The sequence below is a fragment of the Salvelinus namaycush genome, chromosome 41, assembly GCF_016432855.1.
Source record: "Salvelinus namaycush isolate Seneca chromosome 41, SaNama_1.0, whole genome shotgun sequence".
NCBI classification, from domain to species: Eukaryota; Metazoa; Chordata; class Actinopteri; order Salmoniformes; family Salmonidae; genus Salvelinus; species Salvelinus namaycush.
Window position 1 is genome coordinate 3,232,563 of NC_052347.1, and position 60,948 is coordinate 3,293,510.

Sequence of the window (60,948 nt, forward strand, 5' to 3'; positions counted from 1 at the left end):
TGCCCCTGTGCACAAAGCAAGGTCCATACAGAAATGCTATGTCGAGATCGGTGTGGAAGAACTTGACTGGCCAGCACAGAGCCCTGACCTCAACTCCATCGAACACCTTTGGGATGAATTGGAACGCCGACTGCAAGCCAGTTCTAATCACCCAACATTAGTGCACGACCTCACTAATAACCTTATGGCTGATTGGAAGCAAGTCCCCGCAGCAATGTTCCAACATCTAGTGGAAGCCTTCCCAGAAGAGTGGAGGCTTTTATAGCAGCAAATGGGGGACCAACTCCATATTAATGCCCATGATCTTGGAATGAGATGTTTGACGAGCAGGTGTCCACATACTTTTGGTCATGTCGTGTATATCCTGCATCCACTGTGACTGTAGGCCTAGCTAATGATCAGAGACTCAACAGCTCAGACTAGAAATATTCCATGCATGTCCAATCCAACTCAACAGTTTAATTGAAGTTGCGCAAACATGAAATGATTGGGAGATGTGCTTTGAGAAGTGCATTTGATTAGCACAGCGGTATGTCCTGGATGGAGGAAGTTGACACTTCATTTAGACACACCGATAGTCCAAATACCCATATACTGTAAATAGATTGTCTGACTGAGGTAGGCTATAGTTTCATATTAGGGGATTACGATGGAATTAGATAGTGTGAGACAAGGTTGTGAAGCGTAAAGGGAGGTCCGTGTGTGTGGCACAGGCTCAACTGTGGGAGAGGGTTGATCAAGGCGAGGTGGCATTTTTAACCGTTTTTAACAGTTGGCCAAACATAGAATTGGCATCTATAGAGTAAATACCACACTCTATCATGTGGGTAGGAACCCAGTGTCTGCTCTATCAATTGTGTTTCTTGTTTTGAACATGAAATCTAACAGATTCCGGTGACTTCCAGACAGAGTCAGTATATTAAGTTAACCTACGTGTCGTTTACATGCTATTTCTATATGTGTGTCATTTGCTTTGCTCTTCATGGGGGTTTGATCTTCTAGTAGTGGGTAAGTAGCAGGCTTGTGCAAGCTGGAACATCTCATAGGACCAGGTGCCAATCTCCTGTTTCTGTAGCACGAGGCAGCTTGATGTACAATTACAACCCCTGGACAGTCTATCGCAGGGCCTTCCGCCAAATCTCCTTGATGCTGAGTGCGAAGCAGAGACGCATTATTGAGGTTCTCCGCGTTGAGTGTCTGTGCTTGTGAGACAATCTCTCTAGTACTAGCCTTACCATTGCCATCTATACAATCACCTTAGCACTGGACTTCGTACAGGGTTCAGATGGTGTACAATACATGCAATGGTACTATCAACATCGTCGATGACAGGTTTGTGAATTATACAGAACAAAAAATAGAAATGCAACATCAAACAATTTCTAAGATTTTACTGAGTTACAGATCATAGGAGGAAATCAGTCAATTGAAATAAATGCATTAGGCCCTTATCGCTGGATTTCACATGACTGGGAATACAGATATGCATCTGTTGGTCACAGATACCTTTAAAAAAAAAATGGGCCTCAAGATCTCGCTGCGGTATTTTTGTGCATTCAAATTGCTATCAATAAAATGCAATTGTGTCCGTGGCTTATGCCTGCCCATACCATAACCCCACCGCCACCACGGGGCACTCTGTTCACAACTTTAACATCAGCAAACCACTCACCCACACAACGCCATACACCTGGTCTGCGGTTGTGAGGCCGGTTGGTTGTACTGCCAAATTCTCTAAAACGATATTGGAGGCGACTTATGGTAGAGATGAACATTAAATTATGTGGCAACAGCTCTGGTGGACATTTCTGCAGTCAGCATGCCAATTGCTGCTCCCTCAAAACTTGAGACATTTGTGGCGTTGTGTTGTGTGACAAAACTGCACATTTTATAGTGGCCTTTTATTGTCCCCAGCACAAGGTGCACCTGTGTAATGATCATGCTGTTTAATCAGCTTCTTGATATGTCAAACCTATCAGGTGGATGGATTATCTTGGCAAAGGATAAATGCTCACTAACAGAGATGTAAACAAATTTGTGCACACATTTTGAGAGAAATAACATTTGTGCCTATGGAACATTTTTGGGATCTTTTATTCCAGCTCATGAAACATGGGACCAACACTAACTGTTGCTTTTTTATTTTTGTTTGGTGTATTAAACAAGGTTGCCATCTGCTGGCTATGTTATATTTTGCATGTCGGGCATATGCCACTGAGTGGCTGAAACTTTGTAGTGCTGGCAGCTGGGAGAGACAGAGAGGGAGACATAGAGAGAGAAAACATAGAACCAAAAACATAGAGACCCAGAAAACCTGAGTCTACGCCTTCTATGGAAAAAGAAGGAACAGCACGTCAGAAATCAGCTCAATGTAATTGAAGAATCCATAGACTCTAACCACTTCTGGGAAAATTGGAAAACACTATATATATATACAGTTGAAGTCGGAAGTTTACATACACCTTAGCCAAATACATTTAAACTCAGTTTTTTCCAATTCCTGACATTTAATCCCAGTAAAAATTCCCTGTTTTAGGTCAGTTAGGATCACCACTTTATTTACAGAATGTGAAATGTCAGAATAATAGTAGAGAGAATGATTTATTTCAGCTTTTATTTCTTTCATCACATTCCCAGTGGTTCAGAAGTTTACATACACTCAATTAGTATTTTGTAGCATTGCCTTTAAATTGTTTAACTTGGGTCAAACGTTTCGGGTAGCCTTCCACCAGCTTCCCATAATAAGGTGGGTGAATTTTGGCCCATTCCTCCTAACAGAGCTGGTGTAACTGAGTCAGGTTTGTAGGCCTCCTTGCTCGCACACACTTTTTCAGTTCTGCCCACAAATGTTCTATAGGATTGAGGTCAGGGCTTTGTGATGGCCACTCCAATACCTTGACTTTGTTGTCCTTAAGCCATTTTGCCTAAGCATACTTTGGAAGTATGCTTAGGGTCATTGTCCATTTGGAAGACCAAGCTTTAACTTTCTGACTGGTGTCTTGAGATGTTGCTTAAATATATCCACATAATTTTCCTACATCATGATGCCATCTATTTTGTAAAGTGCACCAGTCCCTCCTGCAGCAAAGCACCCCCACGCTTGGGATGGTGTTCTTCAGCTTGCAAGACTCCCCCTTTTTCCTCCAAACATAACGACAGATCACGGCGACACTGTGCAGTCAACAAAAACCATCATCTGCTATGATTACATTCTGTTAGAAGTTCCAATTGGTTCATGCCCTGTGAGCAGGTACATTAAGGACACTGTAGCATGCAATACATTTTCCTCAAAATCCCATATCTATTTTTCCCACCGTTGACACACAAAGAACATCTAGAACCCCTTTAATTTCAAGACCTGTGCATATCTGGATCAGAGATAATGTATTCTCATATAAATAAGCAATCTCCATCACTCAATGGTGATAGCATAAATAAATAAAAAATGGCCATAATTGAGATAAAATGAATCATCAATCTATTTATACAACAATCTAATCAAGCTTCGAACGTCAGCACTTTGTGTCAGAATATATATATTTTTTTTTCTGATGCAGGCAGTTATGCAACCAGGGACGCAAAGAGATCCATGAGGCAAAGAATGTGACAACTGAACACAACCTAACCTATATGATATGGGGATGTGATGCTTATTGTTTCCTATCATCTTGTTATATTCTTGGCCATAAACTCTCACATGTCAGTGATCTTCTGATGTGCTACTCTTTGGTCTGTTCTGAACCCTGCTCCAACCTATTTCACCGTCTTCTATTGGTAAAAACGGTTCGGTTCATCACAGAATGGGAGTGTAAAGAGGGGTTGAAGGGGGGGGGGGGGGGGGGGGGAGCGTCACAAGCATCCACAATCCAACCATTGTCGATGTAAACCGCAAATGAACGGTTTTGACCCCCTTTCTCGCTATGAATTTTTCACAGTATCTCACGAGGATGCGTAAGTATATCGTGGTATTTGTTTGACAGTGTTTATTGTTGTGCCTTTGTAGAGTATTTTTTAATTAAACAGGTGTTAAGTAACGCTCACGGCAACGTTTTTTTTTTTTTTTACATATAAAAAGAGCTCGATATGAGGAAGAAGGGGAAAAGCGCGAGCTCATTTTTTTCGTTGGGAGAGATGGAGAGAGCTGCGTCGCTGTATACAGCCATGTTGTAGACTAGGTTAGCTACTGATTGCACTACAAAGTGAGAATGGCAACGAGCACTAGTGTCTTGCCGCAAGGAGAGAAACGATATAGAAGCTCTATTGTAAGTAATCACAGGAAACATGTATTCTACACAACCACACGTAGCATACGACGTGGTTGTTGCTTACGGAGATATTCATGCACGTGATTGATTGTTGTGTTTTGGTAACTGTCTTGACATAACTATTTTATTGTCCTAATGTTGGTGCATGTGGCTTTGAGAGATCATCACTATCGTACACTGCACAGTTCCGGACTGGTTTAGCAGCGTAGACAAACTTGCGCTGTTCACTTGCTAGTGGTGCTGAATGATCAATGTTGACAACGCTTCAGACCAAAATGGTTGTCTCACTTGTACATTTTTTTGAGAAATACATAACGTAGCCTACGTGCTAAAAACGAAGTTACCTTGGTAACTATGTCTATGAAACACCACTATATGATAAGTCACTCAATTCATTATACAAAGGTAGGTCAACGGAAGTTTATTCAAATGAAAATGTCCTTGATCGAACATGGGTGCTTGACATTTTTGTTCAATTGTGTAAACACCATGCCTAGGTCTTTCAAAGACCTACGTTGTTCTGTTTATACGTTGAAATGTCCCTACCATGACCATCGTATATGCGCCATAAAGAAATACAGCTGGACGTGCATTTGTGGAAACAAACAGACAGAATCCATTAAATCAGAGGCATCGATCCTTCTGTGCATGGTGCTAAAGCGCGGCTCGCCGGCCACCGTGAGTAATTGACTGGCCATTAACCACCCAGCGAACCAGTCAGAGGCTATTAGCGAGAGGAACAGCTAACCGAACCCGCAGCGAATAGCATCTCCATATGCTTGACATTCGGCTTCGGAGCATAGCCGGTAACAACTGTATCTGGGGGTACTTTGGAGAGTGACGTGTTGACATCAGAGTTTTTACTCAGTTTAAGTTATGTTACTAGTAAAGGTCATGCTACTCGTCTTAAGTCTATTTCAGTAAGAAATCAGGGTTGCCTAAAAGTCATGTCTTGATTTTTGTAGTCCCATTTATTCGATGGATTTCAATTATTTATGTTGATACAGCTGTTTATGGAAACGTTCAAGGTTAAGTGTCGGGTGTCTTGCTTAAGGTCTAACGTCACTTAATGTCCCTCCTGAAATCAAGTAGGCTATTTGGAACCTTCTGTTCTCAGACCACTAAGGCCTACCATTCCGGCAGCAACAATGCCACAATGATGATTTAAGCATGTGCGCATAGCGATATGGAACATTCCCTCATTGATCTTTCAAACCTATAGCTTTCTGGAGGCATTGTCACCCATTGCCTTTCAGTGTGTAAGTCAAATCCGTTACGGGAGAAGACAGTACAGATACAGCACTTGAGGCATGATGAAGCATGCTCGTGGGCCGTTGACAGTGATAATGATTATGATGTCATCTATTACGTAACCTGCTCCACCAGGTCTACTGTAAGAGAGGTGAAAGGGGTCGCGTTCCAAATAGCACCCTATTCCCTTCACAGTGCGCTACTTTTGACTAGGGCCCTGGTCAAAAAATAGTACACTATAGTGAAAAGGGTGCCATTTGGAATTACAATCCTATGTTATGTGGAGGTGAGATGCCTCACCCACCACCAATTACACCCTGTTATCAACAGCTAGTCATGTGCAACAATGCTCCAATGCTACATTATTTGTTGTGCCTTTTGGCTGTATGATCGTGTTGGGTTTATTTTGTTTGGAGCACAGCATTCAATTGGGGTTTGGTGTAATAAGAAGGTTGATGGAAAAGATTAGAACTCAAGTCAAACTGTTTTCCCTTTCCCATTGGTGGCTTTCGGTACGTCACCAGTGTGTGTGTGTGTGTGACGTATAGATGCTTTTCTGCACAGGGCTGCTGTGGATTAGGTCTCTGGCTCGCTGCACCCCACGGGGACAGCTCTGGGATATGCCTCTCTCTCTCTCCACCCCCCCTCTCTCTCAATCTTTCGCTCTCTGTCCACCTATCATCTCTCTCTGTTTTTCTGTCCTGTCAGAACTAGGTTATTCATCTCCCCCTCGCAAAGCGCATAGGCAACATCTATTCAAGATGTTGACCCCTCCCCCGAGTACTGGCCTCAGTTCTCCCCTCACATATAGGATGGTGCCAATCCTCAAGGACACCCTCTCTCCCGCCATCCTCTTCCTCGCTCTCTCCCCCTTTCCTTTTTTTGCTCCATCTCTTTCCCTGGGTTTGTCCTCTCCTCGCTCCCTCCCTCCCTCAAATGACATTCAAATAAGGCAACGCATTCCTTAAGACATATTGTTTTCCTTCCATTTGTTTTGTCTTTGCAAGGACCATGCACATTCTAAGGGCTCGGTTCAATCCGTAGCGCTGAAGACGTGCGCTACGGCGCGATAGAAGTGTAAAGGCAATGTTTCTGCGTTCGCGGAGACTGCATTGATGGTGAATGCCGCAGATGTTAGCTCAATCAGGAAATGGCCTTTAAAGCTAGTCGATGCATCCATTTTTGTTTTTTACTTATAAATTCATTTCATATACCCATTGATTCTTGAAGACTATAACTTGTCTCATGAGCTTAGTTCAACTGTCGTACCCCATCTGAACCCAAAATATAAGCTTGTTTTACGCCAATGTTTATAAACAATGTAAATGTAGACGAACACTCTATATCCTCAAACCTTGCATCGTTAGCTCTGTGTATGAATTTGAGAGTGGTTACCTTTCTTCAGGCCCATCCATCAGCTTATTACCAAATCAGAGGCGGGGTGACTGCTTTGTTATCGTTTAAATGAAGGATTCTAGCTTTAAAAGTCCTGTACCTTTCAAGTGTCAACCTTTGGTGTCATTCTGCATACACTGAAGTGGCCATTATGATAGATGCAGCCATCCCATCTTACAAGTATTTGACCTAAGTACAAGATTATAAACAGTAAGGATTTAACCAATTTACTAGAGCGGAGTTTAACATTCATCTGGGGAATACGTGTTGGCCTGCCTGAAGTCCAACTCACTGGCCTTGTGGTCAGAGTGTCCACCCTGAGATTGAAAGAAGGTAAAAATGGGACCCGATCTCTGCGTCTGCTTGGCACTCAGCATTAAGGAGATTGTGGCTAAGGCCCAGCCATAGTCTAGCGTCCTGTCCGGTGGGTGTACTTGTACATCAAGCGGCATCACGCTACAGAAACTGGAAATAGGCTCCTGCGCCTATGGGCCGTTCTGGCTCGCTTGTGCAAGGCTACTTACTTACATATAACAAACAAATGCAGCACTGAAGCGTGCTATGATGCTAAACCATTGCAGTAGCTAGTTTACAGAAGCATTGTTCTAAGCTAAAACTGAACCAAAGCATAGACGCATATTGAATCTCTACAGCACATTGGGCTAAGCTAGTGTTAGCTCGGGGCATCCATTCTGGCTGATATCCGGAACATTAAAATATGAATTAGCCATGTGACATTGACATATGGGCTTGTTCTGATTGGCCCTGGGGTGAATGGGCTCGCTAGCAGCTCGTGTTTCACTGTTGCTACTTTGTCCTCTGCTTTCTGAACAGAGAGAGGATGTGTGTGTGTGTGTGCAGTGTGAGTCAGTGAGTTGATGCATGTGTGGGTTTGTGTGTAGGTGTTAGTAAATGTGTGTGTGTGTGTGTGTGTCAGTGAGTTGATGCATGTGTGGGTGTGTGTGTAGGTGTTAGTAAAGGACAGATGCTCGACCCTTCTCGGAAGAAGTATAACTGTCTTTAGGCTAGGCTACAGTCTAGGTAGAAATGCAAACCACTTGCAACCAAAGGAGACTTGGAAAAGAGGGAAATTGGCAGAGGTGCATATTTCAATGGATTCACATGCATAGAGGCACAAACCACACGTTCATGAGGGATGGGTCCACAGAAAAGTTTGGATATCCCCGACTTAAAACTTTGCAACTTGCACACTGTCAAGTGTTTTGATATTCTGTATTATAAACAACTCTTTACTCCTGCCTGAGATCAAAAACCTTGAACAAACAACAAAACCCCATTCATAAGACTTTATTGTAATGCTCTGTTGTACAGTAGCTCTGGTGTACAGTAGATCTAACCAACTCATTAATCCAGTTGTCATCAGTCTTGCACCCATCCAGCTGTCTCCTCCCTCGGGCGATGAATACGTGATAGAGACTCAAACAGCGGCGGGTTGGCAGGGAGCGTTTGCCGCTTGGTTGCATGTACGTTGTGCTATAGGGGCCAATCTGCCATTGAAACAATAACAAAGTGGGCACCCCGCCTCTGTTTTGGCAAAAGGCTGAGATGAGGCTGGTGAAATGTAACCACTCAAAACTGACCATCCATTATATCAAATGTATAGTTTTAACCATGTTTTGGGGCTATACAGTGTTTGTTTACATTTACATTGTTTAAAAACATTGGAGTGAAATACATTTCGAATTGCTGTTCTAATGGGGTACGACAGTAGAACTAAGCTCACGAGACATTTATTAGTTCTATTCTTCAAGAATCAAGGGGTCTACGCTGAGTGTACAGAACATTAGGAACACCTTTCTAATTTTGAGTTGCACCCCCTTTTGCCCTCATAACAGCCTCAATTCGTCGGGGCATGGACTCTGCAAGGTGTCGAAAGTGTTCCACAGGGATGCAGGCCCATGTGGACTCCAATGCTTCCCACAGTTGTGTCAAGTTGGCTGGATGTCCTTTTGGTGGTGGACCATTCTTGATAGACACAGGAAACTGTTGAGTGTGAAAAACCCAGCCGCGTTGCAGTTGTTGGCACACTCAAACCGGTGTGCTTGGCACCTACTACCATATCCCGTTCAAAGGCACTTAAATCTTTAGTTCTGCCCATTCACCCTCTGAATGACACACGTACACAATCCATGTGTTAATTGTCTCGAGGCTTAAAAATCCTTCTTTAACCCGTCTCCTCCCCTTTCATCTACACTGATCGAAGTGGATTTAACAAGTGACATCAATAAGGGATCCCACTTGGATTCACCTGGTCACTCTACGTCATGGTAAGAGCCAGTGTTCCTAATGTTTTGTACACCGAGTGTGTATCGTTGATTTCTACGTTCAAAAAAATGCATGTTGCAACTGCAGATTGCCCCTTTAACTGGAAAAGTGGCTCGTCTCCAAACGGGTGAATCTCGTGGGCATTACAGGATGCAACTGCACCATCCACCTGGAGCATTGGGGCAGCTGCAGTTCCCGAGCTCCAGGGACAAGGGTGGTTCGGTGGGGGAAACAACTGGTTTATGTCTGTTAACATGGTTTCAATTTCAATCCAATACAACTTTTATTAGTATTCATCACAGATGAATTGTGCTGGGTAAGACTTTGTAAAATAAGATCCCAGATTGGTTTCTAGTGGTCTCTTTTTTTGGGGGGGGGGGGGGGGGGTATACTGATGTTAGAGGGGGGATGTTGACCATGTGGGTACTCAGAAAGTGACTTTAGGGTACTTTGAAACACGTGGTTCACTATGGGACCTGTGTGAAGTCTTAATTGGAGTGCCTTACTTTCATTGGGCGGTTTCCATATCTATTCATGCCTCTGCTATGGAGATGTGGAATGACGTTGAATCAGAAGAGAGAGATGCAGCTGGCAGAACAAACAACATCAAAAGAGCACCACTCTCTCGGGTCTCCTGTAGTTGTAAATATATGAGACAAGCTGAGCTTAACAGACTATGATTCAGCCCTGCAGCCCTTGCAGGCCAGGGGATTTCAGCATGATTATATGTATATGTATGCATAATGTATATTTTTTGTATATGTATTTGTTTCTGGAGAGGGGAAGGGGAAAATAGTTCAGGGGAATATACATCCATTTTCGATATGGAGTAGTATGGATACTTTGATATTGAATATATTATCGTTACAGCGTTGACCAACTTCATGTGTTTTGGACTGGGAAACCTTCCACATACACGCGCGATGGCTGTCTGCACGTGTGAGAGTTGGTTTGGTCTAGATCTAGGCTACAGCACCCAATGACGCATCTATATATCTCTTTAGTTGAGTATTCCAGGTTTCCCAACTGAGTGGGGAGGGGGAGCACTAGAAGAAACAAGGTGGGTTTTTATGTTTCAGGATGTGGGATGGTATAACATTCATGGCAACAGCCAATCAGATTTAAACGGTGGCAGATGGAGCGAGCAATGTGTAGCCTAGACTGGGGACAGACTCTGCCGGGCAGGTTTGGCACGCGACCCCTATCTATGCCCGTCGACCATGGCTCTCACTCACACCGGAGCTGCGCCAGGGCCCGTCGCTCTGCCATTTGAGCCTCGTTAGCGCCACCTGCTGCGAGAAGGAGAGTGGCTGGCAGAGAGAGGCTAGCGCCGGAACGACCATGGCCTTCTGTTCCCTCGGAAGGCCTGGGGACAGTAGTGTGTGGTCACTGAACTGGAAGAGGACTTATGGGTGGTGCAGCTGCCCTGTTGCCGTCATGCTGCTATGAAGTGATATCCTTCCTGTTATCCTAGCCTTCTATGCTAGAGGGCGCTGTGGTCTGTTTACAAGTCAACTAACATTAGTTACAGTGTTTGACGTTGTTGAAGTGGTTGTTCCTCACTCCAAAATCCCAGTTTTATAAGATACTTTGAGACTTGAAATGTGTCAACGCAATCTGTTGTGTTTGTGTAGATCCACCTATATATATATATATATATATATATCTCAATCCCACATGAATGGGAAAGAAGAGAGCATTTTCTGATTAAAAATCCAAAATCGTTTCCAAATGACACCCATTTGGGAAACAGACAAAGATTGTCCTGCTTTGACTGTGGGTATTGCAGTTCATAACATCAGTATTACAGAATGACTGGCTCTCATGACTTACCCTCCTTCCTGTGTCCCCCCTCAGGTAGCCACTGACCTGCCCGAGGGATGGAGTCTCTCTTCGGGGGCGAGCTGGGCCTCCTGGGCGGTGGCGAGGGGCTGAGGGATGACGGCTGCGGCCTGGGGTCGGGGGTCAACTGGTCGGCCTCACCCATCCAAGACGACATGTACCCCTCCCACTTCGCCCTGGCCGCCGCCTACCACGACATCAAGACGCGATTGGCCAGCCTGGAGCGAGAGAACAGCAGCATCAAGAGGAAGCTGAAGAACTATGAGGTCAAGGTAGGTTGACTGATCTGTTCATGACAGAGGCTACGTCCCAAATGGCACCCTATTCCCTTTATACTGCACTACTTTAAAGGGAAGCCCTATGGCCCTATGGGACCTGGTCAAAAAGGCGTCCCCCTTTAAAGGGATAGTTCTGGATTTTGGCCCTTTATCTACATCCCCAGAGTCAGATTAACTATGGATACCATTTTGATGTGTCAGAGTCCAGTATGAAAGAAGTTGGAGGTAGTTTCACAAAGAAACTAATAACTAGCCTAGCACAAAGACTAGTTGTTCCCATAGACTTCCAGTCATTGCGCTAATGCTAGTTAATTAAGTGTGATAATGCTAGTTAGCAATTGTGCAAACGCTAGATGGCAACTTTCTTCAAACCGCATGCAGATACATAAAAATAGTATGCACGAGTGCATCCGACTCTGGCCAAGTAGATGGAGCGTCATTGCCAAAATCCCAAACTATCCCTTTAAAAGGCATCACTGATTTTACATGACTGAATTGGTAAAAGCTACTCTGTGGAACCTGTGCTTTCGCCTATGTAATTGAGTTAGATCAGTGATTACTTCCAGGAGAGGAGGAAGGAAGGCTTGAGTTTCAAAGTACTGAAACAATCAGGCATACCTGAATGGGGCCATTATTCAGTTGAAACTCACAGTGGAAAAGCTGATGGTAGCGGAAGGTTCTTTTCTAACCTCTAATAATAATCTGGCCTCGACTTACACTGGTGTACTCTTTCTTCTCCTTTTGCTTTTTCCATCTCCTATGTTTTGTGCTGTGACACTCCGTGTCCTATTCTCACTGTCTTCCTTTGATCTCCTTTCTCTCTCACCTACTCCTCTCATTTTCCCCCTCTGTCCTTCTCTTGTACCTCTCCCCTCCTCCTCTCCCTCAGTTCCCTATGATCAGTGAGTTTGAGGAGGAGAGGACCCTACAGTGCTGCTCCTGTGAACCCAAGGAGACCAGCCTACTGCAGTCAGAGACCACCAACCTGCAACAGAGAGTCAACTCCCTCACACAGGAGGTAAGACCTGGAGGAAGAGAGAGGAAGGGGACAGAAGAGAGACGAGTGTGAAGTGGGAGAAGAGAGGGGAGAGGGAGGAGAGAAGAAGAGAGGGGAGAGGGAGGAGACAAGAGGAGGGAGGGTGGTAAGAGAGAATGGGAGGGAGAGGGAGGAACTGCACATCGAACACATTTTTCATTCTCCTACACTTTTCCCTTTGAAAATGTCCACCTTTCCCTCAGCTCCAGAAGAGTAAAGAGCGAGAGGAGAGGCTGGAGGATGTGATTCAGGCCTATGAGAAGATCCACATGGAGAAGAGTAACGTTCAGAGAGACCTGGACAAGATGGTGAGAAACAGTAGGAAACAGTGCCCCCTTCTGGACACCATGACTAGTACATGACTAGAGTGATGGGGAGGGGACAGTATTATGGGCTCAGGCATTGTAATGAAATAGAATCCTTCACATACAAATTAAAGCAAACACTATTTTGATCATCAGTTTTCTATCAGCATTGTGCCTCAGAGGTGTGTGTGTGAGAGAGATTGTACCGCTACCTGCATACACCCTACATCCGTGTGTGTGTGTCTGCACCCTACATCCGTGTGTGTGTGTGTCTGCACCCTACATCCGTGTGTGTGTGTGTGTATGCACCCTACATCCGTGTGTGTGTGTATGCACCCTACATCCTTGTGTGTGTGTGTGTGTGTGCACCCTACATCCGTGTGTGTGTGTGTGTGTGTGCACCCTACATCCATGTGTGTGTGTGTGTGTGTGTGCACCCTACATCCGTGTGTGTGTGTCTGCACCCTACATCCGTGTGTGTGTGTGTGTATGCACCCTACATCCGTGTGTGTGTGTATGCACCCTACATCCGTGTGTGTGTGTATGCACCCTACATCCGTGTGTGTGTGTGTATGCACCCTAAATCCGTGTGTGTGTATGCACCCTAAATCCGTGTGTGTGTATGCACCCTACATCCGTGTGTGTGTGTATGCACCCTACATCCGTGTGTGTGTGTGTATGCACCCTACATCCGTGTGTGTGTGTGTGTGTGTACACCCTACATCCGTGTGTGTGTGTGTATACCCTACATCCGTGTGTGTGTGTGTGTGTGTATACCCTACATCCGTGTGTGTGTGTGTGTGTGTACACCCTACATCCGTGTGTGTGTGTGTGTGTACACCCTACATCCGTGTGTCGTGTGTGTGTATATACACACCCTACATCCGTATGTATATACACACCCTACATCCGTGTGTATGTACAGTGGGGCAAAAAAGTATTTAGTCAGCCACCAATTGAGCAAGTTCTCCCACTTAAAAAGATGAGAGGCCTGTAATTTTCATCATATGTACACTTCAACTATGACAGACAAAATGATAAAAAAAATCCAGAAAATCACATTGTAGGATTTTTTATGAATTTATTTGCAAATTATGGTGGAAAATAAGTATTTGGTCAATAACAAAAGTTTATCTCAATACTTTGTTATATACCCTTTGTTGGCAATGACAGAGGTCAAACGTTTTCTGTAAGTCTTCACAAGGTTTTCACACACTGTTGCTGGTATTTTGGCCCATTCCTCCATGCAGATCTCCTCTAGAGCAGTGATGTTTTGGGGCTGTTGCTGGGCAACACGGACTTTCAACTCCCTCCAAAGATTTTCTATGGGGTTGAGATCTGGAGACTGGCTAGGCCACTCCAGGACCTTGAAATGCTTCTTACGAAGCCGCTCCTTCGTTGCCCGGGCGGTGTGTTTGGGATCATTGTCATGCTGAAAGACCCAGCCACGTTTCATCTTCAATGCCCTTGCTGATGGAAGGAGGTTTTCACTCAAAAACTCACGATACATGGCCCCATTCATTCTTTCCTTTACACGGATCAGTCGTCCTGGTCCCTTTGCAGAAAAACAGCCCCAAAGCATGATGTTTCCACCCCCATTCTTCACAGTAGGTATGGTGTTCTTTGGATGCAACTCAGCATTCTTTGTCCTCCAAACACGACGAGTTGAGTTTTTACCAAAAAGTTCTATTTTGGTTTCATCTGACCATATGACATTCTCCCAATCTTCTTCTGGATCATCCAAATGCTCTCTAGCAAACTTCAGACGGGCCTGGACATGTACTGGCTTAAGCAGGGGGACACGTCTGGCACTGCAGGATTTGAGTCCCTGGCGGCGTAGTGTGTTACTGATGGTAGGCTTTGTTACTTTGGTCCCAGCTCTCTGTAGGTCATTCACTAGGTCCCCCCGTGTGGTTCTGGGATTTTTGCTCACCGTTCTTGTGATCATTTTGACCCCACGGGGTGAGATCTTGCATGGAGCCCCAGATCGAGGGAGATTATCAGTGGTCTTGTATGTCTTCCATTTCCTAATAATTGCTCCCACAGTTGATTTCTTCAAACCAAGCTGCTTACCTATTGCAGATTCAGTCTTCCCAGCCTGGTGCAGGTCTACAATTTTGTTTCTGGTGTCCTTTGACATCTCTTTGGTCTTGGCCATAGTGGAGTTTGGAGTGTGACTGTTTGAGGTTGTGGACAGGTGTCTTTTATACTGATAACAAGTTCAAACAGGTGCCATTAATACAGGTAACGAGTGGAGGACAGAGGAGCCTCTTAAAGAAGGTCTGTGAGAGCCAGAAATCTTGCTTGTTTGTAGGTGACCAAATACTTATTTTCCACCATAATTTGCAAATAAATTCATTAAAAATCCTACAATGTGATTTTCTTGATTTATTTATTTTTTCTTCTCATTTTGTCTGTCATAGTTGAAGTGTACCTATGATGAAAATTACAGGCCTCTCTCATCTTTTTAAGTGGGAGAACTTGCACAATTGGTGGCTGACTAAATACTTTTTTGCCCCACTGTATATACACACACCCTACATCCGTGTGTGTGCACACCCTACATCCGTGTGTGTGTGTGTACACACCCTACATCCGTGTGTGTGTGTACACACACCCTACATCCGTGTGTGTGTGTGTACACACACCCTACATCCGTGTGTGTGTGTGTACACACCCTACATCCGTGTGTGTGTGTGTACACACCCTACATCCGTGTGTGTGTGTGTGTACACACCCTACATCCGTGTGTGTGTGTGTGTACACACCCTACATCCGTGTGTGTGTGTGTGTACACACCCTACATCCGTGTGTGTGTGTGTGTACACACCCTACATCCGTGTGTGTGTGTGTGTACACACCCTACATCCGTGTGTGTGTGTGTGTACACACCCTACATCCGTGTGTGTGTGTGTACACCCCCTACATCCGTGTGTGTGTGTGTGTACACACCCCCTACATCCGTGTGTGTGTGTGTGTACACACCCCCTACATCCGTGTGTGTGTGTGTGTACACACCCCCTACATCCGTGTGTGTGTGTGTGTGTACACACCCCCTACATCCGTGTGTGTGTGTGTACACACACCCTACATCCGTGTGTGTGTGTGTACACACACCCTACATCCGTGTGTGTGTGTGTACACACCCTACATCCGTGTGTGTGTGTGTACACCCCCTACATCCGTGTGTGTGTGTGTACACACCCTACATCCGTGTGTGTGTGTGTACACACCCTACATCCGTGTGTGTGTGTGTACACACCCTACATCCGTGTGTGTGTGTGTACACACCCTACATCCGTGTGTGTGTGTGTACACACCCTACATCCGTGTGTGTGTGTGTACACACCCTACATCCGTGTGTGTGTGTGTACACACCCTACATCCGTGTGTGTGTGTGTACACACCCTACATCCGTGTGTGTGTGTATACACCCTACATCCGTGTGTGTGTGTGTATACACCCTACATCCGTGTGTGTGTGTATACACCCTACATCCGTGTGTGTGTGTGTGTATAAACTGTGCATTCACGTGTGTGTGTGCTCTCCATCAGACAACACTAGCAGAGCAGCACATGGAGCGTATCTGTGGTCTGGAGTCAGCTCTGAGGCAGAGGGAGGGGTCCCTGCAGAAACTCAGTGCTCAGCTGCACAGCAAGAACATTCATTACCTACAGCTACACACCAGTCTGGACGTGCCTCGCGGTAAGTGTGTGTCTATGTTTGAGTGAGTGCGGACGTGTGTGTGTGTGTGTATGTTTCTCACTGTGTCTGTATGTGTGCTACAGAGCGGAACGGGCGGGGTCCGACCCTGCAGAGCTCTCGTAGTCTGGACGCCGTGTCCGACCTGAAGCTGCAGCGGTTGGAGGCGGAGCTAGAAGGGGCACGGCAGCAGGCCCAGGGGGCGTGTCAGAGAGAGAAGGAGATGAAGGAGGAGCTACAGAGGCTGCAGGCAGAGATCAGACAGCTGCAGCAGGACGTACAGAGACAGGTCAGATAGTGACACACAGGAGGTTGGTGGGACCTTAATTGGGGAGGACTGTCTCATGATAATGGCTGGAGCAGAATCAGTGGAATGGTATCAAATACATCAAACACATGGTTTCCATGTGTTTGATACCATTACATTTGTTCCGTTTCAGCCCATTATTATGAGCCGTCCTCCCATCAGCAGCCTCCACTGACACACACGTCTGTCTCTGTCCAGCAGGTGGTGACCACACCCTGTGAGCACTGTGACGTGGAATGGATAAAGAAGGCAGGAGATGAACAGTGAGCGACAGCTGCCCCATCTAATACTCCTGCCATGTAGCTATTGACAGTAGAATAACCAAGTCGATGACCCAAAATGGAACACTATTCCCTATTTAGTGCACTACTTTTGACCAGGGCCCCATAGGGTGTGGTGGCCTATTTATGGAATAGGGTGCCATTTTGGACGCAGTCCTAACATTGAAAGATGATCAACTATTGTCCCTCCTTTGCAGGGTGAACCTGGCGTTGGCCTACACTGAGCTGACAGAGGAGCTGGTGCGTGTGAGAGGTCTGGCTGTCAAACAGACTGAGATCCTCAGGAAGGCATCCCACGAGCAGATGGGTCAGTAGAAAACACAAAAATTGTTCTCCATATTGATGTTGAATGTATAATTGCAAAAATGCCCGATGAGGGTGCCAATAAGGACACTAATGTAATAATAATAAATGCGATTTAGCAGATGCATTTACCCAAAGTGACTTAGTCATGTGTACATACGTTTTACGTACTGGTGGTCCCGGGAATTGAACCCACTATCCCGGCGTTGCAAGCGGCATACTCTATCAGTTGGGCTACAGAGGTAGCAATGGACTATAATAACCATCCCATTCTCTCTCCTCCAGTCCTGAGACACTCCCCAGCCCCCCAGCGTCGCTCCCCGGCCTCCCAACGCCCCTCCCCAGACCGCCTCCACCCTCACCCCTCTCCTCCCCTTTCACCTTCCTCACCCCCTTCTGGCCCCGCATCCTACTCCCCAACTGGCCTCGCTTACTCACCCACCGGCCCAGCCTCCTACTCCTGCCGGCCAACCAGCCAACGGCTGCGTGCCCGCTTCCAGGGGCGCCGCAGCTACTCAGAGGTGGCCGACTCGTCTGCCCACCAGAGGCCCCCGCCCAGGCTGCTCCGTGACCCAGTCTCCACCCTGCCCAAGCCCAAGAACATGGGGGAGTCTGGGGCTTATTCCCGCCCGCCCAGGGTTTCCCTGGTGGGGCTTCCCCGGCCGGCCTCGGCCCGTGGAGCTGTAAGTGGTGGTGGAGGGGGAGGAGGTGGTGGCAGCAGCCTGAGCAGTAGTCCCCACCACCATGCCCTGGAGCTGGGCTTCCCTCTAGCTGCAGAGGTACACACCACATTTGTATATACACTACCATTCAAAAGTTTGGGGGTCACTTAGAAATGTCCTTGTTTTTGAAAGATAATCATTTTTTGTCCATTAAAATATCAAATTGATCAAAAATAGAGTAAATGTTGTAAATGACTATTGTAGCTGGAAACGGCAGATTTTTTATGGAATATCTATGTAGGCGTACAGAAGCCCATTATCAGCAACCATCACTCCTGTGTTCCAATGGCACATTGTGTTAGTCTTTTAAAATGATAAACTTGGATTAAAAAATGTATCACTAGAAAACCATTTTGCAATTATGTTAGCACAGCTGAAAACTGTTCTAATTTAAAGAAGCAATGAAACTGGCCTTCTTTAGACTAGTTGAGTATCTGGAGCGTCAGCATTTGTGGATTTGATTACAGGCTCAAAATGGCCAGAAACAAAGACCTTTCTTCTGAAACTTGTCAGTCTGTTCTTGTTCTGAGAAATGAAGGCTATTCCATGTGAAAAATAGCCAAGAAACTGAAGATATCGTACACCGCTGTGTACTACTCCCTTCACAGAACAGCGCAAACTGGCTCTAACCAGAATATAAAGAGTGGGAGTCCCGTGGTGCACAACTGAGCAAGAGGACAAGTACATTAGTGTCTAGTTTCAGAAACGGATGCCTCACAAGTCCTCAACTGGCAGCTTCATTAAATTGTACCCGCAAAACGCCAGTCTCAACCAACAGTGAAGAGGCGATTCCGGGATGCTGAACTTCTAGGCAGAGTTCCTCTGTCCAGTGTCTGTTCTTTTGCCCGTCTTAATCTTTTCTTTTTAATTGTCCAGTGTGAGATATGGCTTTTTCTTTGCAACTCTTCACTGTTGACGTTGAGGCTGGTGTTTTGCGGGTACTATTTAATGAAGCTGCCAGTTGAGGACTTGTGAGGCGTCTGTTTCTCAAACTAGACACTAATGTACTTGTCCTCTTGCTCAGTTGTCCCCCGGGGCCTCCCACTCTTTATATTCTGGTTAGATCCAGTTTGCGCTGTTCTGTGAAGGGAGTAGTACACAGCGTTAAACTTCAGTTTCTTGGCTATTTTTCACATGGAATAGCCTTCATTTCTCAGAACAATAATAGACTGACAAGTTTCAGAAGAAAGGTCTTTGTTTCTGGCCATTTTGAGCCTGTAATCAAATCCACAAATGCTGACGCTCCAGATACTCAACTAGTCTAAAGGCGGCCAGTTTCATTGCTTCTTTAAATTAGAACAGTTTTCAGCTGTGCTAACATAATTGCATAAGGGTTTTCTAATGATCAATTAGCCTTTTAAAGTGATACACTTTGTTAGCTAACAATGTGCCTTAGTGAGGATTGCTGATAATCGACCTATGTAGATATTCCATTACAAATCTGCTGTTTCCAGCTACAATCGTCATTTACATCTACACTGTGTTTCTGATCCATTTGATGTTATTTTAAAATGGACAAAAGTGCTTTTCTTTCAAAAACAAGGAAATGTCTAAGTGACCCTGAACTTTTGAACTGTAGTGTATTTATTTTAAGATCACCTTATTTTATACATTTTTAACCGCACCACCACCGCCCGTTTTAAATGATAGTTTTATTAGGGAGTAACATTTTAAAACGTTAAAAATAGCATGTATTAATCATCCAGGGGCGCCACTTCTGTCATCTGGAGGATCTCCCGGCCCCCACCCCACAGGTCACCCCGCCCCAGTCGTCTGACTATGAGGAGTGGAGGTGCCCATCCCCGGTCTCCAGTCCTCCCAGGACACTGGGGGCCATGGGGGTAAGCTCACGGGAACCCCCACCCTGCCCTTCCTTCTTGGCCCTAAAGGACCCGGCTACCCTCGCCTGCCACCTGCCAGGGTACCTGAACGCAGACCACGCCCAGTCCTGGCCCTCCATCAATGTGAGTTGTTGCTGCTCGAGTTCAGAGCTCAGTAGTGTATCCCAATAGCAGTAATAAGAGCTTCCATACGTGACATGCAAATAGAAAACTGGTTCTTTTAGTCATTACAAATGAGTACATTTACAGTGTTGACCTTCGAGTTGAGCGTTTACGCCGTTTTGTGATTGGCTGCCTGCAGCTGTGGATGGAGACGGAGGAGGACGACGCCCGGAGCTGCCCGCTGTGTCAGCTGACCTTCCCCACTGGCTACCCCGACGACGCCCTCATCAAACACATCGACACGCACCTGGAGAACAGCAAGATCTAACCGTCCCCCCCCCCGCCCCCAAGACACAGATCAACTTACCCTGCCAAATTCTAACCCAAACCATTAGCAGGAAAACCCATTGCAGATCCCCTTTGCAATATGACACTCTAGGGCAGACTGCATCCACTGAATCGCCCAACTACATTTAGATGTGATAGTCATTTTCTAAACTGGAAAGTTTCCTTACCTCTGTATTTGACAATGTTAGTTTAGGGCTATAACAAGGGCCAGTGCTGTTTCTGAATGCTCCCTATCTCTCCCATGTTATCAGGTATGGTCTTTGACATGGTTACCTCGCACTGTTTTTAAAACCCATCAATAATGGGTCACACCCCCAACTACATGCTTTATCATAAAGTTTACACTCTGTCAAAACCAGAATGAACTCTTCACCCAGACTTTAAGGGCATATTCATAACGGAGGTACACAGCACTTTTTTTTTTTTGAATTTAGTTCTAACGGAATTTGAATAGTTTTCGTCGAGATTCAAGAACAATCTTTAAAAACGTCTCACGTGTCTCTGTAAAATGTAATGAAATAACATGAAGTCAAGGATGACAGAGGGGGTTGGTGATAATAGCTGTAAATAGTTGAGCTATGGCAGTGTGGCGAGGACCCTAAAACAGTGATGGGATGGACCACTATAGGTACCTCATAAACTCCTTTGTATATTGACATTCAGGGATTTAAGATATTGTACCATAGTAATTAAAACTAGGGTAGAAACAGTCCGAAGATGTTCTGGTTTGTAGGAGTTGTACAGTGTTTCCAGGCTGTTGTTCTCCGTGGATGATTTGTGAATCCCAGAATACTGAAGCTTTATATGCAGTCATCTCCGGTACTTGCCTACAGGTTGTCAACACAGTTCACAGCAACACATTTAAAACCCACCGGACAGGAATTTGACAGATACACAACACATCAGCTGATTTCTCAACTCAGCCAATTCGGGAAATTTGCACAGCAATCAATATGATCCAAAGACACTGGATGGGGATCTACCATCAGTACATTGTCTTACCTCAGAGCTTTTGGTACTCATGAGTCAGTTGAGGGACAAGCGTCGCGCTGGAGTGACGCCACCCGTCGGAAGACGATGCCATTCGTATAGATACCATAGAAGCGAACACTGCAATCAACCGCAATAAAACTTCTGGATCGCTTCTAGAGGAAGACCAAGAGACTCTGCCAATGAGACGGAACAGTACTGAGATACAGGATTGGAATCAGATAAAGGAATGACATTTGAAAATGGACATGAACCCACGTGTTCACATTGCATTCCAAGATTCTACCGTATTCCTTTTCCGAATCTTTTTCCCCTTCCGTAGAATCATGGAGGCTTAGTTTACTCTTTATAGTCATCTTTCGGTTTTCTGTAACGCAAATAATAATTTAAAAAAATGAATTTCAAAATGGTATACCTGGTTGAATCTTAGCTTAACTCAGTCTTCAATGACTGGTCTGTTAAACAGCAACTGGTTGGACTGGGTTCCACATTCAATTAATTATAGACGTAAACTCATAAGGGAATATGTTGTATATCTATAGGCATTTTACATTCCCTGCATTGGGCAATAGTAAAATAGATTATTCCAGTTAAACAACTGCTTACAATAACTGTGATACTCAGTTTCAAAGAACAACATTTTCTTTTAGTTTAGTATTTATTTGATAATAGATTAGAAAACAATTCATTTTGGACGATTCCCGCTATAGCCCTCCAATTGTTTTTTACACTGAAATGTAACAAGGGTTCTCTTTTCCGCAAAACCCACTGTTGAAACATCCATAAAAAGACTTCATAATATCAACCTAAATCAAGGTCTAAAAGATAACCCTCAAAAGCATTAAAACATCGATAAAACTCACTCTAGATAGAGAAATGCAAGGGGGGGGAACTAAAGGGAAGCGGAGGGAAGGCTCTTTAAAACGGGTGAGGAAGGAGACAGATGGGAGGCATTCAGTGACTCATACCAATGTGTCATTTAAAACAAGTCCAAAGATGTAAAGTACAACTCGACATGATTGTCTAAATATACAAAAACACAGTGAGACCATCGAGAGTGCAAGAGGTAGCCCTTTCTTACCCATAAAACCCCATTAATCCACAGCCGTCTTAAAAACAATCCCCTGCCCTGGTTATTTCCCCTTTATAGGAGTGAGCATTTGATATCACAAATTGATTTAAATAAATCTGCATATATACCTAAAAAGTCGACAAGTGCTTAAATATATTAGACATCTTACATTGACAAAAGCATCATGCATCTTCGATAACATGCACGGTAACATTATTCAAAACGCTATGTCGGATCTCCGACCACTAATGCAGAAAACTTGGCAGTTAAAAATGCATGAACCAATTTCAATCTGGTTATTTTCAAGGCAGTTTACATTTTGCGGACACCAGAGGGGTTACTGGGGGTGTGGAGGATCGGCATCAACGTGGGAACATCAGACTTGAAGGCAAAGATCCAAAGTAGTCCTCATCTACTCCATGTTGACATTTCCTCTCTCCATGGCAGACAGTCACCCTGGAATGAATCATCCATGCCGCCAAAACTCCCTTCACCTCTCCTCTTCCTTAGTGGAACTTTAGTATCTGCGTTCAGTAGTCTCATTGGGCTGTAATAGTCTATGATGAAGCCAAAATGACAGGAGGCTCTGCCAGGTCTACTCAACACCACAGATCCAAGTTCTTGGTGTTGGCGAAGCCTGGCTGATCACGGATCTTCCAGTAGGTGCCGTTGCTCAGCCAGCTCTCATTCCCTGCCGCATCCAGCTCTTTCCTGAAGGAGGGAAGAGTATATTTACTTTCTAGTGTGAGGTAACCTTTAAACGGGGCGTCAATAGAGGCCTTCGAGGAAGCGCAGACACTGTGCACGAATACACAATGTCACATCAGTGGTCACCAACTCAAGTCCTGGAAAAGCTACAGGTGCAGGCTTTTATTCCAACCCTGCCCTAACACCCGATTCAGCTAATCATAAAGACCCTGAATAGCTGTGTTGGTTACCATTGCCTTGCCCCTTCTACAATAAATGCTCTTTGATTGCCTAAGGCGGGAAGGGACAGTTGGCGAGACTCACCTGAAGAAACGAGGCACGTGCGCCTCTCCCTTCTTGGCCAGCTCTTTTCGTCGGTCCCTCTGTTTCTGCTCTACTTCCTCCTTCTTACTGTCAGCCCCAGCTACATCTCCCTCCTCCAGGATCCTACGGGGAAAGAATAGTGGAGAGATGAAGCGCTTCAGCTGCACTCTGCATGAAAGAATCTAAGGTGTTAACAGGGTCAATTGTGTGTACAGTACCATCGCACGCAGCCACATCAATGCACAACACAGCTCCCTGGCATTTGAGGAAGTAAAATGTCACTGAACGATACCACCTACTGAACAGGACCCACAGTTTTTCCTGGTCATATCGCATTCAAGAAGTATTCCTAGCCCTACTTCCAGCGCATTTGACAAATCTAATTATGTGCACATGACTAAACATCCTCTATGTACGCATTACTGAGCAGGTTGAACGGTGGTCTCACCTCTGGTCTGGCCTATAGCGGGTGTCTGAGGGAGGCAGGACCTTCTTCAGTTCAGGGGTCAGCTCATTGAGCTCCCTGGCGTAGCGACCGAAGCCGTAGTACTGGAAGTGGTCATCAGGCTGAGGGTCTGGAGATGGAAGAAACAGGGAACTGTGAGGCGATACATAGTGCCTGTACTATAGAGTGGATTACGGACTCGCGGATTGAGGGAAAACATCCATAGTCTTTGCAAAGAGGATCACAAGATAGAATTCACAGAAATAGTATGGGATTCGGGAAAATATAATAGGCACAATGGTGTGGATTACACACTTTTATAGGATAAACTACAATATCAACATTGGATTAGGATTATCGTACATAGCAGATAAGGAATTGTTCAGATAATAGCAGTACTCACTGGGCTTCCAGATGCACTTTGGGTTAGGCAGGGTGTCACAGAAGATGCCCTCGTGCCACAGCCCACCAAACTGGTGGACCACCTCTCCCGCTTGGTTCAGAACCTGGCCCTGCACCTCGTTCTTACTCGTCTCTGAGGTCCAGTAGCGGGACTGAGGGCGAGAGCAATGTCAATGGCAACCTAGTAGGTAGTTCCATACGTAAAGCTATGTACATTTCAAAATGTCTAGACCCAATTTAAACTGTTGACCATTTATTTGACTCATTATGGGTCCCATTAGGGGGTTATTCTTCAATTGAGCTTTGTGCTCTATGGGCACCGGTCAGGGGTCTCACCTTGACGAAGGAGATCTTGCAGGTGCAGAGGTCACTCTTGGTGTTCCTGATGGTCACCTCTCCGTAGTGCTCCAGCCACCTCTGCTGACTCAGGACGTTGTGGACGCAGGTCACCGCTTTGTTCCACTCGTAGTGATCCCCATATCTAGAGGGTGGAGGGAGAGAGCCATGGGTTTAAAATTCATGGACACCTGAGCCGGTTTCAATACTATGAACCTATCATTGAATAGCATAGTCAATTATACTTTCGAGCACGTGACAGCTAACAAGTAGAGCATTTGGCGAATGCCTTTTCAAATCTTAAAATCAGCTCAATCAAAACACGGTCCTTGAGCTTGTACTTTGAACAATGGATCAATACATTCAAAACGACGATGTGAAAGTCGGGTTACATTCCTCCTTTATTTGGTCAAATAATGATGGAATTTGCATCAACGCTCACTTTGGCAACTTGACATTCACTGGACCAGAGGAGATGATCTCCAAAGACTTCCCCCAGAACTTGTTCTTCCATTGCTGGTCTTGCCAGAAGGTGAAGTTCTCAGACTCTGCGTGCACGGCGGAGCAGGGCGGGTGGTGGCTGACCTGGGAACAGAAAGGAAACACCTTAAACAACTGAATCTTCAGTGGAAGACACCCTGGATCAGCTTTAGAGGTTACTTGCCCTTGCAGATGGCATCGAGGATGATTCAGGGTCAAGATCATTCACTGATCAGGCTTATTCAACTCCTACCTGCTCAGCGACGTAGCGGAAGCCGCGCTCCTTGCGGTGGCTCTCGTAAGTCTCTCCCAGGACGGGGTTGAAGGGCTTGTAGCGGTTCCGCCAGGTGGCCCAGGCATAGCCAGAGATAGAGAAAACTCCAATGTATAGCTTCATGAAAAATAAGATACGGGAAAACGGATGAGTGAAATCACACCCATCAACAATATCAAAATGGCCCCGGAAGCATACTGCTACCCAAATACTTAATATACGCAAGAACCACAATATACAGTTTTACATACCAAATCTGCAATTCACATTGACCCCATTCGTTGTTTGTTGTTTTCACCGTTTCTCTAATGCACACTCTACCCACACAGCAGACTTTCACATATGCTGCTACTACTACTGTTGTTTATCATCTATCATGATTGCCTAGTCACTTTTACGCCTACCTACATGTACATACTGTATTACCTCTACCTCATACCCATGCACATTGACTCGGTACTGGTACTCCTTGTATATAGCCTCGTTATTGTTATTTTGTGTTACCATTTCCTATTTTTATTATATGTATTTTTTGGGGGTCTTTTTTACTCTGCATTGTTGGGAATGGGCTCGTAAGTAAGCCTTTCGTGGTAAACTGGTTGTATTCGGCACGTGACCAATACCATTTGATTTGAGAAAGCGTAGACCTTGAGACCAATAGCATTTTTGCAGATTTCACCTAAGCAAGTCTACAGGTGTATAAATTCACTTGAAACAGCACCAACGCTGGCATTGGAGCACAAACCTATACTGGAGCTGCTTCGTTTTAAGGTCAGGCACATGTCGGGCCACCTTACCATCCTTTCGAAGGGGTCCTCTGTGCGGTTGGCGATGTCCAGAAGCTCAGAGTACTCCAGCTCTTCGCTCACTCTCTGCAGCAGGCTCAGAGGTTCGTTGAGGCCACAGGGCATGGACACACGTGACAGGTCCTTGCCAATGTTGTTGTACAGGATGGTCATGATGCCAATGTGGCTGTTGTCGACACAGTTGGCGGGCAGGACGGTGCGGCGGCCTGTGTTGGTGGGCACGGTGCTGACCATGTCCGGGGCTCTGGACACGCTGGTGCGGTAGTTCAGGGTGGCAGAGGCTGCCAGGGGGAGAGGGCATATGACAAAAGGTTAGATGGAATTCTATACATTTTCTATTGAATCTCATGTTTTTTTTATGATTACACCCAGCACTTAGGGCTTGAAAGCTTGAATATACACTGCTCAAAAAAATAAAGGGAACACTTAAACAACACAATGTAACTCCAAGTCAATCACACTTCTGTGAAATCAAACTGTCCACTTAGGAAGCAACACTGATTGACAATAAATGTCACATGCTGTTGTGCAAATGGAATAGACAAAAGGTGGAAATTATAGGCAATTAGTAAGACACCCCCAAAAAAGGAATGGTTCTGCAGGTGGTGACCACAGACCACTTCTCAGTTCCTATGCTTCCTGGCTGATGTTTTGGTCACTTTTGAATGCTGGCGGTGCTTTCACTCTAGTGGTAGCATGAGACGGAGTCTACAACCCACACAAGTGGCTGAGGTAGTGCAGTTCATCCAGGATGGCACATCAATGCGAGCTGTGGCAAAAAGGTTTGCTGTGTCTGTCAGCGTAGTGTCCAGAGCATGGAGGCGCTACCAGGAGACAGGCCAGTACATCAGGAGACGTGGAGGAGGCCGTAGGAGGGCAACAACCCAGCAGCAGGACCGCTACCTCCGCCTTTGTGCAAGGAGGTGCACTGCCAGAGCCCTGCAAAATGACCTCCAGCAGGCCACAAATGTGCATGTGTCAGCATATGGTCTCACAAGGGGTCTGAGGATCTCATCTCGGTACCTAATGGCAGTCAGGCTACCTCTGGCGAGCACATGGAGGGCTGTGCGGCCCCACAAAGAAATGCCACCCCACACCATGACTGACCCACCGCCAAACCGGTCATGCTGGAGGATGTTGCAGGCAGCAGAACGTTCTCCACGGCGTCTCCAGACTCTGTCACGTCTGTCACATGTGCTCAGTGTGAACCTGCTTTCATCTGTGAAGAGCACAGGGCGCCAGTAGCGGATTTGCCAATCTTGGTGTTCTCTGGCAAATGCCAAACGTCCTGCACGGTGTTGGGCTGTAAGCACAACCCCCACCTGTGGACGTCGGGCCCTCATACCACCCTCATGGAGTCTGTTTCTGACCGTTTGAGCAGACACATGCACATTTGTGGCCTGCTGGAGGTCATTTTGCAGGGCTCTGGCAGTGCACCTCCTTGCACAAAGGCGGAGGTAGCGGTCCTGCTGCTGGGTTGTTGCCCTCCTACGGCCTCCTCCACGTCTCCTGATGTACTGCCCTGTCTCCTGGTAGCGCCTCCATGCTCTGGACACTACGCTGACAGACACAGCAAACCTTTTTGCCACAGCTCGCATTGATGTGCCATCCTGGATGAACTGCACTACCTGAGACACTTGTGTGGGTTGTAGACTCCGTCTCATGCTACCACTAGAGTGAAAGCACCGCCAGCATTCAAAAGTGACCAAAACATCAGCCAGGAAGCATAGGAACTGAGAAGTGGTCTGTGGTCACCACCTGCAGAACCATTCCTTTTTTGGGGGTGTCTTACTAATTGCCTATAATTTCCACCTTTTGTCTATTCCATTTGCACAACAGCATGTGACATTTATTGTCAATCAGTGTTGCTTCCTAAGTGGACAGTTTGATTTCACAGAAGTGTGATTGACTTGGAGTTACATTGTGTTGTTTAAGTGTTCCCTTTATTTTTTTGAGCAGTGTATATTTAAAAAATAGACATGGTTCACAAGATTCAGCCCTTAAAGGTAAAGTTCCGGATTTTCTCCAGGGTTAGATGAACTTGTGATTACACTATGTCTCCGCGTTCAGTTTGAAGGAAGTTGCCAAATAGCATTGGCGCAATTCCTGGAAGTCTATGGGAATAGCTAGCATGCTAGCTGTTCATGTAGACTTCGTCATTGCGCTAACGCTAGTTAGCATTGGCTTGCAAAACTACAGGTAACTGGCGGCTCTTATGGTGTGGGGTGCATTTTCCTGGCATGGTTTGGGGCCACTCAACCCCTTAGAGGGAAAGGTAACAGCCAGTAAATACACAGCCATTCTGAGTGCTCACCTTCGACCTATGGTGAAGCATTTATATGCTGAGAGGAGTGGCCTCTTCCAAGATGACAATGCCCCCACCCACAAAGTACGAGTGGTCACAATATGGTTTGATGAGCAATAAAAATTGGCCATCTCAGTCACCAGATCTCAACCTAATTGAACAGCCTGGTCTCAGACTAGACATAACATAGTAAAAGTAAATCCAGGACACTCAAATTAGTATGATATGGTTACATAAAGACCAATGGTTACTTAAGGCAAAAACAAAAAGTAGGGTGGTGGGTGGGGTTGGATGGGTGGGCGTTTAATGCAAATGTCTAGCAACTCAAAGGTTGCGAGTTCGAATCTGACAACTTCAGCATTTTAGCTAACACTTCCACTAACCTAACCCCTAAACTTAACCCTTAGCTTACGTTAGCTGCCTAGCTAGAATTCGTAACATCTATTTTGCAAATTCGTAACATATAATACAAATTGTAATTTGTAACATACCATCCGGAATCGGTGATGGAGTCCACAAATACAAAAGCATACGAAATGGAGTGTCTTGGATTTACATACAGAATAACACGAAATGCTCTGAGACCAGGTTGAATTGAACACTTTATGGTAGATTCTGGAGTAGCACTTGAGCCAGCATTTTCTATCACAATCTACCAAACACCAAATTACGGAATTTCTGGTGGGAAAATGGTGTCGCAACCCTCCAAGAGAGTTCCAGACGCTTGTAGAATCTATGCCAAGGCGCATTGAAGCAGTTCTGCCGGCTCATGGTGGCCCAGCGCCCTATTAAGACCTATGTTGGTGTTTCCTTTATTTTGGCAGTTACCTTCATACTGGACGCAGAGACATAAAAACGGTATCCACGAGTTTATCTTGGATAGATAAACGGTAAATAGACATTTTTATGATTGAATGTATGCCAGAGGGCCAATGTCTATTGTTTTGCCTAGCAGACACTTGGCTAACAGGACCACAATGGAAACAAATCTTCAGACTTTGTGCATATAATCATCAGCAATTTTTGGTACATTCATATGTTGCCTAGTGTGGTTTCTTTATGCATTTTAAATAGTCAAATCAAGGCTTCTTTACCAAAACGCTGAACCATCCCTTTAAAAAGTCTGAAGGCCCAAAGCCGTCAAGGAAAGGAGGATGGTGAGAGGCAAAATTGAGTCTCGATTTCTCCATCTTCCAAATTAGAGTTGGACGTTGGATCGAGGTGGAAGGTATGAAGTTTAAATAATGAAATGTCTATACAGATTAGACAATAATGCATTTGTTAAATTGTCACCAGTCCCACAAAACCAAAGAGACACCTCAGGAGTACAAAGAGGAAGGAGGAGAGTGATGATAAAATCATGGTAATAGAATGACTACTGGACATTTTCAGGGTCCAATCAGCATGCTTGCGTGTACAACATTGAAAATGTACCATTTTCAAATAAATTATGTGCATCAATGAATTAAAACGATCCATATGGGACTTCCAATATGGCCGCAATTCACCACCACTCCACTGATACTTCAGTTTGACCATTCCCAAAATACCTTTTGTTTGCAGTTGGTCCGGGGATACTGCCTCTGCAGGCAAAGTAGAAGCTATATTCAGAAAACGTAATAAAATTACATTTGTACACATATATATACACAGACATACCCAACGTTGGTGTCAGCCGAGTTTATGAGTATAACTACCTAGATAGAGCTGGGCAATATGGACAAAAATCCATATTGCCCAAAATTACTGGATTATCACGATAACGATAAATTGAAAGACAAGTTAACATTAATATGCACCAGTTTCTTTTTTATATTACCCTTAAAACTACTACTTTGAATGTGGGGCCATCAATTGTCCTGTTAATTGCCCACATTTAACAGACTTATTTCATACTACACATTCCTCTAGTAAAGTCTACTTATCGTTATAATCGATATCAGTGAAACGTCCTCGATAAATGGTCGGTATCAATCATTTTCGGTTTATCGTCCCAGGTTTACTAGATACTGCTGAATTTAAAACATATTGTTATTTATATTTCAAGACGAAAACTTAAATGGACCGAACTGCACTCAAGGTATAATGGGACTGCTCAAACACAATATTATAGAACACATCTTTAGAGTTTCCGCTCTAGTCATTCTACTTCTATGACCACAGTTGAATAGTAATATATAGTCGCCGCTCACCATGGACCTCGTCTGGCTCAGAGTTACTGGTGGTGGTGATGTCACTTAGCCCGGATTCATCAGACTCCTCTTCGCCGTTTTCTGAGTTCTCACAGACGATGACATCTCTGGCGTCATAGTACTCGGCCATGGAGTCGGCCAGCGAGGGGGTGCGCTGCACAGAGCAACCCTTAGAGGGCGTCTTCTCAGCATTCTGAGGAGAAGGGGGAGAGGAAGGGAGGATAAGAGTGAGCGAAGGAGGTAGAGTAAGATTATAGTAAACAGGAAGCATACAAAATGAAGAACGCCTTCAGATGGATAAGTGATGTCAGTAATGTCTTACAAAAGTTAAGTTAAGGAAGAAAACCGTGCTCATTAGAGAATCCCTTACAGGCACAAACAGACGCAGAGACAGGCAGACACACAGTACACCGCTAGACACGCACATGCATTCAGAAACAAGTGGCAGCCTGCCTCTTCCTGAGTGGGGGTTGGCGGCTGAACACACACCTGGTCCTGACGCACAGTGCTGTAGGACTCCTTGGAGCCCCCCGTGGATCCAGAGGAAAGGGACAGGGAATGAACTTTGGTTTGGCAAGACTGCACCTCCAGCTGGAGACACACAAACAGTGACTTATTAGTATACTGTAGAGAAATTGTATGAAAAGCAAGCACAATATTAAGCTCATTTCCCATTGTCACATTATTTATCAACCTTGACCCACATGCAGGTAAGTTGGACAACATTTACAGTATGAACATTTGGTGGAAGTTTTCCCTCTCTGATTTCCTCAGAACTCTTTCAGCTTTGTCAGATCCATCCAGGACAAAACAATTGATGCAGCATATTCAACCAATACAAACTATCCTAGTTCTATTTTTATAGTAATTAATGAAGCTCAACGACATCTAGTAACTCGGATCAAATAGATCAGTTTGTGGGAGGTTTTATTTGTTTCACCAATATAAATCTAACAATTTCCCTCTGTGTGAACAAGTGTCTTTACATTTGAAAAGTATTTTGTTGTTGCATCCAGGCAGGCTCAAAACAGGGGAACTGGGAGGAACGATTCTGCCCCTGATAGGCAGTACCTAGATGTCCCAACCCCAAACAGCCCAAACCAGTTCTGTCTGGTTTCACACACTTGAACAACAGCAGGCTGAGACTGAAGTATATTTGGGAAGGAGAAAGCAAGAGAAAGTGAGAGAATAGGTGTGGCCCATAGAAACCTCTGCTGTGTGTGTTTTAAACAGAGACCACAGGTGTTACGAACTAAATGTGAAATCAGGCCTTTCTATTGGTCGCTAGGTCTCTTCCTGCTCTTGTTACTTCCAAAAAAACTCAAAAGAAATGTAGGTCTCTCGTTTGGAGCCATTAACAATGGTCCGTGTTGTCAGTGTATGGCAGGATGTCAGTTTCTGCGTGTGTACTGCAAATATGAGTGTGTGTCCAGGGCGGGCCTCTTACCTCAGACAGTGTGCTACACAGGGTGGCCAGTTGATTGGAGGTGGATGAGCGCAGGTCGGGACCGGTCCAAGCCTGTCGGACCCGCTCACGCTCCAGCGCGAGCACCTCGTGGATGGATTTGAGAGACGCATGAACTGAGAAGATTATGGCAGACCAAAGTCATTTTCATTTGATTTCCTGTTTCATTCATCCATACCAACATACATCCCTAAGTAACTAAGCAAGTCATCACTGGATTGCAGTGGTCTACATAGGTCCTTTTTTTATGTTGCAGAACCAGCTTCACTCTACCAGCTCTGCACATGGCATTTCCTATGTGGAACTTTATTAACACCCAAATCGAATGAGCCCCAAAACCCTTGTAACCCCCCCTCTCTTACCCTTATGGGACACAGCACAAATCTCCTGCTGGATCTTCTTGGCTTCGGGGGAGGTTATGAGAGGATTGGAGAGCTGTGAGTACACATAGTCTGGGATGGACGGCACCGAGGAGGCTCCCACACTCAGGTGGTTGGACGATGTGCTCAGGTGGCTGGAGGTAAACTGAGGGAGGAGAGGGGGAAGGAGGGAGGGAGGAGAAGGGAAAGGATGTCTGTAGAAAGCCATTTTTCCCCCCCCAGTCACGTTCTAGTGATGCACGCTAGCATCAAAAAGCCCTGTAGCTATAGTATATCAGAAAAGCTTTACACTGACGTCGGGACCTTGACCAACGTAATAGTGAGTGATGACCATGAACACACAAGAACGATGGCTATAATTATGCTCAACGAGTACATTATTCTCCTGGCTTTATCTAGCTCTATTTGTGATATTTGACCTTGCCTGTTGCTAGATCGTTCCGTAAATCAGTCCTCCGATGACATCTACCATGTTGTAGACAATAACCATCTAATTACATGTTTGTTAACTTGCACGAGCTGCCTCAAGCTGGAAGTTGTCTCTCCACTTCAATTTAAACAAGCCACTTTGACGGCTAACTGCGCACACAACTTTTCATGACGCAGGAAGTGAGTTTATATATTGTATGTTACTAGCGTTACTTCTTTTGTAGAATCTCTGCACTCTATTGCTGCGTTTTTAACTTTTAACCATAAGATTGTTTATTCAATGTGTCAATGTGTTTGTACCGGTCCCTAAATCATAAATGAAAAATGAGGGGTCAGGCAGGAACCGTGGGTGAAAGTGGATGAGTTAGAGGATTCTGAAAGACCCATGACACGGAAATGTCGAGAAAATGTTCATATCCAATGACTAATGTCTTGTACAGTTGGTATCAAAAGTATTCAGCTCCTTGAATTTGTTCACATTTTACTGTGTTACAAAGAGGAATTCAAATGGATTAAATTGTTATTTTTTTGTCAACAATAGACAATATTCTAATGTCAAAGTGGAAGGATTTTTATTTATTTTTTATTAAAAATGAAACACTAATATACCTTGATTAGATAAGTATTCACCCCCAAGTCATTACATGTTTGAAACACTTTTGGCAGAATTTACAACTGTGAGTCTTCTTGAGTAAGTCTATAAGAGCTTTGCACACATGGATTGTGCAATATTTGCCCATTATTCTTTTCAAAATTCTTCAAGCTGTGTCAAGGTGTTGGGGGATCATAGCTAGACAGCAATTGTCAAGTCTTGCCATAGATTTTCAAGCAGATTTAAGTCAAAACTAACTTCGGTCTTCTTGGTAAGCAACTCCAGTGTAGCTTTGGCCTTGTGTTGTATGTTATTTTATTAATTTAACTAGGCAAGTCAGTTAAGAACAAAGTCTTATTTACAATGATGGCCTACCCCGGCCAAACAATAACCGGGATGACGCTGGGCCAATTATGCGCCGCCCTATGGGATGTCCTGCTGAAAGTTGAATTCCTCTCCCACTGTCTGGCATAAAGCAGACTAAAGCAGGTTTTCCTCCAAGTTGTGGCCCTGTGTTTAGCTCCATCCCATGTATTTTTATCCTGAAACTCCCCAGTATGTTGATGACAAGCATACCCATACCATGATGCAGCCGCCACCATGCTTGAAAATAAAGAGGCAGTTACTCAGTCATGTGTTGTTTGACCCAAACATAAGGCTTTGCATTTAGGCGAAAAAGTATGTTCCTTTGCAGTGTTTTTTTTACCCCAGGATTACTTTAGGGTTTTGGGATAATTGTATTCTGTATATTTATTGGTATTACAATTTTCAATGTCATTCAGGCCATCATTGTAGAGTCACTACAATGTTGATTCATCCTCAGTTCTCTCCCGTCACAGCCATAGAACTCCATAGTCATTTTAAAAATCCCCAATGGCCTCATGGTGACATCCCTGAGCAGTTTCCTTCCTGTCCTGCAGCTCAGTTCAGAATGACAAGCATCGTTGATATGTCTAGGCTACCTGCCACCCCCAAATCACGTAAGTAATAGTACTTTGGGGGTGGCAGGTAGCCTAGTGGTTAGAGCGTTGGGCCAGTAACCGAAACGTTGCTAGATCGAATCCCCGAGCTGACAAGGTAAAAATCTGCCGTTCTGCCCCTGAACAAGGCAGTTCCTAGGCCGTCATTGAAATTAAGAATTTGTTCTTTACTGACTTTCCTAGTTAAATAAAGAATAAATTGTCAAACTACATTTTACTCCTGAACTAATTTAGGCTTGCAGGTGAATACTTATGCAACAACTATATATTTTAGCCATGACATTTTTGTTATATCATTTTATCTTTGACAGAACATTGTGAACAATGACAAAAAAAAGACCGTTAAATCTATTTAATCCCACTTTGTAACAACATACACCCACTGTATAGGACATGAGAACTTACCATGCCACAGGTTTCGACTCCAGAATGGGTGCGAGAATGACCAAATATCTTGTTCGTAGTCTTCCTCTCCTTCTTGGCCTTGGGGATATTAAGTGTCAGATTCTGAAAGACAAGTAGAATAGATATGCTCAGAATAAAGACTAGCCAACCACTAAATTAATATTCCAATGTCAAATACATGACAATTTTATTTGGTCACATGCGCCGAATACAACAGGTAGACCTTACAGTGAAATGCTTACTTAAAGCATTGTTGGTTAAGGGCTTGTAAGTAAAACATTTTTTTTTTCTCAAACTCAGTAAAAAATAGAAAATAAAAGTTACATAATTAAACAGCAGCAGTAAAATAACAATAGTGAGGCTATGTACAGGGGGTACCGGTACAGAGTCATTGTGCGGGGGCACCGGTTAGTCGATGTAATATGTACATGTATGTAGAGTTAAAGGGACTATGCATAGATAATAACAGAGAGTAGCAGCAGTCACCTCAGAAATTTTTATAGAGAACTGATCATATATGGTTGTGGAGTAGTGGCTAGGGTGGTGACCTTACCTGCAAGTTGATTCGTCGCTCTAGGTCACTGTTGGAGATGGGTTTCTGGCCACTCTCCAGCCAATTGAGCCTCTGAATGAGCTGGGCCAACTCAGTTAAGTCCGCCTGAGAACGAGCTAGCTCTGTGGGGGTCAAGGGTCAGAGAAGATTATTAAGAAAGCTTTGGAGCGAAGGCTTAATTCTGAAAGTAACTGGATATTCATTTAATGCTGAATTGTAAAGTGACAGCCTTGATTCCCTAGCTTCACCATGGCAATACCTTACCTTGGGAGCAGGTATCGGACTGGTGGGTCTGCTGGAGCCATGCTGCCACCTTGCCGTTGACCCCTGGGGCTGCTGTGGGCGAAACCTCCATCTCCGCCTGGTAGACAGAGGCAGAGCTGGCATAGTGAGGGTACTGGAAACCACATGATTTGGGGACAGAGGGAAAGAGACAGAATAAGTCAAGTGTCAGAGACCATTTTTATAAAGTCCTCTTTGTTCTATTCAGAATATAACTTCATCTATTTTGGTGGGACCAGAATGCACTTGGTTGTAGCACACCGCACTGCGAGTAGCAGACCACACTGCGTCATGCCCGTTTCTCTGGTCACTCACCATGCCTGGCATTGCAGCTTGGTTTCTCTGGGCTAGACTGGCCATGGCTGGCAACAACGTGCTGTTACCCATGGTGAGGGCATGGAGGACTCCGTGGTGGACGCCCAGGGCCTCGTTCTTCTTGAAGACACGATGGGCACACAGCTTGGTCAGCCATATGTAGAACAAGTCATTGCTCTTGGTCTAACAGGAGAGTGAATTTTACATTAATGGGGATATAGATAGATAAGAAACAGATGTGAAAAGGAAACGTGCGCAGTTCTTGACACAAACCGGTGTGCATGGCACCGACTATCATACTCCGTTCAAAGGCACTTAAATATTTTGTCTTGCCCATTCACCCTCTAAATGGCACACATACACAATCCATGTCTCAATTGTCCCAAGACTTAAAAATCTTTCTTTAACCTGTCTCCTACCCTTCTTCTACACTGATTGAAGTGGATTTAACAATTTACATCAATAAGGGATCATAGCTTTCACTTGGATTCACCTGGTCAGTCTGTCATGGAAAGAGCAGGTGCTCTTAATGTTTTGTATACTCAGTGTCACCTTGAGGTGGTATAAATAGTCTCCACTGTCCAGATCGATGCGCTTGGACTTCTTGTTGATGGACATGACAGCGAGGCTAACATCCAGGGAGCCATGGAGCTTTCCTCTTTGGATCTGATGAGTGGAACATTACAATGGATGAAAACCCCTCACTTTATTGTCCAATATGTATATAAAACAAGAACTCCGTAGCCTGTAACGTTTACAATATGGCGCCGACCGATTTCAGAAAGATTGCACTCATTACTTGAATTTGTGTTTTTAGTAGTGTATTGTGGATACATACATCCTGCTGTGTCTTTGAGTACTTGAGGATTCCTTTTTCCAACAGGAAGTACCTCTGAAAGAAGAGACCGAACCACATCAGACAGGGGTGTATTCATATGTGCACACCAGTAGCAAAACATTGTACAACGTAAAAAATAAAATAAAAAACACTTTGCAATGAAAACAAATTTCATTTGGGAAGCCCTGGATTAGTCCCTTCTAGCTGAGCATCTGCCATTTCCTTCCGTTTGGTTACTAGTGAATACACCGCAGGAAGTCAGAAGTGATGGTGAAACATAACTAATTGGCTTGCCAACTGCGCTTCAGTTGGCTTGCCAAGTATAGCCTTCACATTACCTTGTGCCAGCCCTTCATTGGGTACTTCCTCCTCTTCATCAGAAAGCCCTCACAGATGCCAGGGACGCTCATGTCCAGCCCTGAACCGATCCCCGAACCCATGTCCATATGGTCGTCCAACACCTCCCAGTGAGTGGAGTGCTATGGGGGGGAAGGAGATCAGTTCCATCAAGAACTTCATACTCAAAGTGGGCTGCATCCATAGAGATATTCATGATGGTTAAATACATCATTGGATGCATTATGGTGTAGAGAGGAGACCCATCATATACAAAGACATGCACACCCAAAACACACCAAGATCATTTTCATCAAAAGGAACGACTCAGAAACTACCTGTCGGGAGTTGCGTGACGACCCAACGCTGCCGTTCCGCGAGTGGCCGACCTTGGATACTCCAGCGGGAGACTTGTCCAGACTGCTCATCACTGATTGGCTGCTGTTGAGTGAGGGTGGGCACACCCGAGGGTCCATCATCACGATTGGATGAACAACGTCGCTAAAAGTAAGTCTGCTTTTCGGAAAGGTTCCCTCTGAGGAGGAAACGCAGCTCTGTGGAGACAAATTTACAGTAATGTGAGGAGACATGAAAAAAAAAAAAAAAAAAAAAAAAAAAAAAGTGGTGACATTTTACTGGTTTCACATTTGGCAACTTCATAAGCTTTAACTGTCCCATTTGTCAACCATGAGAAATCAGTCTTCAATTCAAGTGTGAGGAACACACACGCGCTGCCCCTGCTGCAGTTGGCCCTTGGATCACGAGTTCAGGAGAAGAATGAGAAAGACAACCTTCATATCATCCACCCCTCAACTTTATGGTTGACTTGGCCTTATAAAAAGACCATGGTGGACAAACCGGTAGTTGACAAGGTCCAGGAATACTGACCAAAGAATATGACGACGCAACATCAACAATGATTCAAAGATATTACTAGCAATTTTAAAAATTGTCAGTATTTTCAAAAAGACGCTGTTTTTAATTTCAGTAAAAACGCTTTTTCCTGAAAAAGTTTAAATTAGAGACCAAACCTGCAGCATGTGGGATTATCAAAAGTAGCAAACAGACAATCTACAGTAAAAAAATATATAATCTGAAAAGTTTCTAAAAAAACAAACACTACCGCTCAAGTTTTTTTAAACTATTTTCTACATTGTAGAATAATAGTGAAGACATCAAAACTATGAAATAACACATATGGAATCAGTGACAATTTATTGAAGGAGTTCCCACATATGCTGAACACTTGTTTGGCTGATTTTCCCTTCACTCTGCGGACAAATTTCTACCAGTTTGATGTCCATTGCTCTTGTTTCTTGGCTCAAGCAAGTCTCTTCTTATTGGTGTCCTTTAGTAGTGTTTTTTTTGCAGCAATTCGACCATGACGGCCTGTTTCACACAGTCTCCTCTGAACAGTTGATGTTGAGACGTGTCTGTTATTTGAACTCTGAAGCATTTATTTGGGCTGCAATTTCTGAGTCTGGTAACTCTAATAAACGTATCCTCTGCAGCAGAGGTAACCCTGGGTCTTCCCTTCCTGTGGCGGTCTTCATGAGAGCCAGTTTCATCATAGCGCTTGATGGTTTTTGCAACTGCACTTGAAGAAACTTCCAAAGTTCTTGAAATGTTCCATATTGACTGAGCCACCAATTGTGCAAGTTCTCCCACTTAAAAAGATGAGGCCTGTAATTTTCATCATAGGTACACTTCAACTATGACAGACAAAATGAGAAGAAAAAATAAAAATAAAATCACATTGTAGGATTTTTAATGAATTTATTTGCAAATTATGGTGGAAAATAAGTATTTGGTCACTTACAAACAAGCAAGATTTCTGGCTCTCACAGACCTGTATCTTCTTCTTTAAGAGGCTCCTCTGTCCTCCACTCGTTACCTGTATTAATGGCACCTGTTTGAACTTGTTATCAGTATAAAAGACACCTGTCCACAACCTCAAACAGTCACACTCCAAACTCCACTATGGCCAAGACCAAAGAGATGTCAAAGGACACCAGAAACAAAATTGTAGACCTGCACCAGGCTGGGAAGACTGAATCTGCAATAGGTAAGCAGCTTGGTTTGAAGAAATCAACTGTGGGAGCAATTATTAGGAAATGGAAGACATACAAGACCACTGATAATCTCCCTCGATCTGGGGCTCCACGCAAGATCTCACCCCGTGGGGTCAAAATGATCACAAGAACGGTGAGCAAAAATCCCAGAACCACACGGGGGGACCTAGTGAATGACCTACAGAGAGCTGGGACCAAAGTAACAAAGCCTACCATCAGTAACACACTACGCCGCCAGGGACTCAAATCCTGCAGTGCCAGACGTGTCCCCCTGCTTAAGCCAGTACATGTCCAGGCCCGTCTGAAGTTTGCTAGAGAGCATTTGGATGATCCAGAAGAAGATTGGGAGAATGTCATATGGTCAGATGAAACCAAAATAGAACTTTTTGGTAAAAACTCAACTCGTCGTGTTTGGAGGACAAAGAATGCTGAGTTGCATCCAAAGAACACCATACCTACTGTGAAGCATGGGGGTGGAAACATCATGCTTTGGGGCTGTTTTTCTGCAAAGGGACCAGGACGACTGATCCATGTAGAGGAAAGAATGAATGGGGCCATGTATCGTGAGATTTTGAGTGAAAACCTCCTTCCATCAGCAAGGGCATTGAAGATGAAACGTGGCTGGGTCTTTCAGCATGACAATGATCCCAAACACACCGCCCGGGCAACGAAGGAGTGGCTTCGTAAGAAGCATTTCAAGGTCCTGGAGTGGCCTAGCCAGTCTCCAGATCTCAACCCCATAGAAAATCTTTGGAGGGAGTTGAAAGTCTGTGTTGCCCAGCAACAGCCCAAAAACATCACTGCTCTAGAGGAGATCTGCATGGAGGAATGAGCCAAAATACCAGCAACAGTGTGTGAAAACCTTGTGAAGACTTACAGAAAACGTTTGACCTCTGTCATTGCCAACAAAGGGTATATAACAAAGTATTGAGATAAACTTTTGTTATTGACCAAATACTTATTTTCCACCATAATTTGCAAATAAATTCATTAAAAATCCTACAATGTAATTTTCTGGATTTTTTTTTCTCATTTTGTCTGTCATAGTTGAAGTGTACCTATGATGAAAATTACAGGCCTCTCATCTTTTTAAGTGGGAGAACTTGCACAATTGGTGGCTGACTAAATACTTTTTTGCCCCACTGTACATAAAATATAAACAACATGTAAAGTGTTGGTCCCATGTTTCATGAGCTGCAAAAAAAGATATCAGAAATGTTCCAGACGCACAAAAAAATTATTTCTCTCAAATTGTGCACAAATTAGCTTACATCCCTGTTAGTGATCATTTCTCCTTTGTCAAGATAATCCATCCACGTGACACGTGCTGATTCAACGGCATTATCATTACAAAGGTGCACCATGTGCTGGAGACAATAAAAGGCCACTAAAATGTGCAGTTTTGTCACAACAACGCCACAGACGCCTCAAGTTTTTAGGGAGTGTACAATTGGCATGCTGACTTCAGGAATGTCCACCAGCACTGTTGCCAGAGATTGAATGTTCATTTCTCTACCATAATCTTCCTCCAACGTTGCTTTAGAGAACAGTACGTCTAACCTGCCTCACAGCCACAGACCAGGTGTATGGCGTTGTGTGGGAGAGCGGTCTGCTGATGTCAATGCTGTGAATAGAGTGCCCCATGGTGGCGGTGGGGTTATGGTATGGGCAGGTATAAGCTATGGACAAGGAACACAATTGCATTTGATCAATTAGCCATTTGAATTCACAAAAATACCGTGATGAGATCCTGAGGCCCATTTTTAAGGTCTCTGTGACCAACAGAAGCATATCTCTATTCCCTGTCATGTGAAATCCATAGATCAGGGCCTAATGAATTTATTGACCGATGTCCTCATGTGAACTATAACGCAATAAAATCTTTGAAATTGTTGCGTTTATATTTGTTCAGCACACACACACTACATTAAACAAAAACATACATAGACAAGTTAGACAACATATACACAGTGCCTTTAGAAAATATTCATACCCCTTAACTTATTCCACATTTTGCTGTGTTACAGCCGGAACTCAAAATTGATTAAATACATTTCTCTCACCCATCTACACACAATGCCCCATAATGACAAACTGGTTGAATACTTAGTCTCAAAAGCTGAATTGTCGTAATTCCCCTTTAACGTTACGTGTGTGTCAGCAAGAGACAAAAAAAATCTAAATGTAATACATTTTAAATTCAGGCTGCAACAGTATGTAGAAAAAGCAAATGGGTGTGAATACTTTGACAAACATCAGCAACACCACACTTGCTCAGACCCATACGTTCCCACCGTATCCACACTCAATGTTTGTAATGCTTGAATGACTCTGCCCCATGTGACTTCAAAATTGTGTTTGTCTGTAGCCAGATTTCCCCCCAGTATTTAAATAAAGCATATGATGCCTCCATTCTCTTAACATTACGGTATCATTTGACTTCCTGTATTTAACAATGCTATCAACAAGGCAGGTCTTACAACACCTCATTTTGTTTGCACCTGGACTACTGTCCAGTCTTGTGGTCAGGTGCCACAAAGAGGGACTTAAGAAAATTACACATGGCCAAGAACAGAGCAGCACGGCTGGCCCACGGAGAGCAAAAATGTATAATACGCATGTCAAATCTCTCCTGGCTCAAAGTTGCATTTGTGAGGAGTATTGACATGTTGAACGCACCGACCTGTCCGTTTAAACTACTAGCACACAGTTCAGACACCCATGCATACACCATAAGTCATGCCTAGAGGTCTCTTCACAGTCCCTAAGTACAGGACAGACTATGGGAGGTGCACAGGACTCCACGGAACTCTATTCCACATCAAGTAACTCGCGCAAGTAGTAAAATCAGATTTGCAAAAAAAACATAAAAATCCACTTTACAGGAACAGCGGGGACTGTGAAGAGGCACAGACACATGCACACGATAACATACGTACTATACCAGCAATTCCCAAACTCGGTCTTCGGGACGCCACCGGGTGCACGTTTTGGTTTTTGCCCCAACACTACACAGCTGATTCAAATGATCGCTGATTCGTTTATTATTTTAAAATCAGCTGTATAGTGCTAGGGGGAAAAAAAAAAAAAAAACATGAACCACTTGGGCTTCGGAGGACAGATCGGGAAACTACGCACACACACACGGATTTTGTGTTGTAGATATGTGGTAGTAGAGTAGTGGCCTGTGAGCGCACACTTAATGTGTTTTGAAATGTCATGTCATGTTATTAATTGTATATAACTGCCTTTATTTTGCTGGGCCCCAGGAAGAGTAGCTGCTGCCTCTGCAGCAGATAATGGGGATCCATAATAAATTGAAATGTTTCATGTCTGGTAAGACTTGTGCCATTCTGTTGCTTATGGGTTTTGTTATTATTATGTTGCAATATATGAACTGTATGGGTCTGTAAACTGCAGGGGACTCGTCAGATTTTCCTGGCTTTAATATAACTGAAATAACTGGTTCGATACATGGAACTCGGAAGCACTGAATCGAGTGACTGGTGTTGTCATTTGAGTAAAACGTTCCATTTTTAGTGTTTAAAAATAAATAAAAATAAATGTGCTGATAGTTGCTTCAGGGTTTTTGAGTCCAAGAAGGCTGTAGAATCAGTCCAACTTATTTAATTCTGATTGATATAGAATTTCATAGTGACTTTCAAAATGATTATGTACAGCTTTGTTACTAATTAAAGCATTTGTATCCTTCGCTTTTAAAATTATAACTTGTTTGGCGTGTATTCATTTTGAGAGCTGCGAGGTTTTCACCAGGTTTATTTACCATTAAATAGTAGGCTTTATTGGAGTTTAATCTGTAGTTGTTGGCGCTCTTCAAAAATAAAAGATTATATTCCTGCTTAAATTCTGAAATTGAAATTTTCTTCTTTACCTTGTAAAGATTTATGGGCTTTTTCTAAGAGAGTGATATATTTTTCTTTAATTTGAATTTCTAACTCAGATTAAATTTTTTCTGAGTATGAGATTATCATTCCCCTAATGTACGCCTTAAAAGCATCCCAAATTATATTAGGGGTCGGAGTTTCTCCTCTTTGTCTACATGTGTAATAGTAAAGGTCTTTATTCTCTCGTTTACGTATTTAATCAAACACGTAAAGTATATAATATATCACAACATAGTCCCGTTACTGTTCTCTTGGATACTTGTGTTGGATGGTTATGAAGGAACTATTATCTGGTTACCAAGCAGGGTTATGTTGCATATCAAAGACGGGATGGTGATTGGGTGGAGCCAAGACAGAAAGTAGGTTCCACACCCCAATACCATACATACAGAACAGCCCCAGCCACCATGCGTCATCTTCATACTGCTGTTATTTTGAGTGACAACCAAATAAGATGCCTAGATTCAGGCTGGACATCAATAATGAAACAGTCAACTGTAGTAACAAGTGATCGCATTGCGCTGTTTGGGTAATGCAGTTGATGACAGCATGTTTAAGAACAATTTTCACATGAAAGTAAAATGACCAACATTGAAGCCATACAGCCAATAAACAGATCCGTTCTTAGAAAGGACTTCCTTGTTTAGGAGTAGTCCTCTGAAGTTCAGATGACAAACAATTGAAGACATTCCCTGAATGCATTGTATTCAACATCACCTGGCTGGGACCTCATCCTAGTTACAGTAGGCCTACAGGCAAAATACAAAATATCCTTCATTGCCTAGCCTGGTGATAATGTAGATGGTTCTATTGATAGAACCTAGGATAGGATCCTGTTAGTCACTTTGACTTCATTTTGGCAGCTATTTTAGATTTAGTATTAGTTTTTGTCTTAAAATACATTTTAGTCTTAGTCACATTAGTAATATAATCCCTCGTTAGTTTAAGTTATCAGTCGACAACCTCAACATTTTTAGTATAGTTTTAGTCAGTCATTTTAGTTCACATAATAGTCAGAGCATCTTAAAAAATATATGTTTTTTAAACAATTTATATTTACCTCTAACTTCCATCATGTGCACATTCAGATTGCCTTGTCCAAATAGGCCTACTATCCCCTCTTATACCTTAGCTGGCAACATTGCTACTGTGGCAGATTTTGACTTGCATTGGTTAATTACCATATAGGCTATAAAGCCTTGGCTACAGGTTAAATCATTTACAGCTCTGATTTTCTCCCCAGAATAACCGTTCAAAGGAGAGAGGAGTGAAGTGACCTCCCAGGAACTGTGTGTGTGGGAGAGCCAGCTTTGGTCAAGCAGCCCGCGCAACAGAAAGACGTGACAAGCAAAGAGGTAATGAGAGGATTGCATTAAGTCTTCTGCTAAACCATGCATGCTGATGATTGGACAAAACCGATGAAAAGGAGCTTCATGTCAAATTGAATGTCCATAAATTCCACGTGGAATTCTCGTTTCGATACATTTTGTCAAATAAAATAAATTAATGACTGATGTTTACATTTTTTATTTAGGGCATCTCATCTTGTTATCGTCAATAGTTTTGTCGGGAAAAATAGGTTGCTGACGAGTATCATTCATGGTAGTTACTGTTGACAAAATTGACTGAGGGGAGCATCATCAAGTACAAAAAAACAGAAAAACTCCAATATCCCTCAGATTAGATTTAGCTGAGGCGGCCATTGTGATTACAGTAGCTCCAATTGGTGGCGCACACCAACTTTCCAGGTAACTGACAATATTTTCTCATTCTATAGGGAGTAACATGAGTTGCTGTTGACGATTATTTACAATACTATTTACAAATACGGCGTGAAAAATGCAGCGCATACTGTAGTTTACAGTGAGTCAACTGAAACTGCACTCACGCCTTCCTGGGTGGCGTTAAAATCATTTAACAAATATATTGAAATACTACACCCATCAAACAACGGCATTCCTGAATCTTTTAGGCCAAATGACTTGAGGCGTATGTCGTCATGATACAGGTCACAACTAGGCTGGAAGATGAAGAACGTTACAGGGACTGACACACACAATAACCATGTGGAATATGTCGTTCAAACAGAAAACAGGGAGACAAAGTCACTTATTTTGAATACGATGTCAACTATGTTTCTCAGGCCTTTAAAAATAGTCGAACTGAAAATGTGACGTTTGGGAAAAACCGGAGCTTCCTGCCAGCATTGATAAAGACACCAACAAAACATGAGCTTGTTCTGGATGTTTGATTCATTTGGATCAGGATCAAATGATCTATACAGCTCTGTGTACTCTAACAACCATAGCAACTGCCAAGGAACTCCTAACAACTAAGCCTGAAACAACTGCAAACACAATCCAGCCGCTGTAGCTTACTCCTGACGCAGGCCAGAGTGGCAATCACAACATCAGAGTCTTGGTTGGAAGACGAAGGCCTAATATTAGAATGATCTCTGAAGGAGATTATTAGAACACCTAGGAGAAACTGCCAGAAGAGGTAAAGAAAATGACGAGGGAGAAAGACAGCGTCGGGTGCCGGAGGCGTAGGGTGAACGGACAGGTTCCTGTGCTCTGACAGGAATGTGCCTGAGCTGCATCACCACACGGGTCCCAGGCAGGGCCCCTGACACAGCTGCTGCTACTGGGACAGCCGGGATGTTCCACCTTCTAGACAAGGCAGTTCCAGTGCCATGGATATACAGGCCAACTGAGTTCAAGGTCTAGAAATCCTCCATGTGGCATACAATGAAAGTGTCCTGGTGTGAGGGATGGTTTTGGGGAGGGGGGGGATTTCCAATGTAAACTATGTTGGCACTGCAAGTTCTAAGCCTGGTCCAAGATAACTCCATCATGGCTGCCATTCTGCAGGACTATGGCTGTGGGACATACTAGCAGCATTGGTCGAATCACATTTGATGGGCCCACATGCACACCATATTCACTCCCATTTCTACAACTTGTGTTTATCAGAACCAGAATCAGGGGTAGACATGGCACAACCTAAGCTTTTAAGCTTCAGTAAGGCTGGGATACAACACTCCTAAATGCTCATCCTGGCTGGCCATCTGTAAACCATTATGTAAACCTTAGACATTGATCATCACCCATATCATATGTACTGATGTGTGTTCAGAAGTCTTCATGAGAATAAGCAGTGATGTAAAGTACTAAAGTCATTTGAGTATTTGTACTTTATATATTTTTGTTTACTTTTTCTTCACTACATTCCTAAGGAAAATTATGTACTTTTTACTCCATACATTTTCCCTGACAACCTAAAGTACTAGTTACAATTTGAATGCTTAGCAGTAAAGGAAAAAGGTCCAATTCACAGTTCTCAAGAGAACGTCCCTGGTCCTCCCTACTGCCTCTGATCTGGTGGACTCACTAAACATAAATGCTTCCTTTGTAAATGATGTCAGTGTTGGGGTGTGTGCATGGCTGTCAAAAAAAGGAATAAAAAAAGGAAAATTGTGCCATCTGGGTTGCTAAATGTAAGGAATTCTGTGTGTAGCATTCACTTTTACTTTGTACTTTTACTCTAGTATGAGTACTTTTGAGTACTTTACCACCACCATACTTGAGTACATTTAAAATCAGATTATTTTAGACTTGTACTCAAGCAGTATTTAACTGGGTTACTTTCACTTAAGTCATTTTATATAAAGGTATCTTTACTTTCACTCAAGTATGACAATTGAACACTTTTTCCCACCTCTGAGAACACGTAACAATGTATAGCAAGAACAAGAAACATTGTGTCACAAGATCCTCACTGTATCCCACTCGTTGATTTAAAAACGAGTTTGGTCCCTCGATTTGAGCACACTCGTGTCAACACACAAACACTTCAAAGCCATAGATGGCTAATAATGTCATGACCAGGGGGCCAATTGCTGCTCAGAAAATGTAGGACTAATTACAGTACTGTTGTGACTTTTGTGCCTTCGGAAAAGTTTGGCATCAAATGTTCAGAAAGCTGAAAAGGCCACCCAGGTCACCTGTGATACAAGTCAGTATTCGACATCCACGCATGTCTGAGGACGTCGGGAGATGACGTGGCACCCGTCCAATAGGGGCAACAGTGAGCGTTGTGGATGGGGTTGGCGGGTGGGCATCTGCCTCTGATTCCAAAGGTTGCAAGTTCAAACCCAGCAATGGAAAATTGTTTGAGATGTTTGTTTTAAGCCCATCCCAAACCTTAACCATTAGGAGTTATTGCCTAAACTTAAACTTGACGTTTGCAACAACTTCGAAATTGGATGTTTAAGAAACATGGGTGAACGTCTAATTCTGATGTGGGACTGAGAGCTGATTGCAGCAGGCAGCAGTCATTTCTATTAGATAAATATCCTATGGTGGCACATTTGAAGTTCCAGGTGTCCAATCTCCCACAAAATATGAGTTTTGTTCTACTTTAAAACATAGACCTAAGCAATGTAAAGCAAAGGAAACAAAAACACTAGAAATTCGATCCGTAATTGATCAAACATTGCGTACCGCAATATCAAACTCAATGGCAATGGAAGCAAAACAAACATTTACTAATAATTCTAGCAAATCAAACATTCGTTTCAACCAATTTAATTTACTTGTATCACGTTCATTTATTCCCGATTATCAATAAAATAAGAACGAAAAACTCACCTGACAACCGTGGATAATCCAAGTAGGTGGCCAGCGTGAAAGGAGACTGGTTTTCACATCCCGAAATCTCAAGCAAACTTCCAATTTGCTTCCTCCCATTTGTCAAATCGTAGAACTACGTCACTCAATCGTCGAAATCCGAGTGTCTCAGGTGAGAAAGGTGTGCCCGATCCATATGCCGCGTTCAAAACAACTGTGAACTCGGAACTCGGAAATGTCCTACTTCAGTGCGTTCAAGACAACTGGGACTCGGAAAAAACGAGCCCCGATTTGGAAAAATATTTTGAAGGGTCATCCAACTCGGAATTCCAAGACGGAAACTCGGGCATTTTTCTAGAGCTCCGACTAAGGTCTTCATTTGACCTCGTTTTATTCCTACTTCCCAGTTGCCGAACACGCACTAGTTATCAACCCTTACCTCTCCAAACTCCTGACACATCAGAGATAGATGACATGAAATTAATAGGTCATTTTTACATCAATGTTGTGCCACTAGTGCACACATTATTTGATTGACTTTGCATTGATTAGTCAGTACAATTAGCAAATTATTAGGCTTTTGGCTTATTCATTTTATGAATTGTAGATTATATTAGATTTTATTGTTATATAGATTTTTCGATTTTTCTTTTATATTGTGTTATTGACTGTACGTTTGTTTATGTGTAACTCTGTGTTGTTGTTTTTGTCGCACTGCTTTGCTTTATCTTGGCCATGTCGCAGTTGTAAATGATAACTTGTTCTCAAGTGGCCTACCTGGTTAAATAGAGGTGAAATAAAAATAAATTACAAATGTTCACTAGTAATGTGTTTTAAATTAAAATTGTTTACCAGAATATGCCTAATAAACCACATGTTTACAAACTTAAGTCAGACACAGTTATTTTTTTACTTTTATAAAAAGTTAGCATATGTTTGGTGTTGTTTTTTGGGGAAAATAAACCACCTAACTTTTCCTCATAAACAAAAAGACACTCCAATCTGGTATTAAATCTAGTGATAGCTACACACAAGATGCACTGTTAATAGGATTTATTTATATATATCTCTATTTTTTTTTAAGGGTTAAACATGCATTTTATTGCAAATAGCTATGACCCCCCTTATATATATTCATGTTATGACAGGAAAACAATTGCCATATTATTATCAATGACTTATCAACAGCTGTAACACGTTTTTCAGTGTAGGAAAACCTCACTGGAACTCTAGTTTATAGAAAGAAACATTTGCATATTCCCGTCAGGGAATAACTTCACTGTGAAGTAAACATATGCAATAACTAATTTCTCCCTTGCACTCCTTGTAAACAACAAAAATGTTGGTAACGGGTCACGTCTACAAAACTCAGTGCATTCTGTTCTTATTATTGTTTTGGGAACCGGGAACCGGTTAATAGGATGCCTGTGCCTTGCTAAACCGGTATGACCGACACCTCAATCATAGGCCCATGTCACTGCCACCAAGCGCAGGGCCTAGAATGGGCCAATCAGAAAGAATGTGAGGTATTCTCTCTCTCGGCTGTTGACAGGAGTATCGACATTTAGGATCAGGCTCTGCTGCTTTTGAGAAAATCTAGAGGATGCATATCTTAACTCAGGCACAAACATGTATATAGTGCTGCTGAGTATGTGGTCGCATGTGTTGGCTACATTTGAGTCATTGAGCAGACACTCTTATCCAGAGCGAGTTGTAATAGTGAGGTATGCATTTTCATCCGTACTTGTCCCCCGGGAGAATCAAACCCACTACCCTGGCGCTGCAAGTGCCATGCCCTACCAACTGAGCCACACGAGACCACACACAGGCTTTACACACTCGTGGGGGGAAAAAATGTATGTATAGACATCTAAATACACACCGATGTACAACTCAATGCCGTACACCGATTATGCGGAAACAAACACTCGGAGCACATTCGCAGAAATTCCCACGCGTGAGTACAGTAGTCAATCTAACAATGCAGGTGAGATAATTGTCCACCCGAGTTAAACATTTCACAATAGGTGATATTAGAAGTTGTATGCATGTGTTAAACGTATTTACAGTAATGTTTTGTTGTGAGAGAAATCTGATATTGCTGACGGTTGACGTCTGCCTTTAAGACCCCACTGGGCACACACTGGTTGAACAAACGTTGTTTCCACCGACGTGGAATTCCCGTAGACAGACAATGACACCTGGTTTAAAAGACGTGAGATCCTCTGGTGAATAACTAAATACAACTAAACAAGTCTAAGGCACGTCCGGTTCTTAAACATCAAGGGTGGAGCATGGGAATAAAAGACAAAGATAAGATGCAACAAAAACATTTTATTTTCCGTTTCCAGCTTCACAAGAAAGGCACAACGTAGAATAGACGTTGAATTGACGTCTGCGCCCAGTGGGAGAGTGCGACGGAAGCTGAAGAGGCCTGAGTCTGTGTACTGGAATGTATTGACTGTGTTGGCTAGCATGAGTAAGCTAGCTTGATTAAGTTAGCGTGATTAAGCTAGCGTGAGTTGTTACTGTAAAAATGCTCAATAATAGGCTAGAATTATCCTGGAATGTGATATGATAGGCTTACATTTTTCATAGCAGTTGCATTTTGTTTTCTTGGAGCTTATGATTGAGGTGTCCGTCATAACGATAAGGTAACATGGGTCAACCCATCCACTCACCTGTGACCTGACCTTGCGTAAGTGGCCTTACAGATAACTACTTGACCTACAGCGTGCATTTTTCTACATCTGACCTAAAAACTCTTGAAAAACGCTTAACTTATACACACACACACACTGCACGTCAAGTACTTTATACATAAACGTGACAACACATCCATTCGGTAACCTCCATACCATAACTTGTTAGTGGAAGGAGAAGGTGAGATGCTTCACAAGTGTTGGTATCGCCTTAAGGCCGATCACTGATGAATAGCTAGTTAGTTATAGTTACTGAAGAAACACAAAGCCTAATACACATGTCTGTAGAGTTCAGTTGTTAATTAACATGTGTCTTACATCTCTGTCAACTGACAGCATTTTTCTACTCCTCAACTGAAGATAAATAACATGTAGTTGGGTCAGTCATTTGATGTAAATTTTCCACCGGAAGAGTTTGTAGTCCTGACTCAGTTAATGTGGTATCTCTACACCTTGATGTTTAAAACAGCACATGTGAATGGTGCAAAACGGGACTATTAACCACATACCATATTTGCAGGAAGTTTGTGAAGGACCTATGCTCCCCAAAGAGCAAAAGAGTTTAAGTCAAGTCTTTTTTTGGGGGGTGGAAGTTTCCTTTTGATAAGAGAGCGTACCTGTGTCACCCTCCCGATTGTATAGGGGAGAGTTGGGTTAGTTCAACCATTTTTAACATTCAGCATCACTACATCAAGGAAAATATAGTGTTCTTTCTAACAAAGATATCTACATATATTTCAGGATGTTGTGTATCCTTGGAAATAATCAGAATTCATTTAAACAGAACAGTTTTGAAAATATAGCTTGTCCAAAAAAAGTGGTCTCGTGGCATAACTTCCCCCGGTATGGAGTAAATTGAGCTAAGTTGAGCCGCCTTTTGGTAAGTGGGTGATGGTGTCCTGTGACAGTGGGTGATGATGCTGGTAGGTCAAAGTTTAAATCAAGGAAAGCTTATTTCTCTCAAATGTTGTGCACAAATTTGTTTACATCCCTGTTAGTGAGCATTTTTCCTTTGCCAAGATAATCCATCCACCTGACAGGTGTGGCATATCAAGAAGCTGATGAAACAGCATGATCATTACACAGGTGCACCTTGTGCTGGGGACAATAAAAGGCCACTCTAAAATGTGCAGTTTTGTCACAAAACACAATGCCACAGATGTCTCAAGTTTTGAGGGAGCGTGCAATTGGCATGCTGACTGCATGAATGTCCACCAGAGCTGTTGCCAGAGAACTGAATGTTCATTTCTCTACCATAAGAAACCCATTGTCGTGCCAATGTTGTTTTAGAGAATTTGGTGGTATGTCCAACCGGCCTCACAACCACAGACCACGTGTCCAGGGGACGTTTGGGAGAGCGATTTGTTGATTTGTAAACAGTTGGCGGTGGGGTTATGATATGGGCAGGCATAAGCTACGGAAAACGAACACAACTGCATTTTACTGATGGCAATTTGAATAGACAGAGATACCGAGATGCAATCCTGAGGCCCATTGTCGTGCCATTCATCCGCCGCCATCACATAATGTTTCAACATGATAATGCACGACCCCATGTCACAAGGATCTGAACACAATTCCTGGAAACTGAAAATGTCCCAGTTCTTCCATGGCCTGCATACTCACCAGATATATCACCAATTGAGCATGTTTGGGATGCTCTGGATCAACGTGTACGACAGCGTGTTCCAGTTCCCACCAATATCCAGCAACTTCGTACAGCCCTTAAAGAAGTGTGGGACAACATTCCACAGGGCACAATCGACAGCTTGATCAACTCTATGCGAAGGAGATGTGTCACGCTGCAGGAGGCAAATGGTGGTCACACCAGATACTGACTGGTTTTCTGATCCACGCCCCAACTTTTTTTTTAAAGGTATCTGTGACCAACAGATGCATATCTGTATTCCCAGTCATGTGATATCCATAGATTAAGGCCTAAATCATTTATTTCAATTGACTGATTTCCTTATATGAACTGTAACTCAGTAAAGTCTTTGAAATTGTTGCATGTTGCGTTTATATTTCTGTTCAGTATACTGTAGATCTCTCTGTTCAATGTAACTTACCCTTCCATTTCTTGACTATTGTTTGATGTGCCAATTCATAAGCAAGTTCTCTGCATTTGAGGCTACTAAGCCCATTAAACTGGTGCATGAGATTCTTGATATGTTTAGCAAGCTCAGACTCCATGTCATCAGATAAGACCTTGTGTGACTCTGCTGTTCCATCATAGCCTCTTTCACACAGGTACACGTTCGTTTTGCTTTTTGTCAATGTGCCTCTTCAGTGTCATTCAGTCTATTTTTTTCATCCCATGTTGTTCCTCGAATGAACTTCTGCCCTTATCTCTGTCTGTTTCTCTCTCTCTCTCTCTCTCTTTCTTTCTTTCTTTCCTTCTCTCTCTTTATCTCTCTGTCTCTCTCTCTCTCTCTCTCTCTCAGTCAAAGGAGTTTTGCGTGTTGCTCTGATTTCTCTGCCTTGTCACTGCCCTCTGGTGGTAGTCGATTGCCACAGCAGACTTGTCAAATGTTGGATCATAGCCAAGTAAGTGCATTCAATTTATGACATGATATTTAATATACAGGATATTCCATCCCTTATAATCCCTAATATAATTTACAAATACAATATTGATCATAGTAGGACTATCTGCACACCTGATAAGCCCAGATATGCAGGTCCAAAGGACAGTATAAGCATCAAAATGGCATGTATTATTATTTTAGAAATGATACATGGTATAAGTTTTGTGTATTGTTTCATGTTCATGAAGGGGTCATGGGAATAAACAGTTTGGGATCCCCTGCCATAATAGACCCTAGCAGGGTTGGGGTGAATTTCATTTGAACTCCAGTCAATTCAGGAAGTACACTGAAAGTACAATTCAAATTCCAAATCTCTTCAATGCTTTTCAATGAGGAAAATGTCGAATTGGAATTGGAATTTTACTTTCTGAAATGACTGGAATTAAAATGGAATTGACCCCAACCCTGCTGCCTAGATCGAATGTGCCAACTTTGAGATACACATTGGGCTTGTTCCCACTAGAGGGCATCATCCTAGAGGACAATAGAATGAGTCCACAGTAACACAATAAAGAACCTTAAGCATTTCAATAAAATACGACATATATTTTATTTACAAAACAAGTCTGTATTTATTTTACAAAATTATTCAAAATGTACAGCACAATTTCAATGAAAGGGATTTTTGTCATTAAGTGTAGAGAAGGTGAACATGAAATGAAATGTACTTTTTCAGTCTTGGTAGAGGAGGGATCTCATGAGTAGTTTTAGCGAATATGGTGGATAAATGAAGATGGTTCACTCAGGCCATTTACCATCGAAAATAAATAGGCAGTTCCAGTCTACTTAACTGGGTGTGTCTACCATAGCCACCAATGCAATAGCAGCTGGGTCTGGTCTACTTCCTTCATTGACTTTCATTGAACCAGAAAAAAAACAGCAAGTGGGGTGTCTCACTTCCTCTTTACATCTCTGGTTTTAGTTTGGCTTCAGTGTCTGCCAGAATCTTCAAAAGACTGTTGTAAACACCAAAGCAACAGTGGAGAAATGCATAGACGTTATGTTGGAGCCTTGCAGTCTATCTGTGAAGCAGTCCTTCACTTTTACATTAGAAAGTGCAACTAGAAGAAAAACTGAAACGTTTGTCTAGTTTGAGGTTAAATTCTGAAGGGGTAGAGAGGCCTACCAGTATTTTTTAAAAAGCTTTTTTTTTTTTTTTTTAAGAAAAAAAAGGACAATATATACTAAGGTTTTAAAACTCAGGTTAGTTTTAGAACAATTGAGGTTTTTGAGGTGACATGTCTACGAAGGACACGTGACATAGTATTTTGCTATGGAAACCAGTCAACCTCCAACAGCCAGTAACCATGCCCTCTAGGTCATAAAGCTGTTATGCAAACAACAACGTCTGTTTGATACGTTACCTATTTGCTTTTGAATAGACGAGAAACTTAGCAACACCAGTAAAGTACACATTCTGTACCGTACAATGACTGTACAGTGCAACATGCATGACCTGAAACTCCCCCTGTTCCTATGACCTGTTGAATATTTAAAATCGGAGATGACTAATAGCACCTTATTAAAGGTAGTCTGTTTATGTATTCATGGCCTAGGTAGGATGCAGACAGACAGGGGAGAATCAGGTGTCCCATTCGTCCACTGCTCCACTGATTATAGATGGAAGAGACAGAGAGGGTGTGATACTAAGATGCATACAAAGACTCTCAGTCAGTCCCAGATTTCTAGGGAATATAGAACAGAGATCTCTGACTGGATTGACACAACATGTCATGGCCCAATGGGATGCACTGCCTTTCGTCTCTGTGTGTGTCACTGAGTGTGATAGAGGGACCGTGTGAAATGGTGAGACCAGTGTTTGAGGGAGAGGCAGAGAAAGTCTTCTGTGTTTGAGTGTGCACAAATTAGTTTGATAGAGAAAGACATGACGTTTTGGTGTGTTTGCATGTGTGTATGTGAACTCATTTCCCAGCTCAGAGTTTCTCGTCGCTAGGCTCGTGGCCAGGGAACAGATCGGGGGTTTCTGCTAACGTGGCCCTGATCTTCTTCTTCTCTTTAAAACGTCCTGAGTGGGACACTTTGACATGGCGTCCCTTGGTGGCCGTCTTATCCACTATCCTCTCCAGACGGGCGTTCAATTGGCTGTCCTCTGTGGCGCCCTCTACTGCCCCGGGGGCTCCACTGTGGGGTGTGGTATTGCTGCCGTACTCCGCTGGGATCTCGTACAGAACCTTGGGCTCCGACTTCTTCTTACGCAGGAAGGTCAGCTTCCACCAGCCAGGCGATGGGTCAGCCATGACCACACACACACACAGAGAGGAGGGAGAGCGGGATGGAAGAATGGAGGGGCCTTGGGTTGATGTAGGGAGAGAAAGAGCGAGAGAAGTTTAGTAATACTTTAGTTAATAACTGTAGCTTTACAGCTCCACAATGTTTACAATGAAGATGGATCAGACATGAGTCATGAACTCTCAGAGAGAAGAGTGATTTACGTAAATTCCCCTACTACTCCCTTCCCATTCACCATTCAAACTCCTGCCACACCTCTTACCCTAAGCCCTAACCACAGTAACCTGACTCTAAACACCGCCCAGCTCAGATCGATCTGTGTCAGATATATCCGTGTCAGGGGGAACGGACTGAGCCCTCCTGAATATTTCAGGGGAACTCAATAGGCACCATATGGTGGAGGGATGACAGGGCACCGCTGGTGATTGGGTTACTCCTAGTGTGTGTTGGCCAAGCTAAACGTGTCGGCTGCTAATAGCGCCTCATATTTCAGCCAAACCCTTTCTAGGATGAGATAACACTCACGGGTTGCCCAATCTCTCGTGCTGAGGTGCTGCTCTTTGAATCGCAAGCGCCGCGCTACCATTGTCACTACTTCCGCCGCTACTACTGCCATTGTCAATCCCTCTACCATTGTTGCCACCACCATCACAATAAATATGACTATTACTACTACAACAACGACTACTGCTAACGCAAACCTGAGTGTAGGTTTAGTTCCATTCGGATGCAGTCATTTCTGGTAATTAATTGACTTATTTTCCAGCTGAAATTCCTCTGGCCTGGGTTCAAAACGAACCACTCATTAGAGTAATTCATTCAACCGGGAGTTTCTGTTTAGTGTTTCACTTCAACGGCAGTTTCTCTGTACTTCTAGAGAGAGAGAAGTACCCTAGTGAAAAGCTTTTTAAATTCCAGGTAAACCGTTCTGCAAACAAATATCAAAGGGACTTCCAGAAATCATGTGTTCTGTAGTGTGTCGGTGCAGTTTAAGTGCTCCTGCTCTGACTGTAACAGTCGTGGGAGAGTTTGGCTGTTCATTGTGTAATACAGGCAGAGCAGGTTGTATTGTCTGTCCTGTGGGTTTCTACACAAGTCCATCTTCCCACATAAGCAAACATGTACTGATTTACCAGCACACATACTATAGCAATACAAACAGACATTTAGAATATAAAGACCAGATTAACTATGTGATGCGCAGACAAAGGCGAACACAGGCATGCAGGCGGAGGGAACACACATGTAGCAAACACATGTAGCAAACGTAAAAATAGACACGTGAACACACGCACACTACTCTGCCCTCGCTGCATACAGATAAAGCCTCGGCTTTGTGCCACTCTCCCCCCAGAAGAAGGGAATAGGCCATTACCCACCGGTCGCCTAGCAACGCGGTGGAAATTTCCATAGAATATGCTAATGTACTGTTGGTGATCTGTTTGGGTGCTGATGACTTTTGGCCTGATAGCTGAGGGTTGGGTTTTGGTCTATAGATGAGCAAACAGAAGCCAAGACTGCTTTTTTTTCTCTCTCATGACAAAACAGCGGCCAACATGTTAATGTTTGAGTTCCTTTGACTGGTTTCGTGCCAGGGTGAAACGTTCAGAGGCAAAGTTAGTCTGGGCATCTTTTTATCTGCCTCAGCATAATAGTCTGTCTAAGATATGTCTGGTCTAATATCTGGTCTATATGTCTTTATGTGCGATCATTTCTTGGTGACAGTTTATTTTTTACTTGTCAATTGTTATTCAACCTAACATATTTGTAATGCTAAATTGTTTATCTTAGTTTACTAATACATGTGTCAGTCACCTGCCTTTGTAGTACTGCCCGATTTGTGGTTGGTTATCGTGCAGTCCAAGTGCAACCCATTTTATGACCCTTCTAAAGCGGGTTTCCTTATTAGTTCTATTGCCCATTGGAATGCCAGTCAGTCGGTGACATTCAACACAGCTCATTCTCAGGTCATCAACCCTGTCTGTCTCTCCGTCACTCTGTCCACCTCTTGTCCTTTAGCCATCAGTAACCTAGACTTCCCATTTCCACCCTCCTTCAGAGCAGAACATCGGTCAAGTTGCTGGACCACGTCCTAGACTAGTCGTTGGCACAGCCAGTTGTCCAGGTCAGCAGACCAAAGGTAACTTCCAGTAAAGTTCCAAGTGCTGAGTTAGTTTACATGATGTCACGAGGAATTCAATAAGGAAACATGAAATCTCAATTTTAGAGAGTCATTCATTTTATGGCTGTGGCTGCTGTTGCGTGACTATTTGGAATGGCCAAAGGCAATCCCTTCAAGGTAATAAGGATATAATGTCCATGTTGCTCATCCAGAAAATCAATCAAACCAACAAAATCACCCTGTTATTATTCTTTCTGAAAGAAAGTATATCACCGGTACGTCACAGGTAGTAAACCTGCGCTTAGAGCCCAGATGTCTCGTGAGACCATATCACTGTACACTCTGTAGCAACCCTTCCAGTCATGTGGAAAGTCTACGCTACGGTAAACATCCACCTGTGTGTGCAGACTGAGGTTAACGCCACTGACAGGCAAGTCACCTTTGGTGATAACTGTCTGCGATTAAAGCCGATGGCTCCGTTCCCATGCTAACGTCAGACTCTTATCTGAGAATTCGCACATCGAATATTTTTACGAAATGTGGAGCACGGTCAAATGTGAGGGGAAAGTCCCTTCAAATTACGACCTCACTTCTCATGCATCTGTCAAACTATTGCATTAAGCAGGCTTTGACGCAACAGTGGCCAACATGCTGGCTATTAGGGCTGTGGTCATTCCCTCGAAGGATGTACTATATGTGTTTTGGTATACGTCACAATTGGTGCCGTGACTAAGATCATACAGCTGACAATTATAAGCGAAGAGTAGGATGTCAAGGCGAGTCACACAAATGATGGTGTCACGTTGGTATTTGACAGCCGACGTAGCTAGCGAGAGCCTTGTATTGAATGCACACAAATGTAGACACATATGCATATGGTCACCAAGGCACAGTGCAATCAGTTAGGTGCAGTGTGTGCTAACTGCTTAGTGTTTACCCAGTGTGTGTGTGTGTGGTCAAAAGGCTCAGTGTTCAAAGGTCCTTATTGCTAACTGGTACGAGGGGCCCAAGGAAGCCCGTTCTGTCTGAAGTCCACTTTCTGTCAGTTGAAGAGGTATTCATCTGAATTAGGTATGTTACGGGAAGAGGGTAGTAAGCACGATATTTCACGTTGTGGAGAAATATACAACTAGCTCTTACATTTCGATCGTCAATATTTCATCATTACAATCTTGCTATACATCTGGCAAAATGTTGTACATTGTCAAGGCACAGTTTAGGGTGTGTGTGTGTGTGTGTGTGTGTGTGTGTGTGTGTGTGTGTGTGTGTGTGTGTGTGTGTCCACAAGAATAGTAAACAAACAAAAATTTGACCAACTGGGGACATTTTTTTGGTCCCCACAAGCTTAAATGCGGGGTTAGAGTTAGGGTTAGGATTTGGAGCTAGGTTTAGTTTTAGGGTTAGGGTTAGGAGCTAGGTTTAGGGTTAGGATTAAGGTTAGGGTTAGGGTTACGGGGATGGTACGGTTAGCGTTAGGTTAAGGGACAGGGAGAACAGGATTTTGAATGGGACTGAATTGTGTGTCCCCACAAGGTTAGTTGTACAAGACTGTGTGTGTGTGTGTGTGTGTGTGTGTGTGTGTGTGTGTGTGTGTGTGTGTGTGTGTGTGTGTGTGTGTGTGTGTGTGTGTGTGTGTGTGTGTGTGCGCAATAACCTCACCTGTATATATGTAGAGATCTGGAGACGACCTTCCTCCCAAAGCTTAATAGTTTATGGGAGAAACCCTGCTAGGAAAGACCAATTTATCGACTCAAATATCAGATCATTGCCACTCCAATATCCACTCCAAAATCCTCTTCCACTCTTATCCTTTTACTGCTATCCTTCCCTTCGTCTTCTTCGTCCTCCCCTGTACAGCCTATTCTCTCTGCCTCTCTCTCTCTGTCTCTCGCTCTCTGGTAGTCAGGTGTAGAGCTACAGGTGCAACCTTCGTCCCTCCTCCTGTCACACAGATACACACTCAGCTGAGTGGAGCACGACAGACTCCGCCCACTGGGACTTGGGTAAACACAACCAGGGCAACAGCGAGGTGAGGGAAGAGCGTAGATCGACGCTCGATAGATCCGCTCGACGTATTACATGTTCTGCCAAATCACTCTGACAACACTTTCGCCGTGTCTGCAATGCAAATGCACTAGTCGGACGGGAGGCTTGCAACTATGTAAAGCCTTGCAGAGGTCAGAGAGGGTGAACATGACTTTATGGTTATAGATCTGCGCGCCAGTAGATGTCATGTTGTATTCATGTTGATTTTCATCATGCCCGGCGGTACGGTTTTGAATCGCTCCCTCGGAAGTAGGACGTTGGTTAGTATGTAACCAAACGGCTTAGCCCTGGAATGCATGAAGGAAGTCCATCTCCGTGGCTTCGCTTTTTATTGACCTTCATTGTTGGGGGTCAGCGTGTCGTTTAGACGCACTTGGATACATAAACCACGTGTGCCAATATTACACGCCTGAATATACAACAGCACAGATTCAGACACACACAAACACCTACAATGACGGGGCAAAAAAAATATATTCCGTATATTTATTCAAAGGGTAAGACAGCAGAAGTCTCGTACAACCCTCTTCAACCCACTGGCAATATCCAGGTTCAGGGAAAGCGAAACCGACGCAGACACAAACGTCAACTACCCGATAAAGCAATCTCCAAGACAGCTTGTGATAAGCCTTGAAACTGGCCGATCACAAAACAACCTTCAGACCCAAAATGGCTGCCATAAAACCAAAGAGGCCTACATAACCCAGCTCATCTCTCGCTGTAGATTGGTCCTGTCCCCACAAGTCTAGATAGCGTGGTTCCTTGTGTCCAGCTCCAAGTAGTCAACCATCTGTTTGCTAAGGCCCATAAACCTATGATCATGTGATAAGTGTCTCTAGAAGGGCGATATGGACAATTAACACAATCAAGGCGTGCCTTTCGGGTGAAAGTGTTATTTGTTTCACACATGTTTTGCCAGTGACTTTCCCTGGAGCAACATGGGACAGTTGGCACGTACAGTTTTTCTGACTCTCTACATTACGTAGGCTACAACTTGAACTGACGCAGATATGAACCCATTGTCCTATATCATAATATCATGTTATGACTATCTGAACTCCATAATAATGATAATAATACATGTATTTCATATAGCGCTATGAGCAATTTAAAAGATCAGATTGAAGAGGGAGGAAATTGCCTGAGCAGCGCCCCTCTCCTATCAATCTCTGCCACGGGCACATCATGCAAAACTTCCCACAATGCCATCCTTAGATCTCAAGCACATCTCAGCTTCATATCAGTTTGCATGTTCTGGGCAGAAGCGGTCATGTGAGATTTGATCTGGTGATGAGCTCTGAGTTGGAATAAGAGCCACTGCTTTATAGTGAGACCTATGGGCAAGCTTGACAGCACAGTACAGTGAAAAAGCATTATAGTTCAGGGTGGCTTATAAACCTTATTTAAAAGGCTAAGGCCATTTTTATCAGCACAGCACATGCACCCTTCCCTCCCTCCCTCCCTCCCGCCCTCGCTCCCTCCC

The 60,948-nt window shown here is 43.6% G+C and overlaps 2 protein-coding genes and 1 pseudogene across 2 annotated transcripts; 1 reads left to right on the top strand and 2 right to left on the bottom strand.

Moving 5' to 3' along the window:
* Positions 1-11,077: 11,077 nt before the first annotated feature.
* LOC120033950 lies at positions 11,078-20,397 on the top strand (annotated as a pseudogene).
* Positions 20,398-22,925: 2,528 nt separating this feature from the next.
* Positions 22,926-37,211, bottom strand: LOC120033951 (oxysterol-binding protein-related protein 6-like). The gene is made up of 19 exons (XM_038980354.1): positions 37,155-37,211; positions 36,817-36,870; positions 36,531-36,644; positions 35,979-36,161; positions 35,646-35,736; positions 35,382-35,503; positions 34,797-34,930; positions 32,405-32,526; positions 32,025-32,158; positions 31,067-31,168; positions 30,578-30,758; positions 26,072-26,361; positions 25,254-25,391; positions 24,963-25,105; positions 24,521-24,665; positions 24,186-24,336; positions 23,786-23,912; positions 23,338-23,460; positions 22,926-23,037 (listed from the first exon to the last, which is right to left on the bottom strand). The coding sequence occupies exons 1-19, from the start codon at positions 37,191-37,193 to the stop codon at positions 22,926-22,928; spliced, it is 2,505 nt and encodes an 834-aa protein (XP_038836282.1). The 5' UTR covers positions 37,194-37,211.
* Positions 37,212-53,578: 16,367 nt separating this feature from the next.
* On the bottom strand, positions 53,579-59,377 carry LOC120034181 (proline-rich protein 15-like protein A). The gene is made up of 2 exons (XM_038980644.1): positions 59,079-59,377; positions 53,579-55,358 (listed from the first exon to the last, which is right to left on the bottom strand). The coding sequence occupies exon 2, from the start codon at positions 55,303-55,305 to the stop codon at positions 54,982-54,984; it is 324 nt and encodes a 107-aa protein (XP_038836572.1). The 5' UTR covers positions 55,306-55,358; positions 59,079-59,377; the 3' UTR covers positions 53,579-54,981.
* Between the last annotated feature and the right edge of the window lie 1,571 nt (positions 59,378-60,948).

What these genes read in the sequence shown, in the direction of transcription:
- LOC120033951 (XM_038980354.1), bottom strand. Translation starts at nt 37,193, where the DNA reads ATGAAGAGGAGGAAGTACCCAATGAAGGGCTGGCACAAG. An exon ending in ACTCAAAGACACAGCAGGAT is followed by an intron (nt 36,645 to 36,816) that starts GTATGTATCCAC and finishes TCCACTCATCAG; the next exon opens with ATCCAAAGAGGAAAGCTCCA. An exon ending in AAAGTGCATCTGGAAGCCCA is followed by an intron (nt 23,913 to 24,185) that starts GTGAGTACTGCT and finishes TTCCATCTCCAG; the next exon opens with ACCCTCAGCCTGATGACCAC.
- LOC120034181 (XM_038980644.1), bottom strand. Translation starts at nt 55,305, where the DNA reads ATGGCTGACCCATCGCCTGGCTGGTGGAAGCTGACCTTCCTGCGTAAG.